Below are 72,089 nucleotides of genomic sequence, written 5' to 3'. Positions count from 1 at the left end.
CAAATTTGACAAGGTTACTTTCAATCCATTTTTACGAGGTGATACCGTTATTCAATCAAAATTTTGTTATTTTATGTTTGAAAGAACATTAAATAAGCTACATCATACTGAAATCTGGGTGAAAATTGACAAAGGACTAGTGAGATACGCTCAAATGAACTTGAAATTTGATGACGTCATTTTGAAAATTTACTTTTTTTACTTTATTAAGAAATTTGCTATCTTTTAATCATTTTGTCAGCATTGCCACCCCATGAAATGACATGTACAACTCATCAGGTTTTAAAATATGTAAAGAAAATGGGGGGTCACCGTCCATCCTGACGAGTAAAATCGAATTTAAAATTAGCAGTTTTTTGGCATAGTTGCACTGTATATCGCCATTGACGCGCGCGCAGAATTTCAACTTTGACGGGCCCGTATGACGTCATATTGGGTCGCATTGATTTGAAACTTGGTATAAATATTCCTTAACATTTCAGACATCCGATCAAAGTGAAAAAACTGGAAATTTCAATTGCACATGAGCTGTGCGTGCGTATATGCGCGCGCGCGTACGCGTCCGTCCGATTTTTTCAATTTTTTAAAAAATGCTCTAAATGGTCTGAAACGTGTGCAAAAAAATTTTGAGCTCGATTGGAGCATACAAATATTTCAACGCGCGCGTACGCGCACGTTTTAATAGAAAATATGAATTTTGAGAACATGAGTAGAATGCGCATAATTTGAAATATATGTGACGTAAATTTCATTGAAAAATTTCATTCCATTAATGAGATATGATTGAGAATGTGTTTTCATATAATGACGTCATAGTGACGTCACGGTCGACTGATCACAATGATACATTAGATTTTTCGTCTTTGGGACATGATGCATACATGGTATAATTTTGAAATTGATAGGCAGCGGACTTTCTGAGCTAACCTCTGCACAACTTTTGCGGAGAAATAAAGAAACAAAGAAGAAGAAAGAATCCGTACAGATACAGAAGGTGATCCGAAGGATACTCGGATCACCTAACTAGAGATTGTAATTTGTCATCACTGACAAATTAAGGTGATCCGATTTTTTTTAATCAATGATTCGATTCCTGATCGCAATAGGCATGACCATACAAGTTTCATCTGTGTTTAGAGACATTGGCCGTGTGATGTTTGGATTCTCATTTACAAAAGGGAGTCATATCTGCCATCTTTGGTACCAAATTCTGTATACACTGAATAACGAAGATACAGCAACAAATACATATGACCTTTGACCCACCTTTACACTCCCAAGATGGCATCTGAGGAAAAAGTGGTTATTTTGTGAAATGATTGTTCCGATATCGTCTACAAGTGTGCAAAATATGGGAAAGATAGGACAGGTATTCACCAAGCTACAGGATGCAACATTTATGACCTTTAACCCTAATTTACATACCCAAGATGGTGTCCGATCAAGTAGTTGTTATTTTATGAAATAATGTACGTGACATGAACCAAAAGATGTGCAAAATATGGGGGTAATAGGGGCTGTTTTTCTTGAGTTATTGCAAAGAAAGTTGCAGAAAGAAAGAAATATCTCAATACATCGAAGATAAGCTTAAATTTCAACCAAGTTTTTTGACGTGATCCCGACACCATATGAAAAAAACGAAGGGCTTTAAAGCGATAGCGCAAAGTCTAAGCTACAACATATTAAAATCTGGGCGAAATTCACCGAAGGGTAAGTGAGCTAGTGCTCGATGAAGACAATCATGTCAATTTTCACATTTAAAAAAATTCCCTCCCATAGAGATAACACGTCATAACGAAGATACAGAAAGAAGTACATATGATCTTTGACCCCAATTTGCACAGACAAGATGGCATCTGAGCAAAAAGTGATTATTTTGTGAAATGATGCATGTAAGATGGTTTTTGCGTGTGAAAAATATGGAAAAGATAGGACATGTATTCACAAAGATACAGGATGAAACATTTATGACCTTTGACCCTAATTTACATACCCAAGATGGTGTCAGATCAAGTAGTTGTTATTTTATGAAATAATGTACATGACATGAACTAAACATGTGCAAAATATGGGGGTGATAGGGGCTGTTTTTCTTGAGTTATTGCAAAGAAAGTTGCAGAAAGAAAGAAATATCTCAATACATCGAAGATAAGCTTTAATTTCAACCAAGTTTTTCGACGTGATTCCGACATCGTATGAAGAAATGAAGGGCACATTCACGATAGCAAAAAGTCTCAGCTACAACATACTTAAATCTGGGAGAAATTCACCGAAGCATAAGTGAGCTAGTGCTCGATAAAGATAGTCATGTCAATTTTCATTTCCAGAAAAACTGCACTCCCATAGAGATAACACGTAAACTGGTCAAATTTGACAAGATTACATTTAATCCCTTTTTACGAGGTGAAACCGTCATCCAATCAAAATTGTGTTAAATATTTCTGAAAAAGCGTTAAATAAGCTACAAAATACTGAAATCTGGGTGAAAATTGGCAAAGGATTAGTGAGATGCGCTCGAATGAACTTGAAATTTGATGACGTCATTTTGAAAATTTACATTTTTTATTTTATTAAGAAATTTGATATCTTTTAATCATTTTGCCAGCATCGCCAACCCATGAAACGACATGTACAACTCATCAGCTTTCAAAATATGTAAAGAAAATGGGGGGTCACCGTCCATCCTGACGAGTAAAATCGGATTTGAAATTAGCGTTTTTTTGGTATAGTTGCACTGTATATCGCCATTGACGCGCGCGCGGAATTTCAACTTTGACGGGCCCGTATGACGTCATATTGAGTCGGATTGACTTGAAACTTGGTAGAAATATTCCTTGACATTTTAGACATCCGATCCGTGTAAAAAAACGGGATATTTTCATCGCATATGAGCTTTGCGTGCGTATATGCGCGCGCGCGTACGCGTCCGTCGATTTTTTCTGAAATACTCCAAATGACCTGAAACGTGTGCAAAACAATTTTGAGCTCGATTGGAGCATATTAAAATTTCAACGCGGGCGTACGCGCTCGTTTACCAGGGTCGCGATGAAATTTTATTAAATATATCGATAGAACTTGACTTGAACTATATAATATGTAAATTTCATTGAGAAATTCCATTTCATTAATGAGATACGAATGTGAACGTGATTTCAGATAATGACGTCATAGTGACGTCATGGTTGACTGATCACAATGATACATTAGATCTGTCGTTCTTATGACGTGATACATATATGGTATAAGTTTAAAAGTCATAGGTGAATGACTTTTTGAGTTAATCGCTGCACAACATTTGAGGAGAAAGAAATAAAGAAGAAAGATTCAGTACAGATACAATAGGTGATCCGAGAGGATACTCGGATCACCTAACTAGAGATTGTAATTTGTCATCACTGACAAATTAAGGTGATCCGATTTTTTTTAATCAATGATTCGAGTCCTGATTGCAATAGGCATGACCATACAAGTTCCATCTGTGTTTATAGACATTGGCCGTGTGATATTTGCATTCTCATTTAGCAAAGGGAGTCATATCTGCCATGTTTGGTACCAAATTCTGCATACACTATAACAAAGAAACAGCAACAAGTACATATGACTTTTGACCCACCTTTGCACTCCCAAGATTGCATCTGATGAAATAGTGGTTATTTTGTGAAATGATTCTCGCGACATCGTCTATACGTGTGAAAAATATGGGAAAGATATAAGGACAGGTATTCACCAAGATACAAGATGAAACATTTATGACCTTTGACCCTAATTTTACATATCCAAGATGTCCGATCTAGTAGTTGTTATCTCATTAAATAATGTACGTGACATGAACTAAACATGTGGGGTGATAGGGCGTGTTTTTCTTGAGTTATTGCAAAGGAAGTTGCAGAAAGAAAGAAATATCTCAATACATAGAAGATAAGCTTTAATTTCGACCAAGTTTTTTTATCGTGATGCCGACAACGTATGAAAAAACGAAGGGCACAGTTTTGGTAGCGTAAAGTCTCAGCTACAACATATTAAAATCTGGGAGAAATTCACCGAAGGGTAAGTGAGCTAGTGCTCGATAAAGACAATCATGTCAATTTTCACATTTAAAAAAATTCCCTCCCATAGAGATAACACGTCATAACGAAGATACAAAAAGAAGTACATATGACCTTTGACCTCAATTTGCACAGACAAGATGGCATCTGAGTAAAAAGTTGTTATTTTGTGAAATGATTCTTGTAACATGGTCTTTGCGTGTGCAAAATATGGGAAATATAGGACCGGTATTCACCAAGATACAGGATGAAACATTTATGACCTTTGACCCTAATTTACATACCCAAGATGGCGTCTGATCAAGTAGTTGTTATTTTATGAAATAACGTACGTGACATGAACTAAGCATGTGCAAAATATGGTGTTGATAGAGTATGCTTTTCTTGAGTTATTGCAAAGAAAGTTGCAGAAAGAAAGAGATATTTCAATACATCGAAGATAAGCTTTAATTTCAACCAAGTTTATTGACGTGATCCCGACATGGTATGAAAAAACAAACGGCACACTTATGATAGCCCAAAGTCTCAGCTACAACATATTGAAATCTGGGAGAAATTCACCGAAGCATAAGTCAGCTAGTGCTCGATAGAAATAGTCATGTCAATTTTCATTTCCAGAAAAACTGCACTCCCATAGAGATAACACGTAAACTGGTCAAATTTGACAAGGTTACTTTCAATCCATTTTTATGAGGTCATGCTGTCATTTAATCAAAATTGTTTTATTACGTAACTGATAGAGCATTTAATAAACTACAGCATACTGAAATCTGGGTGAAAATTGGCCAAGGATAAGTGAGATACGCTCGAGTAAACTTGAAATTTGATGACGTCATTTTGAAAATTTACTTTTTTTACTTTATTAAGAAATTTGACATCTGTTAATCATTTTGCCAGCATAGCCATCCCATGAAATGACATGTACAACTCATCAGCTTTCAAAATTAGTAAAGTAAATGGGGGGTCATCGTCCATCCTGACGAGTAAAATCGGATTTAAAATTGGTGGTTTTTTGGCATAGTTGCACTGTATATCGCCATTGACGCGCGCGCGGAATTTCAACTTTGACGGGCCCGTATGACGTCATATTGAGTCGGATTGACTTGAAACTTGGTAGAAATATTCCTTGACATTTCATACATTGGATCCGCGTAAAAAAACGGGAAATTTTCATTGTATATGAGCTGTGCGTGCGTATATGTGCGCGCACGTGCGCGTCCGTCAATTTTTTTTTGAAATACTTTAAATGACCTGAAACGTGTGCAAAACAATTTTGAGGTTGATTGGAGCATGTTAAAATTTCAACGCGCGCGTACGCGCTCGTTTAATATGAACGTGAGTACATTTTATGAAATATATCAATAGAACTTGACTTGAACTATATGATATATAAATTTCATTGACAAATTCCATTCCGTTAATGAGATATATATGTAAACGTGATTTTAGATAATGACGTCATAATGACGTCACGGTTGACTGATCACAATGATGCATTAGATCTGTCGTCCTTATGACATGATACATACATGGTATGAGTTTGAATGTGATAGGCGAAGGACTTTTTGAGTTAACCTCTGCACAACATTTGAGGAGATATAAAGAAAGAATCAGTACAGATACATAAGGTGATCCGAGAGGATACTCGGATCACCTAATGAAGCTAAGCTTTGATTATTTTAGCCGAGTTTTTCGACGTGTTTTTGACGTCGTATGAAAAAACAGAGGAGCCATTACGATAGCGCAAAGTCTCAGCTACAACATATTAAAATCTGGGAGAAATTCACCAAAGGGTGGGTGAGCTAGTGCTCGATAAAGACAATCATGTCAATTTTCACATCTAGCAAAATTTCCTCCCGTAGAGATAACACGTCATAATGAAGATAAAGAAGGAAGTACATATGACCTTTGATTCAACTTTACACAGACAAGATGGCATCTGAGCAAAAAGTGGTTATTTTGTGAAATGATCCTTGTAACATGGTCTTTACGTGTTCAAAATATGGGAAAGATAGGACCGGTATTCACCAAGATACAGGATGAAACATTTATGACCTTTGACCCTAATTTACATACCCAAGATGGCGTCTGATCAAGTAGTTGTTATTTTATGAAATAACGTACGTGACATGAACTAAGCATGTGCAAAATATGGTGTTGATAGAGTATGCTTTTCTTGAGTTATTGCAAAGAAAGTTGCAGAAAGAAAGAGATATTTCAATACATCGAAGATAAGCTTTAATTTCAACCAAGTTTATTGACGTGATCCCGACATGGTATGAAAAAACAAACGGCACACTTATGATAGCCCAAAGTCTCAGCTACAACATATTGAAATCTGGGAGAAATTCACCGAAGCATAAGTCAGCTAGTGCTCGATAGAAATAGTCATGTCAATTTTCATTTCCAGAAAAACTGCACTCCCATAGAGATAACACGTAAACTGGTCAAATTTGACAAGGTTACTTTCAATCCATTTTTATGAGGTCATGCTGTCATTTAATCAAAATTGTTTTATTACGTAACTGATAGAGCATTTAATAAACTACAGCATACTGAAATCTGGGTGAAAATTGGCCAAGGATAAGTGAGATACGCTCGAGTAAACTTGAAATTTGATGACGTCATTTTGAAAATTTACTTTTTTTACTTTATTAAGAAATTTGACATCTGTTAATCATTTTGCCAGCATAGCCATCCCATGAAATGACATGTACAACTCATCAGCTTTCAAAATTAGTAAAGTAAATGGGAGGTCATCGTCCATCCTGACGAGTAAAATCGGATTTAAAATTGGTGGTTTTTTGGCATAGTTGCACTGTATATCGCCATTGACGCGCGCGCGGAATTTCAACTTTGACGGGCCCGTATGACGTCATATTGAGTCGGATTGACTTGAAACTTGGTAGAAATATTCCTTGACATTTCATACATTGGATCCGCGTAAAAAAACGGGAAATTTTCATTGTATATGAGCTGTGCGTGCGTATATGTGCGCGCACGTGCGCGTCCGTCAATTTTTTTTTGAAATACTTTAAATGACCTGAAACGTGTGCAAAACAATTTTGAGGTTGATTGGAGCATGTTAAAATTTCAACGCGCGCGTACGCGCTCGTAAATATGAACGTGAGTACATTTTATGAAATATATCAATAGAACTTGACTTGAACTATATGATATATAAATTTCATTGACAAATTCCATTCCGTTAATGAGATATATATGTAAACGTGATTTTAGATAATGACGTCATAATGACGTCACGATTGACTGATCACAATGATGCATTAGATCTGTCGTCCTTATGACATGATACATACATGGTATGAGTTTGAATGTGATAGGCGAAGGACTTTTTGAGTTAACCTCTGCACAACATTTGAGGAGATATAAAGAAAGAATCAGTACAGATACATAAGGTGATCCGAGAGGATACTCGGATCACCTAACTAGAGATTGTAATTTGTCATCACTGACAAATTAAGGTGATCCGATTTTTTTTTAATCAATGATTCGAGTCCTGATCGTAATAGGCATGACAATACAAGTTTCATCTGTGTTTAGAGACATTGGCCGTGTGAGGTTTGGATTCTCATTTAGAAAAGGGAGTCACATCTGCCATCTTTGGTACCAATTCTGTATACACTGAATAACGAAGATACAGCAACGAATACATATGACCTTTGACCCACCTTTACACTCCCAAGATGGCATCTGAGGAAAAAGTGGTTATTTTGTGAAATGATTCTTGCGACATCGTCTATATTCGTGTGCAAAATATGGCAAAGATAGGACAGGTATTCACCAAGATGCAAAATGCAAAGTCTTAGGTACAACATAAAATCTGGGAGAAATTCACCGAAGGGTAAGTGAGAGCTAGTGCTCGATAAAGAAAAGCATGTCGATTTTCACATTAAAAAAAAATCCCTCCCATAGAGATAACACGTCATAACGAAAATACAGAAAGAAGTACATATGACCTTTGACCTCACTTTGCACACCCAAGATGGCGTCTGAGCAAAAAGTGGTTATTTTGTGAAATGATCCTTGTTACATGGTCTTTGTGTGTGCAAAATATGGGAAAGATAGGACATGTATTCACCAAGATACAGGATGAAACATTTATGACCTTTGACCCTAATTTACATACCCAAGATGGTGTCTGATCAAGTAGTTGTTATTTTATGAAATAATGTACGTGACATGAACTAAACATGTGCAAAATATGGGATTGATAGCCATTGTTGTTGTTCATCTATTGCACAGAAAGTAGTAGAAAGAAAGAAAAATAAAGAAAAAAATATGTTATTTTATAGAAATTTGAAGGAGAAGCATAAAAAAATCAGAAAAAGATAAAGTTAGGAAGGGAGATTAAGACGAACTAAAGAAAAAGAAGGAAAAAAGTGTTTAAAAAAATGAAAAAAAAAATATTGGCAGGGGTGAGCCTCGAACCAGGGACCTTAGGATTACGAGTCGGATGCGCTATGCAATGACCTATTTCATGCTCCATAGGCCCTGTGTATTAAGCAAAATGACGCTGCATAGAAGCCACGTGCCATTTTCAACCAAGTTTTTCGACGTGATGCCGACGTCGTATGAAAAAATGAAGGGCACACTTACGATAGCCCAAAGTCTCAGCTACAACATACCAAAATCTGGGAAAAATTCACCGAAGCAAAAGTGAGCTAGTGCTCGAAAAAGAGAGTCATGTCAATTTTCACTGCCAGAAAAACTGCTCTCCCATAGAGATAACACGTAAACTGGTCAAATTCTACAAGGATACATTCAATCCATTTTTACGAGGCGATGACGTCATCCAATCAAAATGTTGTTTTTACATTAATGAAAGAACATTTCATAAGCTACAACATACTGAAATATGGGAGAAAATTGGCAGAGGATAAGTGAGATACGCTCGAGTAAACTTGTAATTTGATGACGTCATTTTGAAAATTTACTTTTTTTACTTTATTAAGAAATTTGATATCTTTTAATCATTTTGTCAGCATTGCCTACCCATGAAATGACATGTACAACTCATCAGCTTTCAATATATGTAAAGAAAATGGGGGGTCACCGTCCATCCTGACGAGTTAAATCGGATTTAAAATTGGCAGTTTTTTGGCATAGTTGCACTGTATATCGCCATTGACGCGCGCGCGGAATTTCAACTTTGACGGCCCCGTATGACGTCATATTGAGTCGGATTGACTTGAAACGTTTTATAAATATTCCTTGACATTTCAGACATGCGATCAAAGTGAAAAAACTGGAAATTTCAATTGCATATGAGCTGTGCGTGCGTATATGCGCGCGCGCGTACGCGTCCGTCCGATTTTTTCAATTTTTCAAAAAATGCTCCAAATGGTCTGAAACGTGTGCAAAAAAATTTTGAGCTCGATTGGAGCATACAAATATTTCAACGCGCGCGTACGCGCACGTTTTAAGAGAAAATATGAATTTTGAGAACATGAGTAGAATGCGCATAACTTTAAATATATGTGACGTAAATTTCATTGAAAAATTCTATTTCATTAATGAGATATGATTGAGAATGTGTTTTCATATAATGACGTCATAGTGACGTCACGGTCGACTGATCACAATGATACATTAGATTTGCCGTCTTTGGGACATGATGCATACATGATATAATTTTGAAATTGACAGGCAGCGGACTTTCTGAGCTAACCTCTGCACAACTTTTGAGGAGAAATAAAGAAGAAGAAGAAGAAGAAGAAGAACTAGAGATTGTAATTTGTCATCACTGACAAATTAAGGTGATCCGATTTTTTTTTATCAATGATTCGAGTCCTGATCGCAATAGGCATGACCATACAAGTTTCATCTGTGTTTAGAGACATTGGCCGTGTGATGTTTGCATTCTCATTTAGAAAAGGGAGTCATATCTGCCATCTTTGGTACCAAATTCTGTATACACTGAATAACGAAGATACAGCAATGAATACATATGACCTTTGACCCACCTTTGCACTCCCAAGATTACATCTGATGAAATAGTGGTTATTTTGTGAAATGATTCTCGCGACATCGTCTATACGTGTGAAAAATATGGGAAAGATAGGACAGGTATTCACTAAGATACAAGATGAAACATTTATGACCTTTGACCCTAATTTACATACCCAAGATGTTGTCCGATCTAGTAGTTGTTATTTTATGAAATAATGTACGAGACATGAACTAAACATGTGCAAAATATGGGGGTGATAGGGCGTGTTTTTCTTGAGTTATTGCAAAGAAAGTTGCAGAAAGAAAGAAATATCTCAATACATAGAAGATAAGCTTTAATTTCAACCAATTTTTTATCGTCATTCCGACATCGTATGAAAAAACGAATTAAATAAAACGATAGCGCAAAGTCTCAGCTACAATATATTAAAATCTGGGAGAAATTCACCGAAGGGTAAGTGAGCTAGTGCTCGATAGAGACAATCATGTCAATTTTCACATTAAAGAAAATTCCCTCCCATAGAGATAACACGTCATAACGAAGATACAGAAAGAAGTACATATGACCTTTGACCTCAATTTGCACAGACAAGATGGCATCTGAGTAAATAGTGATTATTTTGTGAAATGATCCTTGTAACATGGTCTTTGCGTGTGCAAAATATGGGAAAGATAAGACATGTATTCACTAAGATACAGGGTGAAACACCTATGACCTTTGACCCTAATTTACATACCCAAGATGGTGTCCGATCAAGTAGCTGTTATTTTATGAAATAATTCACGTGACATGAACTAAACATGAGCAAAATATAGAAGTGATAGAGGCCGTTTTTCTTGAGTTATTGCAAAGAAAGTTGCAGAAAGAAAGAAATATCTCAATACATCGAAGATAAGCCTGAATTTCAACCCAATTTTTTGACGTGATTTTGACATCGTATGAAAAAACAAAGGGCACACTTACGGTAGCGTAAAGTCTCAGCTACAACATATTAAAATCTGGGAGAAATTTACCGAAGCTTAAGTGAGCTAGTGCTCGATAAAGATAGTCATGTCAATTTTCATTTCCAGAAAAACTGCACTCCCATAGAGATAACACGTAAACTGGTCAAATTTGACAAGATTACTTTTAATCCATTTTTACGAGGTGATACTGTTATCCAATCAGAACACTGTAATTTTATGTTTGAAAGAACATTAAATAAGCTACATCATACTGAAATCTGGGTGAAAATTGACAAAGGACTAGTGAGATACGCTCGAATGAACTTGAAATTTGATGACGTCATTTTGAAAATTTACTTTTTTTACTTTATTAAGAAATTTGATATCTTTTAATCATTTTGTCAGCGTTGCCAACCCATGAAATGACATGTACAACTCATCAGTTTTCAAAATATGTATAGAAAATGGGGGGTCACCGTCCATCCTAACGAGTAAAATCGGATTCAAAATTGGCAGTTTTTTGGCATAGTTGTACTGTATATCGCCATTGACGCGCGCGCGGAATTTCAACTTTGACGGGCCCGTATGACGTCATATTGAGTCGGATTGACTTGAAACTTGGTAGAAATATTCCTTGACATTTCAGGCAGCCGATACGTGTGAAAAAACGGGAAATTTCTATTGCATATAAGCTGTGCGTGCGTATATGCGCGCGCGCGTACGCGTCCGTCCGATTTTTTCAATTTTTCAAAAAATGCTCCAAATGGTCTGAAACGTGTGCAAAAAAAATTTGAGCTCGATTTGAGCATACAAATATTTCAACGCGCGCGTACGCGCACGTACTAAGAGAAAATGTAAATTTTGAGAATATGAGTAGAATGTGCATAACTTGAAATATATGTGACGTGAATTTCATTGAAAAACTTCATTCCATTAATGAGATATGACTGAAAATGTGTTTTCATATAATGACGTCATAGTGACGTCACGGTCGACTGATCACTTTGATTTTAGTTCGATTGCCGTCTTTGGGACACGATACATACATGGTATAAGTTTGAAATTGATAGGCAGAGTACTTTCTGAGCTAACCTCTGCACAACTTTTGGGGAGAAATAAAGAAAGAAAGAAGAAGAAAGAATCCGTACAGATACAATAGGTGATCCGAGAGGATACTCGGATCACCTAACTAGAGATTGTAATTTGTCATTACTGACAAATTAAGGTGATCCGATTTTTTTTTCATCAATGATTCGAGTCCTGATCGCAATAGGCATGACCATACAGGTTTCGTCTGTTGTTAAAAACGTTGGCCGTGTGATGTTTGAATTCTCGTTTAGAAAAGGGAGTCATATCTGCCATCTTTGGTACCAAATTCCGTATACACTAGATAACGAAGATACAACAACAAATACATACGACCTTTGACCCACCTTTACACTCCCAAGATGGCATCTGAGGAAAAAGTGGTTATTTTGTGAAATGATTCTTGCGACATCGTCTATACGTGTGCAAAATATGGGAAAGATAGGACAGGTATTCGCCAAGATACAAGATGAAACATTTATGACCTTTGACCCTAATTTACATATCCAAGATGTTGTCCGATCAAGTAGTTGTTATTTTATGAAATAATGTACGTGACATGAACTAAACATGTGCAGAATATGGGGGTGATAGGGTGTGTTTTTCTTGAGTTATTGCAAAGAAAGTTGCAGAAAGAAAGAAATATCTCAATACATAGAAGATAAGCTTTAATTTCAACCAAGTTTTTTATCGTGATCCCGACATCGTATGAAATAACAAAACGAAATTTAACGATAGCGCAAAGTCTCAGCTACAACATATTAAAATCTGGGAGAAATTCACCGAAGGGTATGTGAGCTAGTGCTCGATAAAGACAATCATGTCAATTTTCACATTAAAAAAAATTCCCTCCCATAGAGATAACACGTCATAACGAAGAAACAAAAAGAAGTACATATGACCTTTGACCTCAATTTGCACAGACAAGATGGCATCTGAGTAAAAAGTGGTTATTTTGTGAAATGATCCTTGTAACATGGTCTTTGCGTTTGCAAAATATGGGAAAGATAAGACATGTATTCACTAAGATACAGGATGAAACACTTATGACCTTTGACCCTAATTTACATACCCAAGATGGTGTCCGATCAAGTAGTTGTTATCTTATGAAATAATGTACGTGACATGAACTAAACATGTGCAAAATATAGAAGTGATAGGGCGTGTTTTTCTTGAGTTATTGCAAAGAAAGTTGCAGAAAGAAAGAAATATCTCAATACATCGAAGATAAGCCTGAATTTCAACCAAAATTTTTGACGTGATCCCGACATCGTATGAAAAAACGAAGGGCACACTTACGGTAGCGTAAAGTCTCAGCTACAACATATCAAAATCTGGGAGAAATTTACCGAAGGGTAAGTGAGCTAGTGCTCGATAAAGATAGTCATGTCAATTTTCATTTCCAGAAAAACTGCACTCCCATAGAGATAACACGTAAACTGGTCAAATTTGACAAGGTTACTTTCAATCCATTTTTAAGAGGTGATACCGTTATTCAATCAAAATTTTGTAATTTTATGTTTGAAAGAACATTAAATAAGCTACAACATACTGAAATTTGGGTGAAAATTGACAAAGGACTAGTGAGATACGCTCAAATGAACTTGAAATTTGATGACGTCATTTTGAAAATTTACTTTTTTTACTTTATTAAGAAATTTGCTATCTTTTAATCATTTTGTCAGCATTGCCACCCCATGAAATGACATGTACAACTCATCAGGTTTTAAAATATGTAAAGAAAATGGGGGGTCACCGTCCATCCTGACGAGTAAAATCGAATTTAAAATTAGCAGTTTTTTGGCATAGTTGCACTGTATATCGCCATTGACGCGCGCGCAGAATTTCAACTTTGACGGGCCCGTATGACGTCATATTGGGTCGCATTGATTTCAAACTTGGTATAAATATTCCTTAACATTTCAGACATCCGATCAAAGTGAAAAAACTGGAAATTTCAATTGCACATGAGCTGTGCGTGCGTATATGCGCGCGCGCGTACGCGTCCGTCCGATTTTTTCAATTTTTCAAAAAATGCTCTAAATGGTCTGAAACGTGTGCAAAAAAAATTTGAGCTCGATTGGAGCATACAAATATTTCAACGCGCGCGTACGCGCACGTAACAAGAGAAAATATGAATTTTGAGAACATGAGTAGAATGCGCATAATTTGAAATATATGTGACGTAAATTTCATTGAAAAATTTCATTCCATTAATGAGATATGATTGAGAATGTGTTTTCATATAATGACGTCATAGTGACGTCACGGTCGACTGATCACAATGATACATTAGATTTTTCGTCTTTGGGACATGATGCATACATGGTATGATTTTGAAATTGATAGGCAGCGGACTTTCTGAGCTAACCTCTGCACAACTTTTGCGGAGAAATAAAGAAACAAAGAAGAAGAAAGAATCCGTACAGATACAGAAGGTGATCCGAAGGATACTCGGATCACCTAACTAGAGATTGTAATTTGTCATCACTGACAAATTAAGGTGATCCGATTTTTTTTTTATCAATGATTCGAGTCCTGATCGCAATAGGCATGACCATACAAGTTTCATCTGTGTTTAGAGACATTGGCCGTGTGATGTTTGCATTCTCATTTAGCAAAGGGAGTCATATCTGCCATGTTAGGTACCAAATTCTGTATACACTATAACGAAGAAACAGCAACAAGTACATATGACCGTTGACCCACCTTTGCACTCCTAAGATTGCATCTGATGAAATAGTGGTTATTTTGTGAAATGATTCTCGCGACATCGTCTATACGTGTGAAAAATATGGGAAAGATAGGACAGGTATTCACTAAGATACAAGATGAAACATTTATGACCTTTGACCCTAATTTACATACCCAAGATGTTGTCCGATCTAGTAGTTGTTATTTTACGAAATAATGTACGAGCCATGAACTAAACATGTGCAAAATATGGGGGTGATAGGGCGTGTTTTTCTTGAGTTATTGCAAAGAAAGTTGCAGAAAGAAAGAAATATCTCAATACATAGAAGATAAGCTTTAATTTCAACCAAGGTTTTTTATCGTAATTCCGACATCGTATGAAAAAAACGAATGGCACATAACGATAGCGCAAAGTCTCAGCTACAACATATTAAAATCTGGGAGAACTTCACCGAAGGGTAAGTGAGCTAGTGCTCGATAAAGACAATCATGTCAATTTTCACATTTAAAAAAATTCCCTCCCATAGAGATAACACGTCATAACGAAGATACAAAAAGAAGTACATATGACCTTTGACCTCAATTTGCACAGACAAGATGGCATCTGAGTAAAAAGTGATTATTTTGTGTAATGATCCTTGTAACATGGTCTTTGCGTGTGCAAAATATGGGAAAGATAGGACGTGTATTCACTAAGATACAGGGTGAAACACTTATGACCTTTGACCCTAATTTACATACCCAAGATGGTGTCCGATCAAGTAGTTGTTATTTCATGAAATAATTCACGTGACATGAACTAAACATGTGCAAAATATGGAAGTGATAGAGGCCGTTTTTCTTGAGTTATTGCAAAGAAAGTTGCAGAAAGAAAGAAATATCTCAATACATCGAAGATAAGCCTGAATTTCAACCCAATTTTTTGACGTGATTCTGACATCGTATGAAAAAACAAAGGACACACTTACGGTAGCGTAAAGTCTCAGCTACAACATGTTAAAATCTGGGAGAAATTTACCGAAGCTTAAGTGAGCTAATGCTCGATAAAGATAGTAATGTCAATTTTCATTTCCAGAAAAACTGCACTCCCATAGAGATAACACGTAAACTGGTCAAATTTGACAAGATTACTTTCAATCCATTTTTACGAGGTGATACCGTTATCCAATCAAAATTTTGTTATTTTATGTTTGAAAGAACATTAAATAAGCTACATCATACTGAAATCTGGGTGAAAATTGACAAAGGACTAGTGAGATACGCTCGAATGAACTTGAAATTTGATGACGTCATTTTGAAAATTTACTTTTTTTACTTTATTAAGAAATTTAATATCTTTTAATCATTTTGTCAGCATTGCCACCCCATGAAATGACATGTACAACTCATCAGCTTTCAAAATATGTACAGAAAATGGGGGGTCACCGTCCATCCTGACGAGTAAAATCGGATTTAAAATTGGCGGTTTTTTGGCATAGTTGCACTGTATATCGCCATTGACGCGCGCGCGGAATTTCAACTTTGACGGGCCCGTATGACGTCATATTGAGTCGGATTGACTTGAAACTTGGTAGAAATATTCCCTGACATTTCAGACAGCCGATAAGTGTGAAAAAACGGGAAATTTCTATTGCATATGAGCTGTGCGTGCGTATATGTGCGCGCGCGTACGCGTCCGTCCAATTTTTTCAATTTTTCAAAAAATGCTCCAAACGACCTGAAACGTGTGCAAAAAAAATTTGAGCTCGATTGGAGCATGTCAACATTTTAACGCGCGCGTACGCGCACGGTTTGAGTGTAAACTGAAATGTGAGAAAATGTGTAGAATACGCTTGATTTGAACTATATGTGACGTAAATTTCATGGAAAAATTCCTTTCCATTAATGAGATATTAATGAAAATGTGTTTTCATATAATGACGTCATAGTGACGTCACGGTCCATTGATCACAATGATTTTACAAAATCTGTCGTCTTTGTGACATGATACATATATGGTATAATTTTGAAATTGATAGGCAGAGGACTTTCTGAGTTAATCTCTGCACAACTTTTGTCCAGAAATAAAGAATCAGTACAGATACAATAGGTGATCCGAAGGATACTCGGATCACCTAACTAGAGATTGTAATTTGTCATTACTGACAAATTAAGGTGATCCGATTTTTTTTCAATGATTCGAGGCCTGATCGCAATAGGCATGACCATACAGGTTTCGTCTGTTGTTAAAAACGTTGGCTGTGTGATGTTTGAATTCTCGTTTAGAAAAGGGAGTCATATCTGCCATCTTTGGTACCAAATTCCGTATACACTAGATAACGAAGATACAACAACAAATACATATGACCTTTGACCCACCTTTACACTCCCAAGATGGCATCTGAGGAAAAAGTGGTTATTTTGTGAAATGATTTTTGCGACATCGTCTATACGTGTGCAAAATATGGGAAAGATAGGACAGGTATTCGCCAAGATACAAGATAAAACATTTATGACCTTTGACCCTAATTTACATACCCAAGATGTTGTCCGATCAAGAAGTTGTTATTTTATGAAATAAATGTACGTGACATGAACTAAACATGTGCAGAATATGGGGGTGATAGGGCGTGTTTTTCTTGATATTGCAAAGAAAGTTGCAGAAAGAAAGAAATATCTCAATACATAGAAGATAAGCTTTAATTTCAACCAAGTTTTTTATCGTGATCCCGACATCGTATGAAAAAACGAAATCAAATTAACGATAGCGCAAAGTCTCAGCTACAACATATTAAAATCTGGGAGAAATTCACCGAAGGGTAAGTGAGCTAGTGCTCGATAAAGACAATCATGTCAATTTTCACATTAAAAAAAATTCCCTCCCATAGAGATAACACGTCATAACGAAGATACAAAAAGAAGTACATATGACCTTTGACCTCAATTTGCACAGACAAGATGGCATCTGAGTAAAAAGTGGTTATTTTGTGAAATGATCCTTGTAACATGGTCTTTGCGTTTGCAAAATTTGGGAAAGATAGAACATGTATTCACTAAGACACAGGATGAAACACTTATGACCTTTGACCCTAATTTACATACCCAAGATGGTGTCCGATCAAGTAGTTGTTATTTTATGAAATAATGTACGTGACATGAACTAAACATGTGCAAAATATAGAAGTGATAGGGCGTGTTTTTCTTGAGTTATTGCAAAGAAAGTTGCAGAAAGAAAGAAATATCTCAATACATCGAAGATAAGCCTGAATTTCAACCAAAATTTTTGACGTGAACCCGACATCGTATGAAAAAACAAAGGGCACACTTACGGTAGTGTAAAGTCTCAGCTACAACATATCAAAATCTGGGAGAAATTTATCGAAGGGTAAGTGAGCTAGTGCTCGATAAAGATAGTCATGTCAATTTTCATTTCCAGAAAAACTGCTCTCCCATAGAGATAACACGTAAACTTGTCAAATTTGACAAGGTTACTTTCAATCCATTTTTACGAGGTGATACCGTTATGCGATCAAAATTTTGTAATCTTATGTTTGAAAGAACATTAGATAAGCTACAACATAATGAAATCTGGGTGAAAATTGACAAAGGACTAGTGAGATACGCTCGAATGAACTTGAAATTTGATGACGTCATTTTGAAAATTTACTTTTTTTACTTTATTAAGAAATTTGCTATCTTTTAATCATTTTGTCAGCATTGCCACCCCATGAAATGACATGTACAACTCATCAGGTTTTAAAATATGTAAAGAAAATGGGGGGTCACCGTCCATCCTGACGAGTGAAATCGAATTTAAAATTAGCAGTTTTTTGGCATAGTTGCACTGTATATCGCCATTGACGCGCGCGCGGAATTTCAACTTTGACGGGCCCGTATGACGTCATATTGAGTCGCATTGATTTGAAACTTGGTATAAATATTCCTTAACATTTCAGACATCCGATCAAAGTGAAAAAACTGGAAATTTCAATTGCACATGAGCTGTGCGTGCGTATATGCGCGCGCGCGTACGTGTCCGTCCGATTTTTTCAATTTTTCAAAAAATGCTCCAAATGGTCTGAAACGTGTGCAAAAAAAATTTAAGCTCGATTTGAGCATACAAATATTTCAACGCGAGCGTACGCGCACGTTTTAAGAGAAAATATGAATTTTGAGAACATGAGTAGAATGCGCATAATATGAAATATGTGTGACGTAAATTTCATTGGAAAGTTTCATTCCATTAATGAGATATTATTGAGAATGTGTTTTCATATAATGACGTCATAGTGACGTCACGGTCGACTGATCACAATGATACATTAGATTTGTCGTCTTTGGGACATGATGCATACATGGTATAATTTTGAAATTGATAGGCAGCGGACTTTCTGAGCTAACCTCTGCACAACTTTTGCGGAGAAATAAAGAAACAAAGAAGAAGAAAGAATCCGTACAGATACAGAAGGTGATCCGAAGGATACTCGGATCACCTAACTAGAGATTGTAATTTGTCATCACTGACAAATGAAGGTGATCCGATCTTTTTTTTAATCAATGATTCGAGTCCTGATACTGCAAAGTCTCAGCTACAACATATTAAAATCTGAGAGAAATTCACCGAAGCATAAGTAAGATAGTGCTCGATAAAGAGAGTCATGTCAATTTTCACATCTAAAAAATTCCCTCCCATAGAGATAACGCGTCATAGCAAAGATAGAAAAAGAAGTACATATGACCTTTGACCCCACTTTGCACAGACAAGATGGCATCTGAGCAAAAAGTGGTTATTTTATGAAATGATCCCTGTAACATGGTCTTTACGTGTGCAAAATATGGGAAAGATAGGACATGTATTCACCAAGATACAGGATGAAACATCTATGACCTTTGACCCTAATTTACATACCCAAGATGGCGTCTGATCAAGTAGTTGTAATTTTATGAAATAATTTTCGTGACATGAACTAAACATGTGCAAAATATGAAGGTGATAGGGGCTGTTTTTCTTGAGTTATTGCAAAGAAAGTTGCAAAAAGAAAGAAATATTTCAATACATCGAAGATAAATTTTAATTTCAACCAAGTTTTTTCACGTGATCCCGACAACGTATGAAAAAACGAAGGGCACACTTACGATAGCCCTACATCTCAGCTACAACATATTAAAATCTTAGAGAAATTCACCGAAGCATAAGTGAGCTAGTGCTCGATAAAGATAGTCATGTCAATTTTCATTTCCATAAAAATTGCACTCCCATAGAGATTACACGTAAACTGGTCAAATTTGACAAGGTTACCTTCAATCCATTTTTTCGAGGTGATGTCGTCATCAAATCAAAATTGTTTAATTACATTTATGAAAGAACATTTCATAAGCTACAACATATTGAAATTTGGGTGAAAATTGGCAAAGGATTAGTGAGATACGCTCGAGTAAACTTGAAATTTGATGACGTCATTTTGAAAATCTACTTTTTTTACTTTATTAAGAAATTTGATATCTTTTAATCATTTTATCAGCATAGCCAGCCCATGAAATGACATGTACAACTCATCACCTTTCAGAATATGTAAAGAAAATGGGGGGTCACCGTCCATCCTGACGAGTAAAATCCGATTTAAAATTGGCGGTTTTTTGGCATAGTTGCACTGTGTATCCCCATTGACGCACGCGCGGAATTTTGAATTTGACGGGCCCGTATGACGTCATATTGAATCGGATCGACTTGAAACTTGGTAGAAATATTCCTTGAAATTTCGGACATCCGATCCGTGTGAAAAAATTGAAAATTTCTATTTCATATTAGCTGTGCGTGCGTATATGTGCGCGCGCGTACGCGTCCGTCCAATTTTTTCAATTTTTCAAAAAATGCTCCAAATGGTCTGAAACGTGTGCAAAAAAAATTTGAGCTGGATTTGAGCATACAAATATTTCAACGCGCGCGTACGCGCGCGTTTTGAAATAAAAATTAATTTTGAGAATATGAGTAGAATGCGCTTGACTTGAAATATATGTGATGTAAATTTCATTGAAATATTCTATTCCATTAATGAGATATGCATGAAAATGTGTTTTCATATAATGACGTCATAGTGACGTCACGGTCGACTGATCACTATGATTTTACTTGCGCTGTCGTCTTTGCGACATGATACATATATGGTATAAGTCTGACATTGAGAGGCAATGCACTTTCTGAGCTAACCTCTGCACAACTTTTGAGGAGATAGAAATAAAGAAAGAATCCGTACAGAAACAATAGGTGATCCGAGAGGATACTCGGATCACCTAACTAGAGATTGTAATTTGTCATCACTGACAAATTAAGGTGATCCGATTTTTTTTATCAATGATTCGAGTCCTGATCGCAATAGGCATGACCATACAAATTTCATCTCTGTTTAGAGACATTGTCCGTGTGATGTTTGCATTCTCATTTAGAAAAGGGAGTCATATCTGCCATCTTTGGTACCAAATTCTGTATACACTGAATAACGAAGATACAGCAATGAATACATATGACCTTTGACCCACCTTTGCACTCCCAAGATTGCATCTGATGAAATAGTGGTTATTTTGTGAAATGATTCTCGCGACATCGTCTATACGTGTGAAACATATGGGAAAGATAGGACAGGTATTCACTAAGATACAAGATGAAACATTTATGACCTTTGACCCTAATTTACATACCCAAGATGTTGTCCGATCTAGTAGTTGTTATTTTATGAAATAATGTACGAGACATGAACTAAACATGTGCAAAATATGGGGGTGATAGGGCGTGTTTTTCTTGAGTTATTGCAAAGAAAGTTGCAGAAAGAAAGAAATATCTCAATACATAGAAGATAAGCTTTAATTTCAACCAATTTTTTATCGTCATCCCGACATCGTATGAAAAAACAAAGGAAATAAAACGATAGCGCAAAGTCTCAGCTACAACATATTAAAATCTGGGAGAAATTCACCGAAGGGTAAGTGAGCTAGTGCTCGATAAAGACAATCATGTCAATTTTCACATTAAAGAAAATTCCCTCCCATAGAGATAACACGTCATAACGAAGATACAAAAAGAAGTACATATGACCTTTGACCTCAATTTGTACAGACAAGATGGCATCTGAGTAAAAAGTGGTTATTTTGTGAAATGATCCTTGTAACATGGTCTTTGTGTTTGCAAAATATGGGAAAGATAGGACATGTATTCACTAAGATACAGGGTGAAACACTTATGACCTTTGACCCTAATTTACATACCCAAGATGGTGTCTGATCAAGTAGTTGTTATTTTATGAAATAATTCACGTGACATGAACTAAACATGTGCAAAATATAGAAGTGATAGAGGCCGTTTTTCTTGAGTTATTGCAAAGAAAGTTGCAGAAAGAAAGAAATATCTCAATACATCGAAGATAAGCCTGAATTTCAACCCAATTTTTTGACGTGATTCTGACATCGTATGAAAAAACAAAGGGCACACTTACGGTAGCGTAAAGTCTCAGCTACAACATATTAAAATCTGGGAGAAATTTACCGAAGCTTAAGTGAGCTAGTGCTCGATAAAGATAGTCATGTCAATTTTCATTTCCAGAAAAACTGCACTTCCATAGAGATAACACGTAAACTGGTCAAATTTGACAAGATTACTTTTAATCCATTTTTACGAGGTGATACCGTTATCCAATCAAAATATTGTAATTTTATGTTTGAAAGAACATTAAATAAGCTACATCATACTGAAATCTGGGTGAAAATTGACTAAGGACTAGTGAGATATGCTCGAATGAACTTGAAATTTGATGACGTCATTTTGAAAATTTACTTTTTTTACTTTATTAAGAAATTTGATATCTTTTAATCATTTTGTAAGCATTGCCACCCCATGAAATGACATGTACAACTCATCAGCTTTCAAAATATGTACAGAAAATGGGGGGTCACCGTCCATCCTGACGAGTAAAATCGGATTTAAAATTGGCAGTTTTTTGGCATAGTTGCACTGTATATCGCCATTGACGCGCGCGCGGAATTTCAACTTTGACGGGCCCGTATGACGTCATATTGAGTCGGATTGATTTGAAACTTGGTACAAATATTCCTTAACATTTCAGACATCCGATCAAAGTGGAAAAACTGGAAATTTCAATTGCACATGAGCTGTGTGTGCGTATATGCGCGCGCGCGTACGCGTCCGTCCGATTTTTTCAATTTTTCAATAAATGTTCCAAATGGTCTGAAACGTGTGCAAAAAAATTTTGAGCTCGATTGGAGCATACAAATATTTCAACGCGCGCGTACGCGCACGTTTTAAGAGAAAATATGAATTTTGAGAACATGAGTAGAATGCGCATAATTTGAAATAGATGTGACGTAAATTTCATTGAAAAATTTCATTCCATTAATGAGATATGATTGAGAATGTGTTTTCATATAATGACGTCATAGTGACGTCACGGTCCACTGATCACAATGATACATTAGATTTGTCGTCTTTGGGACATGATGCATACATGGTATAATTTTGAAATTGATAGGCAGCGGACTTTCTGAGCTAACCTCTGCACAACTTTTGCGGAGAAATAAAGAAACAAAGAAGACTAGAGATTGTAATTTGTCATCACTGACAAATTAAGGTGATCCGATTTTTTTTATCAATGATTCGAGTCCTGATACTGCAAAGTCTCAGCTACAACATATCAAAATCTGAGAGAAATTCACCGAAGCATAAGTAAGATAGTGCTCGATAAAGAGAGTCATGTCAATTTTCACATCTAAAAAATTCCCTCCCATAGAGATAACACGTCATAGCGAACATAGAAAAAGAAGTACATATGACCTTTGACCCCACTTTGCACAGACAAGATGGCATCTGAGCAAAAAGTGGTTATTTTATGAAATGATCCCTGTAACATGGATTTTACGTGTGCAAAATATGGGAAAGATAGGTCATGTATTCACCAAGATACAGGATGAAACATTTATGACCTTTGACCCTAATTTACATACCCAAGATGGCGTCTGATCAAGTAGTTGTTATTTTATGAAATAATGTTCGTGACATGAACTAAACATGTGCAAAATATGGTGGTGATAGGGTATGTTTTTCTTGAGTTATTGCACATAAAGTTGCAAAAAGAAAGGAATATCTCAATACATCGAAGATAAACTTTAATTTCAACCAAGTTTTTTCACGTGATCCCGACAACGTATGAAAAAACAAAGGGCACACTTACGATAGCCCTACGTCTCAGCTACAACATATTAAAACCTTAGAGAAATTCACTAAAGCATAAGTGAGCTAGTGCTCGATAAAGATAGTCATGTCAATTTTCATTTCCATAAAAATTGCACTCCCATAGAGATTACACGTAAACTGGTCAAATTTGACAAGGTTACCTTCAATCCATTTTTTCGAGGTGATGTCGTCATCTAATGAAAATTGTGTATTTAATTTATGAAAGAGCATTTCATAAGCTACAACATATTGAAATTTGGGTGAAAATTGGCAAAGGATAAGTGAGATACGCTCGAGTAAACTTGAAATTTGATGACGTCATTTTGAAAATTTACTTTTTTTACTTTATTAAGAAATTTGATATCTTTTAATCATTTTTTCAGCATCGCCAACCCATGAAATGACATATACAACTCATCAGCTTTCAGAATATGTAAAGGAAATGGGGGGTCACCGTCCATCCTGACGAGTAAAATCGGATTTAAGATTTGCGGTTTTTTGGCATAGTTGCACTGTCTATCGCCATTGACGCGCGCGCGGAATTTCAACTTTGACGGGCCCGTATGACGTCATATTGAGTCGGATTGACTTGAAACTTGGTAGAAATATTCCTTCACATTTCAGACATCTGATCACAGTGAAAAAAATGGGAAATTTCGATTGCATATGAGCTGTGCGTGCGTATATGCGCGCGCGCGTACGCGTCCGTCCGATTTTTTCATTTTTTCAAAAAATGCTCTAAATGGTCTGAAACGTGTGCAAAAAAATTTTGGGCTTGATTGGAGCATACAAATATTTCAACGCGCGCGTACGCGCACGTTTTAAGAGAAAATATAAATTTTGACAATATGAATAGAATTCGCTTGACTTGAAATATATGTGACGTAAATTTCATTTAAAAATTCCATCCCATTAATGAGATATGATTGAGAATGTGTTTTCATATAATGACGTCATAGTGACGTCACGGTCAACTGATCACAATGATTTTACTTGATCTGTCGTCTTTGGGACACGATACATACATGGTATAAGTTTGAACTTGATAGGCATAGCACTTTCTGAGCTAACCTCTGCACAACTTTTGAGGAGAAATAAAGAAAGAAACAAAGAAAGAAGAATAAAGAATCAGTACAGATACAGAAGGTGATCCGAGAGGATACTCGGATCACCTAACTAGAGATTGTAATTTGTCATTACTGACAAATTAAGGTGATCCGATTTTTTTTTTCATCAATGATTCGAGTCCTGATCGCAATAGGCATGACCATACAGGTTTCGTCTGTTGCTAAAAACGTTGGCCGTGTGATGTTTGAATTCTCGTTTAGAAAAGGGAGTCATATCTGCCATCTTTGGTACCAAATTCCGTATACACTAGATAACGAAGATACAAAAACAACAAATACATATGACCTTTGACCCACCTTTACACTCCCAAGATGGCATCTGAGGAAAAAGTGGTTATTTTGTGAAATGATTCTTGCGACATCGTCTATACGTGTGCAAAATATGGGAAAGATAGGACAGGAATTCGCCAAGATACAAGATGAAACATTTATGACCTTTGACCCTAATTTACATACCCAAGATGTTGTCCGATCAAGTAGTTGTTATTTTATGAAATAATGTACGTGACATGTACTAGGCATGTACAAAATATGGGATTGATAGCCATTGTTGTTGTTCATCTATTGCACAGAAAGTAGTAGAAAGAAGAAAAATAAAGAAAAAATTATGTTATTTTATAGAAATTTGAAGGAGAAGCATAAAAAAATCAGAAAAAGATAAAGTAAGGAAAGGGAGATTAAGATTAACTAAAGAAAAAGAAGAAAAAAAGTGTTTAAAAAAATTAAAAAAAAATATTGGCATGAGTGAGCCTCGAACCAGGGACCTTAGGGTTACGAGTCGGATGCGCTACGCAATGACCTATTTCATTCTCCATAGGCCCTGTGTATTAAGCAAAATGACGCTGCATCGAAGCCTCGTGCCATTTTCAACCAAGTTTTTCGAATTGATGCCGACATCGTATGAAAAAATGGAGGGCACACTTACGATAGCACAAAGTCTCAGCTACAACATACTAAAATCTGGGAGAAATTTACCGAAGCATAAGTGAGCTAGTGCTCGAAAAAGAGAGTCATGTCAATTTTCACTGCCAGAAAAACTGCTCTCCCATAGAGATAACACGTAAACTGGTCAAATTTGACAATATTACTTTCAATCCATTTTTACGAGGTGATGCCGTCCTCCAATCAAAATGTTGTAATTATATTAATGAAAGATCATTTAATAAGCTACAACATACTGAAATCTGGGTGTAAATTGGCAAAGGATAAGTTAGATACGCTCGAGTGAACTTGAAATTTGATGACGTCATTTTGAAAATTTACTTTTTTTACTTTATTAAGAAATTTGATATCTTTTAATCATTTTTTCAGCATCGCCAACCCATGAAATAACATGTCCAATTCATCAGCTTTCAGAATATGTAAAGAAAATAGGGGGTTACCGTCCATCCTGACGAGTAAAATCGGATTTAAAATTGGCGTTTTTTTGGCATCGTTGCACTGTATATCGCCATTGACGCGCGCGCGGAATTTCAACTTTGACGGGCCCGTATGACGTCATTTAGAGTCGGATTGACTTGAAACTTGGTAGAAATATTCCTTGACATTTTAGGCATCCGATAAGTGTAAAAAACGGGATATTTCTATTCCATATGAGCTGTGTGTGCGAATATGTGCGCGCGCGTACGCGTCCGTCCAATTTTTTCAATTTTTCAAAAAATGCTCCAAATGGTCTGAAACGTGTGCAAAAAAAATTTGAGCTCGATTTGAGCATACAAATATTTCAACGCGCGCGTACGCGCACGTTTTAAGAGAAAATATGAATTTTGAGAATATGAGTAGAATGCGCATAATTTGAAATGTATGTGACGTAAAATTCATTGCAAAATTCTATTCCATTAATGAGATATGAATGAAAATGTGTTTTCATATAATGACGTCATAGTGACGTCACGATCGACCAATCACAATGATACAATAGATTTGTCGTCTTTGGGACATGATACATATATGGTATGAGTTTGAAGTTGATACTCTGGGTACTTTCTGAGTACGTAGATACACAACTTTTGTCCAGAAATAAAGAAAGAAGAAGAAGACTAGAGATTGTAATTTGTCATCACTGACAAATTAAGGTGATCCGATTTTTTTTATCAATGATTCGAGTCCTGATACTGCAAAGTCTCAGCTACAACATATCAAAATCTGAGAGAAATTCACCGAAGCATAAGTAAGATAGTGCTCGATAAAGAGAGTCATGTCAATTTTCACATCTAAAAAATTCCCTCCCATAGAGATAACACGTCATAGCGAACATAGAAAAAGAAGTACATATGACCTTTGACCCCACTTTGCACAGACAAGATGGCATCTGAGCAAAAAGTGGTTATTTTATGAAATGATCCCTGTAACATGGATTTTACGTGTGCAAAATATGGGAAAGATAGGTCATGTATTCACCAAGATACAGGATGAAACATTTATGACCTTTGACCCTAATTTACATACCCAAGATGGCGTCTGATCAAGTAGTTGTTATTTTATGAAATAATGTTCGTGACATGAACTAAACATGTGCAAAATATGGTGGTGATAGGGTATGTTTTTCTTGAGTTATTGCACATAAAGTTGCAAAAAGAAAGGAATATCTCAATACATCGAAGATAAACTTTAATTTCAACCAAGTTTTTTCACGTGATCCCGACAACGTATGAAAAAACAAAGGGCACACTTACGATAGCCCTACGTCTCAGCTACAACATATTAAAACCTTAGAGAAATTCACTAAAGCATAAGTGAGCTAGTGCTCGATAAAGATAGTCATGTCAATTTTCATTTCCATAAAAATTGCACTCCCATAGAGATTACACGTAAACTGGTCAAATTTGACAAGGTTACCTTCAATCCATTTTTTCGAGGTGATGTCGTCATCTAATGAAAATTGTGTATTTAATTTATGAAAGAACATTTCATAAGCTACAACATATTGAAATTTGGGTGAAAATTGGCAAAGGATAAGTGAGATACGCTCGAGTAAACTTGAAATTTGATGACGTCATTTTGAAAATTTACTTTTTTTACTTTATTAAGAAATTTGATATCTTTTAATCATTTTTTCAGCATCGCCAACCCATGAAATGACATATACAACTCATCAGCTTTCAGAATATGTAAAGGAAATGGGGGGTCACCGTCCATCCTGACGAGTAAAATCGGATTTAAGATTTGCGGTTTTTTGGCATAGTTGCACTGTCTATCGCCATTGACGCGCGCGCGGAATTTCAACTTTGACGGGCCCGTATGACGTCATATTGAGTCGGATTGACTTGAAACTTGGTAGAAATATTCCTTCACATTTCAGACATCTGATCACAGTGAAAAAAATGGGAAATTTCGATTGCATATGAGCTGTGCGTGCGTATATGCGCGCGCGCGTACGCGTCCGTCCGATTTTTTCATTTTTTCAAAAAATGCTCTAAATGGTCTGAAACGTGTGCAAAAAAATTTTGGGCTTGATTGGAGCATACAAATATTTCAACGCGCGCGTACGCGCACGTTTTAAGAGAAAATATAAATTTTGACAATATGAATAGAATTCGCTTGACTTGAAATATATGTGACGTAAATTTCATTTAAAAATTCCATCCCATTAATGAGATATGATTGAGAATGTGTTTTCATATAATGACGTCATAGTGACGTCACGGTCAACTGATCACAATGATTTTACTTGATCTGTCGTCTTTGGGACACGATACATACATGGTATAAGTTTGAACTTGATAGGCATAGCACTTTCTGAGCTAACCTCTGCACAACTTTTGAGGAGAAATAAAGAAAGAAACAAAGAAAGAAGAACTAGAGATTGTAATTTGTCATCACTGACAAATTAAGGTGATCCGATTTTTTTTAATCAATGATTCGAGTCCTGATTGCAATAGGCATGACCATACAAGTTCCATCTGTGTTTATAGACATTGGCCGTGTGATATTTGCATTCTCATTTAGCAAAGGGAGTCATATCTGCCATGTTTGGTACCAAATTCTGCATACACTATAACAAAGAAACAGCAACAAGTACATATGACTTTTGACCCACCTTTGCACTCCCAAGATTGCATCTGATGAAATAGTGGTTATTTTGTGAAATGATTCTCGCGACATCGTCTATACGTGTGAAAAATATGGGAAAGATATAAGGACAGGTATTCACCAAGATACAAGATGAAACATTTATGACCTTTGACCCTAATTTTACATATCCAAGATGTCCGATCTAGTAGTTGTTATCTCATTAAATAATGTACGTGACATGAACTAAACATGTGGGGTGATAGGGCGTGTTTTTCTTGAGTTATTGCAAAGGAAGTTGCAGAAAGAAAGAAATATCTCAATACATAGAAGATAAGCTTTAATTTCGACCAAGTTTTTTTATCGTGATGCCGACAACGTATGAAAAAACGAAGGGCACAGTTTTGGTAGCGTAAAGTCTCAGCTACAACATATTAAAATCTGGGAGAAATTCACCGAAGGGTAAGTGAGCTAGTGCTCGATAAAGACAATCATGTCAATTTTCACATTTAAAAAAATTCCCTCCCATAGAGATAACACGTCATAACGAAGATACAAAAAGAAGTACATATGACCTTTGACCTCAATTTGCACAGACAAGATGGCATCTGAGTAAAAAGTTGTTATTTTGTGAAATGATTCTTGTAACATGGTCTTTGCGTGTGCAAAATATGGGAAATATAGGACCGGTATTCACCAAGATACAGGATGAAACATTTATGACCTTTGACCCTAATTTACATACCCAAGATGGCGTCTGATCAAGTAGTTGTTATTTTATGAAATAACGTACGTGACATGAACTAAGCATGTGCAAAATATGGTGTTGATAGAGTATGCTTTTCTTGAGTTATTGCAAAGAAAGTTGCAGAAAGAAAGAGATATTTCAATACATCGAAGATAAGCTTTAATTTCAACCAAGTTTATTGACGTGATCCCGACATGGTATGAAAAAACAAACGGCACACTTATGATAGCCCAAAGTCTCAGCTACAACATATTGAAATCTGGGAGAAATTCACCGAAGCATAAGTCAGCTAGTGCTCGATAGAAATAGTCATGTCAATTTTCATTTCCAGAAAAACTGCACTCCCATAGAGATAACACGTAAACTGGTCAAATTTGACAAGGTTACTTTCAATCCATTTTTATGAGGTCATGCTGTCATTTAATCAAAATTGTTTTATTACGTAACTGATAGAGCATTTAATAAACTACAGCATACTGAAATCTGGGTGAAAATTGGCCAAGGATAAGTGAGATACGCTCGAGTAAACTTGAAATTTGATGACGTCATTTTGAAAATTTACTTTTTTTACTTTATTAAGAAATTTGACATCTGTTAATCATTTTGCCAGCATAGCCATCCCATGAAATGACATGTACAACTCATCAGCTTTCAAAATTAGTAAAGTAAATGGGGGGTCATCGTCCATCCTGACGAGTAAAATCGGATTTAAAATTGGTGGTTTTTTGGCATAGTTGCACTGTATATCGCCATTGACGCGCGCGCGGAATTTCAACTTTGACGGGCCCGTATGACGTCATATTGAGTCGGATTGACTTGAAACTTGGTAGAAATATTCCTTGACATTTCATACATTGGATCCGCGTAAAAAAACGGGAAATTTTCATTGTATATGAGCTGTGCGTGCGTATATGTGCGCGCACGTGCGCGTCCGTCAATTTTTTTTTGAAATACTTTAAATGACCTGAAACGTGTGCAAAACAATTTTGAGGTTGATTGGAGCATGTTAAAATTTCAACGCGCGCGTACGCGCTCGTTTAATATGAACGTGAGTACATTTTATGAAATATATCAATAGAACTTGACTTGAACTATATGATATATAAATTTCATTGACAAATTCCATTCCGTTAATGAGATATATATGTAAACGTGATTTTAGATAATGACGTCATAATGACGTCACGGTTGACTGATCACAATGATGCATTAGATCTGTCGTCCTTATGACATGATACATACATGGTATGAGTTTGAATGTGATAGGCGAAGGACTTTTTGAGTTAACCTCTGCACAACATTTGAGGAGATATAAAGAAAGAATCAGTACAGATACATAAGGTGATCCGAGAGGATACTCGGATCACCTAATGAAGCTAAGCTTTGATTATTTTAGCCGAGTTTTTCGACGTGTTTTTGACGTCGTATGAAAAAACAGAGGAGCCATTACGATAGCGCAAAGTCTCAGCTACAACATATTAAAATCTGGGAGAAATTCACCAAAGGGTGGGTGAGCTAGTGCTCGATAAAGACAATCATGTCAATTTTCACATCTAGCAAAATTTCCTCCCGTAGAGATAACACGTCATAATGAAGATAAAGAAGGAAGTACATATGACCTTTGATTCAACTTTACACAGACAAGATGGCATCTGAGCAAAAAGTGGTTATTTTGTGAAATGATCCTTGTAACATGGTCTTTACGTGTTCAAAATATGGGAAAGATAGGACCGGTATTCACCAAGATACAGGATGAAACATTTATGACCTTTGACCCTAATTTACATACCCAAGATGGCGTCTGATCAAGTAGTTGTTATTTTATGAAATAACGTACGTGACATGAACTAAGCATGTGCAAAATATGGTGTTGATAGAGTATGCTTTTCTTGAGTTATTGCAAAGAAAGTTGCAGAAAGAAAGAGATATTTCAATACATCGAAGATAAGCTTTAATTTCAACCAAGTTTATTGACGTGATCCCGACATGGTATGAAAAAACAAACGGCACACTTATGATAGCCCAAAGTCTCAGCTACAACATATTGAAATCTGGGAGAAATTCACCGAAGCATAAGTCAGCTAGTGCTCGATAGAAATAGTCATGTCAATTTTCATTTCCAGAAAAACTGCACTCCCATAGAGATAACACGTAAACTGGTCAAATTTGACAAGGTTACTTTCAATCCATTTTTATGAGGTCATGCTGTCATTTAATCAAAATTGTTTTATTACGTAACTGATAGAGCATTTAATAAACTACAGCATACTGAAATCTGGGTGAAAATTGGCCAAGGATAAGTGAGATACGCTCGAGTAAACTTGAAATTTGATGACGTCATTTTGAAAATTTACTTTTTTTACTTTATTAAGAAATTTGACATCTGTTAATCATTTTGCCAGCATAGCCATCCCATGAAATGACATGTACAACTCATCAGCTTTCAAAATTAGTAAAGTAAATGGGAGGTCATCGTCCATCCTGACGAGTAAAATCGGATTTAAAATTGGTGGTTTTTTGGCATAGTTGCACTGTATATCGCCATTGACGCGCGCGCGGAATTTCAACTTTGACGGGCCCGTATGACGTCATATTGAGTCGGATTGACTTGAAACTTGGTAGAAATATTCCTTGACATTTCATACATTGGATCCGCGTAAAAAAACGGGAAATTTTCATTGTATATGAGCTGTGCGTGCGTATATGTGCGCGCACGTGCGCGTCCGTCAATTTTTTTTTGAAATACTTTAAATGACCTGAAACGTGTGCAAAACAATTTTGAGGTTGATTGGAGCATGTTAAAATTTCAACGCGCGCGTACGCGCTCGTAAATATGAACGTGAGTACATTTTATGAAATATATCAATAGAACTTGACTTGAACTATATGATATATAAATTTCATTGACAAATTCCATTCCGTTAATGAGATATATATGTAAACGTGATTTTAGATAATGACGTCATAATGACGTCACGATTGACTGATCACAATGATGCATTAGATCTGTCGTCCTTATGACATGATACATACATGGTATGAGTTTGAATGTGATAGGCGAAGGACTTTTTGAGTTAACCTCTGCACAACATTTGAGGAGATATAAAGAAAGAATCAGTACAGATACATAAGGTGATCCGAGAGGATACTCGGATCACCTAACTAGAGATTGTAATTTGTCATCACTGACAAATTAAGGTGATCCGATTTTTTTTTAATCAATGATTCGAGTCCTGATCGTAATAGGCATGACAATACAAGTTTCATCTGTGTTTAGAGACATTGGCCGTGTGAGGTTTGGATTCTCATTTAGAAAAGGGAGTCACATCTGCCATCTTTGGTACCAATTCTGTATACACTGAATAACGAAGATACAGCAACGAATACATATGACCTTTGACCCACCTTTACACTCCCAAGATGGCATCTGAGGAAAAAGTGGTTATTTTGTGAAATGATTCTTGCGACATCGTCTATATTCGTGTGCAAAATATGGCAAAGATAGGACAGGTATTCACCAAGATGCAAAATGCAAAGTCTTAGGTACAACATAAAATCTGGGAGAAATTCACCGAAGGGTAAGTGAGAGCTAGTGCTCGATAAAGAAAAGCATGTCGATTTTCACATTAAAAAAAAATCCCTCCCATAGAGATAACACGTCATAACGAAAATACAGAAAGAAGTACATATGACCTTTGACCTCACTTTGCACACCCAAGATGGCGTCTGAGCAAAAAGTGGTTATTTTGTGAAATGATCCTTGTTACATGGTCTTTGTGTGTGCAAAATATGGGAAAGATAGGACATGTATTCACCAAGATACAGGATGAAACATTTATGACCTTTGACCCTAATTTACATACCCAAGATGGTGTCTGATCAAGTAGTTGTTATTTTATGAAATAATGTACGTGACATGAACTAAACATGTGCAAAATATGGGATTGATAGCCATTGTTGTTGTTCATCTATTGCACAGAAAGTAGTAGAAAGAAAGAAAAATAAAGAAAAAAATATGTTATTTTATAGAAATTTGAAGGAGAAGCATAAAAAAATCAGAAAAAGATAAAGTTAGGAAGGGAGATTAAGACGAACTAAAGAAAAAGAAGGAAAAAAGTGTTTAAAAAAATGAAAAAAAAAATATTGGCAGGGGTGAGCCTCGAACCAGGGACCTTAGGATTACGAGTCGGATGCGCTATGCAATGACCTATTTCATGCTCCATAGGCCCTGTGTATTAAGCAAAATGACGCTGCATAGAAGCCACGTGCCATTTTCAACCAAGTTTTTCGACGTGATGCCGACGTCGTATGAAAAAATGAAGGGCACACTTACGATAGCCCAAAGTCTCAGCTACAACATACCAAAATCTGGGAAAAATTCACCGAAGCAAAAGTGAGCTAGTGCTCGAAAAAGAGAGTCATGTCAATTTTCACTGCCAGAAAAACTGCTCTCCCATAGAGATAACACGTAAACTGGTCAAATTCTACAAGGATACATTCAATCCATTTTTACGAGGCGATGACGTCATCCAATCAAAATGTTGTTTTTACATTAATGAAAGAACATTTCATAAGCTACAACATACTGAAATATGGGAGAAAATTGGCAGAGGATAAGTGAGATACGCTCGAGTAAACTTGTAATTTGATGACGTCATTTTGAAAATTTACTTTTTTTACTTTATTAAGAAATTTGATATCTTTTAATCATTTTGTCAGCATTGCCTACCCATGAAATGACATGTACAACTCATCAGCTTTCAATATATGTAAAGAAAATGGGGGGTCACCGTCCATCCTGACGAGTTAAATCGGATTTAAAATTGGCAGTTTTTTGGCATAGTTGCACTGTATATCGCCATTGACGCGCGCGCGGAATTTCAACTTTGACGGCCCCGTATGACGTCATATTGAGTCGGATTGACTTGAAACGTTTTATAAATATTCCTTGACATTTCAGACATGCGATCAAAGTGAAAAAACTGGAAATTTCAATTGCATATGAGCTGTGCGTGCGTATATGCGCGCGCGCGTACGCGTCCGTCCGATTTTTTCAATTTTTCAAAAAATGCTCCAAATGGTCTGAAACGTGTGCAAAAAAATTTTGAGCTCGATTGGAGCATACAAATATTTCAACGCGCGCGTACGCGCACGTTTTAAGAGAAAATATGAATTTTGAGAACATGAGTAGAATGCGCATAACTTTAAATATATGTGACGTAAATTTCATTGAAAAATTCTATTTCATTAATGAGATATGATTGAGAATGTGTTTTCATATAATGACGTCATAGTGACGTCACGGTCGACTGATCACAATGATACATTAGATTTGCCGTCTTTGGGACATGATGCATACATGATATAATTTTGAAATTGACAGGCAGCGGACTTTCTGAGCTAACCTCTGCACAACTTTTGAGGAGAAATAAAGAAGAAGAAGAAGAAGAAGAAGAACTAGAGATTGTAATTTGTCATCACTGACAAATTAAGGTGATCCGATTTTTTTTTATCAATGATTCGAGTCCTGATCGCAATAGGCATGACCATACAAGTTTCATCTGTGTTTAGAGACATTGGCCGTGTGATGTTTGCATTCTCATTTAGAAAAGGGAGTCATATCTGCCATCTTTGGTACCAAATTCTGTATACACTGAATAACGAAGATACAGCAATGAATACATATGACCTTTGACCCACCTTTGCACTCCCAAGATTACATCTGATGAAATAGTGGTTATTTTGTGAAATGATTCTCGCGACATCGTCTATACGTGTGAAAAATATGGGAAAGATAGGACAGGTATTCACTAAGATACAAGATGAAACATTTATGACCTTTGACCCTAATTTACATACCCAAGATGTTGTCCGATCTAGTAGTTGTTATTTTATGAAATAATGTACGAGACATGAACTAAACATGTGCAAAATATGGGGGTGATAGGGCGTGTTTTTCTTGAGTTATTGCAAAGAAAGTTGCAGAAAGAAAGAAATATCTCAATACATAGAAGATAAGCTTTAATTTCAACCAATTTTTTATCGTCATTCCGACATCGTATGAAAAAACGAATTAAATAAAACGATAGCGCAAAGTCTCAGCTACAATATATTAAAATCTGGGAGAAATTCACCGAAGGGTAAGTGAGCTAGTGCTCGATAGAGACAATCATGTCAATTTTCACATTAAAGAAAATTCCCTCCCATAGAGATAACACGTCATAACGAAGATACAGAAAGAAGTACATATGACCTTTGACCTCAATTTGCACAGACAAGATGGCATCTGAGTAAATAGTGATTATTTTGTGAAATGATCCTTGTAACATGGTCTTTGCGTGTGCAAAATATGGGAAAGATAAGACATGTATTCACTAAGATACAGGGTGAAACACCTATGACCTTTGACCCTAATTTACATACCCAAGATGGTGTCCGATCAAGTAGCTGTTATTTTATGAAATAATTCACGTGACATGAACTAAACATGAGCAAAATATAGAAGTGATAGAGGCCGTTTTTCTTGAGTTATTGCAAAGAAAGTTGCAGAAAGAAAGAAATATCTCAATACATCGAAGATAAGCCTGAATTTCAACCCAATTTTTTGACGTGATTTTGACATCGTATGAAAAAACAAAGGGCACACTTACGGTAGCGTAAAGTCTCAGCTACAACATATTAAAATCTGGGAGAAATTTACCGAAGCTTAAGTGAGCTAGTGCTCGATAAAGATAGTCATGTCAATTTTCATTTCCAGAAAAACTGCACTCCCATAGAGATAACACGTAAACTGGTCAAATTTGACAAGATTACTTTTAATCCATTTTTACGAGGTGATACTGTTATCCAATCAGAACACTGTAATTTTATGTTTGAAAGAACATTAAATAAGCTACATCATACTGAAATCTGGGTGAAAATTGACAAAGGACTAGTGAGATACGCTCGAATGAACTTGAAATTTGATGACGTCATTTTGAAAATTTACTTTTTTTACTTTATTAAGAAATTTGATATCTTTTAATCATTTTGTCAGCGTTGCCAACCCATGAAATGACATGTACAACTCATCAGTTTTCAAAATATGTATAGAAAATGGGGGGTCACCGTCCATCCTAACGAGTAAAATCGGATTCAAAATTGGCAGTTTTTTGGCATAGTTGTACTGTATATCGCCATTGACGCGCGCGCGGAATTTCAACTTTGACGGGCCCGTATGACGTCATATTGAGTCGGATTGACTTGAAACTTGGTAGAAATATTCCTTGACATTTCAGGCAGCCGATACGTGTGAAAAAACGGGAAATTTCTATTGCATATAAGCTGTGCGTGCGTATATGCGCGCGCGCGTACGCGTCCGTCCGATTTTTTCAATTTTTCAAAAAATGCTCCAAATGGTCTGAAACGTGTGCAAAAAAAATTTGAGCTCGATTTGAGCATACAAATATTTCAACGCGCGCGTACGCGCACGTACTAAGAGAAAATGTAAATTTTGAGAATATGAGTAGAATGTGCATAACTTGAAATATATGTGACGTGAATTTCATTGAAAAACTTCATTCCATTAATGAGATATGACTGAAAATGTGTTTTCATATAATGACGTCATAGTGACGTCACGGTCGACTGATCACTTTGATTTTAGTTCGATTGCCGTCTTTGGGACACGATACATACATGGTATAAGTTTGAAATTGATAGGCAGAGTACTTTCTGAGCTAACCTCTGCACAACTTTTGGGGAGAAATAAAGAAAGAAAGAAGAAGAAAGAATCCGTACAGATACAATAGGTGATCCGAGAGGATACTCGGATCACCTAATAAAGAATCAGTACAGATACAGAAGGTGATCCGAGAGGATACTCGGATCACCTAACAAAGAATCCGTACAGATACAGAAGGTGATCCGAGAGGATACTCGGATCACCTAACTAGAGATTGTAATTTGTCATTACTGACAAATTAAGGTGATCCGATTTTTTTTTATCAATGATTCGAGTCCTGATCGCAATACGCGTGACCATACAGGCTTCATATGTGTTTAGAGACATTGGCCGTGTGATGTTTGGGTTCTCATTTAGAAAAGCGAGTCACATCTGCCATCTTGGGTGCCAAATTCTGTATGCACTAGAAAACGAAGATACAGCAACAAACACATATGACCTTTGACTCAACTTTACACTCCCAAGGTGGCATCTGAGGAAGAAGTCGTTAGTTTGTGAAATGATTCTTCCGACATCGTCTATACGTGTGCAAAATATGGGGAAAATAGGACAGGTATTCACCAAAATACAAGATGAAACATTTGTGACTTTTGACCCTAGTTTACATACCCAAGATGGTGTCCGATCAAATAGTTGGTGTTTTAGAAAATAATGTACGTGACATGAACTAAACCTGTGCAAAATATGGGGGTGTTAAGGGCTGTTTTTCTTGAGTTACTGCAAAGAAAGTTGCAGAAAGAAAGATATATCTCAATACATCGAAGTTAAGCTTTCAGTTTAACCAAGTTTTTAACGTGATTCCGACATCGTGAGAAAAAACGAAGGAGACTCATACGATAGCGCAAAGCCTCAGCTATAACATATCAATATCTGAGAGAAATTCACCGAGGGTAAGTTAGCCAGTGCTCGATAAAGACAATCATGTCAATTTTCACATCCAGAAAAATTCCCTCTCGTTTACAAGTACGTCATAACGAAGATATACCTGTAGAAAGAAGAACACCACTTTTGAACCCACTTTGCACAGACAAGATGGCATCTGAGCAAAAAGTGGTTATTTTGTGAAATGATTTTCGGAACATGTCTTTGCGTGTGTGAAATATGAGAAAGGTAGGTCATTTATTCACCAAGATAGAGGATGAAACATCTATCACCTTTGACCCTAATTTAATCATACTGAAAAATGGCAGATATGACTCCTTTTTCTAAATGAGAATCCAAACATCACATGGCCAATGTCTCTAAACACATTTGAAACCTGTATGGTCATCCTATTGCGATCAGGAATCGAATCATTGGTTTTAAAAAAATTGGAACACCTTAATTTGTCGGTCATGACAAATTACAATCTCTATGGTTTTGTGAAACGATTCTTCCTGTAAGGGCATTGTCTATACGTGTGCAAAATATGTGAAAGATAGGACAGAAGGTTGTGTTCACCAAGATGCAGGATGAAACATTTATGACGTTTGTCTCGACTTTACATACCGGTACCCAAGATGTGTCCGATCAAGAAGTTGTTATGTTATAAAATAATGTATATGACACGAAGTAAACATGGCATGTTCAAAATATGGTTGTGATAGGGGCCGTTTTTTTTTTTTTTTTTTAGTTATTGCAAAGAAAGTTGCAGAAAGAAAGAAATATCTCAGTACATCGAAGATAAGCTTTAATTTCAACCAGGTTTTCTAACGTGATCACAACATTGCATGAAAAAAACGAAGGGCACACAATAGCGCAAAGTCTCAGCTACAACATATTAAAATCTGGGAGAAATTACTGAAGGGTGAGTGAGCAAGTGCTTGTAGGGGATCATGTGAATTTTCACTTCTAATCCCGACATCGTGTGAAAACACGAAGGACGCTCACACTACTGCTCAAAGTGTCAGCTACAACATATCAAAATGTGGGAGAAATTCACCTAAGGGTAAGTGAGCTAGTGCTCGATAAAGACAATCATGTCGATTTTCATATCTGGAAAAATTCCTTCCCATAGAGATAACAGGTACGTCATGAAGACACAGAAAGAAGTACCTGGTACGGCGTACGGCGTATGGCGTACGTTTGACTCCACTTTGCACAGGCTAGATGGCATCTGAGCAAAAAGCAGTTATTTTGTGTGATGATTCTCGTAAAATGGTTGTGTGTGCGAAATATGGGAGAGATAGGACATGTATTCACCAAGATACAGGATGAGAAAATTGTGACCTTTCTCCCTAATTTACATACCCAAGATGGTGTCCGATCAAGTAGTTGTTATTTTGTGAAATAATGTACGTGACATGAACTAAACATGTGCAAAATATTGGGGTGATGGGGCTGTTTTTCATGCGTTTCTGCAAAGAAATTTGCAGAAAGAAATAATTATGCAGACCGATTTTTCGGTCAACGGCTACCTTTGAAAGGGGGAAATGTACCATTCATCGCCGCAGCTTTGAGAATATTACTATGTAGTACTAGTATGTGAAGACAAAGGTGTGCGTAACTTGTTTCATAAAGCTGTTCGTATATATAGTTACGAAAAACTTACGAGCGACTGGTTGTCAGTTCTGGATTGCTATAGTTATCAGAATTTCAATAATTCAGCACAAGAACTGATCACCAGTCGGTCGAAAGTTGTTGGTGACTCTACGAACAGCTTGAAACACCCCCGAATTCTCGGGCGTGTGCTTCCATGGTACGCGTCTCGCGCACAGTAGTCTGGTTTCCAGACCCTTTGCCAACTGGACTCCGCGGCGACGAAGTCGCCGCCCCGCGACGAAGTCGCCGCCTTTGCCGAACGAGAAAATCAACTTAAACTATACTAGTTTTCGACGTTGAGGGCGTTAATATCATGGATAGCGAAATAGTGTGGGCAGAGGGTCTGGAAGCCAGACTACGCGCACAGAGTGGTCTCGCGGTGCTCCCTCCATGATCCACACAGTGCTTGCATGCGTGGAGTGTACGTACCAAAGAGTATAGAAGCGCATGCGTGCGCTACTATGCTCGTACGCTTATACGCGTACGTAGTATACTAGTACCTTACCCATGTCCGTCCACGCGTGTCTGTCAATCATTACGTGAGCTACTGCATTGGCGTGGCAGCGCAGCGACGGGCTCACAAATACGACTTCTGAAGACCTTTGCTTGAGACTGACGGTTTAAATAGTTTGGAGTTCGAGTACCAGGTGGGTATTAGTCTGTAAACGCAGGCGGCATGCCTAAACACAGATGTTTGGGTTTTTAGAACAAAATTTCATGTGTGTCGTCGTGGTGCTGTTAGTGTTAGTGGCTATAAACGTTAGAGTGTATCAGTACTATCACTCTTATGTGTTCAGTAGTGTCTGGGGACAAGCCCATCGTATCCACCACAGCTCAGGCCCTATACGTGTGCGAAGCTAACTGTTGTAGTGCGTACACCGTGCGTCAAATGTCAGAAGTATCAGGAAGGAATTTGCGAAGTTTTTAACGTTAGACAAGACCGCGTTTCCTGAATGGACAAGGTGTGAGCCATATCATGATTTGCTATGTAATTACTAGGAAGGCTAAGTTCCAAAGAACCTACAGTTGTACGTTAAGAGTTGACGTTGACTAAGGGGGCTTACGGATGGGGATTACTCCCGTGATTCGCTTCTGGGCGAGATGCGGACGCCATTATTTTAATGCGTAGCTAACACCACGCGACCAGTAGATCACAGAGGGCGTATTTTATATTGCAGATAGCGGTGGTTCCTGTCCCCCTTTCATTTCACCCTTTTTTTTTTAGGGGGCATGCAGGGGAAGAAATATAACGTTACTTAGCCTGGACCTTGTTTTGTCATACAGAAGTATCATTCCTGTTTAATCATGAAATGTAACTGAAGAAAAGTAATTTATTTTCCAATATGCAGTCCCACAATTACACATCACAAGCTTGACTTTGACCTAATTTCACTGAGTTTAAAATACTGACCGTGTTATAACAATAGGGTTTCCCTGTATATGTGTGCACAGTGAGAAATGTGTTTTTAAGCAAGATTTTAAGTTTAAAAGATGGTTTTCCTTTGTTAAAAGAATTGTTTAGATTGCAGGAACAGTAAAATAATTTTAGAAAGATTTGTATAAAAAATTTGGGTGTTGTGCCTCATATTCCTCTCAAGTATGTATTTTCAGAATGTGTGTACCTTACATTATTAGTGGTCTCTCCTTAACACAAGGTCCTCACAGGACCAGGAAAATGTGCTTGTTATAATGAAACCTTGTTGTATCAGGGTTACAAAAATAATGCAATACAAATTGAAATTACAATCTAGGACCACAAAAAAATTACCTTGTTAATATAATGAACTTCGTTACATCAGTGCTAATTTTAGAGAGTTCACTGTAGAGCCTATACAAGTATTGTTGTAATGTTTGTATTCTTCTTTTCTTATCTTTCTGCAGGTACTGGTTGCCTTGGAAAGAGATTTGTGTTGGTCTTGTTGAAAGTACGTTTGTGTTTGTGTTTGTTATTTGTTGAATCATCTTCATCCTACATTTCATCTCATACCATTTCACCTTCATCCTTGAATATTCACTGAATATTCACTGAGATTACATCTGGAAATTCATCCTGGATTTCACGAACTCATCCCTGAAATATCTGAAATATACCTGAAATACCTGAACTTTACCTGAAATACCTTAACTTGAACTTTACCTGAAATACCTTAACTTGAATTTGAAGAAAGCTGAGAACAGAAAACTTCTGAGTGCGTGAGAATAAGACAGTATCAGAAGGAGAGAAAGTTTCAGAATCAGAGGCAGAAAGAGTTAGAAAAAGTCAAAGAGAAAAAGAGTGAAATCAAAGAGAGGAAGAGTGAGAGTTGATGAAAAAAGTAAAAATTAAACAGAATAACAGTTTTAAGGAGTGTTTGAATGAAAGAGTGCATTCTTTAAAAGGATAGTTAAAAACTGTGGAAAGAGAATTGTAGAGAAGGCGAGAAGTTTGCTTAAAAATTGAGAATAGAAACAGTTAATTTCAGAAAAGGTGTTTAAAGTCCAGAATACACTGAAAGATTATTAAAGAGTGCTGTCTTAAGACAAAAGCATTATAGTGTCATAAACGTAATTAGTGTAGACAATATTTGCACCTTCAAGGTTTATTTGATATTTGATATATTCTGCATTGAAAGTTGCTGCAAATAATTTAACTGCAGTTGACAAGAGTTGATAGCTAGGAGTTAATATTTTGAAGGAATTGTTAAAAGTGTGAGAAACAATTTATGAGGTGAGGCGAGAAGTATACTAAAAATTTTATGTGAAAATATTTCTTGGTATTTTGAGTCTTGAATTTTCGTTAATTGTTAATACAATAAAAGAATAATTGAAGAGTGCCATCTTCAGATAAAAGCATTCTGGTCATAGTAAACAAAGGGAGAGACATTAATATTGCACCTTCAAGGGCTATTTATAATTATTGGGCTGTGAAAAGAAAAGCACAATTAGTAAAAGACATACCTTTATTGCAAAAGGAGTCATCTCAAAGCAGAAACATTACTGTTTCTGTAATTGTCAGTGAAAACAAAGAATAACTGGTGAAATTGAAATTTTTGTTGCAAAAAGCCCTACCCTAAGAGAAAAACATATAAGGGAGACTGATTATTGTGCAGTTAAGGCAAAAGCATAATTGGTAAAATTGAAACCTTTATTGCAAAGAACATAATCTTGAGATAAAGGCATCTTGAGATAAAGGCATCGGTCAAATTAAATGTTAGAGAATTGAAGCTGAAATTTCTGTTGGCAGATATCGTAAAAGGAAATTGGCATAGCTTTTCCATAAAGTAGGAATTGAAGCACGTAACAGACAAAGAGTGCCACCTGTTGCTGGAAAGAAGCAAACGTTGTACAAATATCCCCACCTGTTGGTAGAAACATTATATGGATCAGTGTCGCAGCTTACTGCTGGAATTTATATTGCAGTGAAATATAGTACGTGTACTGTACACTTGTATTAGTGCAACTTTCAAAGCTGTTCAATCCGACAATTCTGTTATCAATCGCAGTACTAGTGGAGTAGGTGTGATTCATAAAAGCATAGTGATTCAAGGAATATAACTGTGTTGATTGAACAGTTGATTGATATACATTTATTTAGTAATAGGTACCATATACTTTCAAAGATTCGAAAGCCCTGTAATTTGACAATGGAAGCAAGTGAATTCAAGATTGTTATTGGTGATATCCTAGATATCCTCCATAGTTTTGACTTGATGAGAAATGTAGAGGTCAGTGAATGTGATGCATGTTGCAATGTGATCAATGAAAATGAAAGCAGAGTACCATGTGAGGATTGTGGCAAGCAGTTTCATGTGATGTGTACAGGAACCAATTCTCATGAGGCTAGAATGTGTGATGCAAGGTTGATTTGGATATGTTCAGCATGTGGAAGCAATAATATTGCCCATCGCATCTTTGACAAAATTGGCATTCCCTGTCATTTCAATAGATACGAGCTTCTCGAAGACCTTGGTGATGAAGATTTTCATGTTGATGTTTCACTTTCATCATGCAAGAGCAACCAGAGAAAGAAACCGACGAAGAGGCTAAAAAAGAGGTATGTGAGAAGGAAGAACAAACGTGGTGTTCTAGAAATGACAAATGTGTGTGTGAGGGAAAGAGCAAATTGTGACAGAGATGAATCAGATCCGACATTCACTACAAATCTCACTAGGAGGCAATTTCAACCATTAGAAACTGCAGTTGATGATGGTTGGACAAGTGTGAAATCAAGGAAGACAAAAATGATTGAGAAGGCCAAACTGACAACATCCCAAACAATGACTGACAATCCTAAGACCAAGACCAGTAACAAGAGCTCGGTGAGATCAGTAAATGGTGTGATTCTCCAACCTGGTGTGACCTACATTGGCAAAGCAATGAAAGCCTACTATCTTGAAAAACAGAGAAGAGCCAAGACCAGCAAAGGCAAGAAATCAAAAGTAGAAACAAGGCAAGAAGAACATGGTGAACTCGTGAAGCGAAATATGAGTGCAAACTTGGACACAGGACGAAATGATAGTCTGCAGGTATATACTGAATCTGTATTGAATGTATATTCAAAGTGTGTTCAGTCACCTCATGTTATGGCAAAATACTCTGAGCAAATCTATGCAAAAACACAGAGAAGTTGGGCTGATGTGGCTAAAAGCACTCCGAATATGACTAATGAATGTTTCGTGCTGAATGGTGATCAGGCTACATGTGTCTCTGTCCTTTCCACAGACATTGAAAAAGAAGTTTGGAATGTAAACAGGCTCTATGGAGGTGGAAATGCACGGCAACCAAGAAAGAAAGGTCGTTTCACGAAGATCCGCAACAAACAAAGTGTGCCACCGGTGAAAAATGCTGACTCACAGGTGCGTAATAATGAAAAGGTGAAACATGACATTCCTGAAGGAGAACATGCAGCAAAGAATGAAAAGTTGTGTAAGAATGAAATATCTGACTATGAGGACAGTATTTCCACAAGTAGAGATAACACAGGCTCGAATGATATGTCCAAAGTGAAATGTGACAGAATCCACAATGTGCATGAACTAAACCCATGTTACAGTGAAACAAAAGGTGTTGAAGGTGACAGTCAAATATCAGTGAAAGAATTGTTCTCTATGAATTCTTTTACAAATGTAAATGTTCACTCTCCATGTCACAGACCTGTTTCAGGTACACAAAACATGTGTGTTCACGTTTGTGATGAATCAATATTCCTGCCTGATCGTGAAAAAATTACTAATCCATCTGATTGCATAGTAACGAATGATGATTCTGCAAAAAGTGTTGACCACTATTATTCATATGATGTTCAGGAATCGACAGTACTTATATTAGATGATGAACCAGCTGCAAATAATTTAGAGACTGAAGAACGTGTGTTTGAGCCTGTTTCTCTTTCAGATTCTGAATGTGGTGGAAGGCAATCATATTCTATGACCAAAACAATCGCACAAGGAAATTTTAATCAAGGTGATCAACGATTTGGTTATACTGCTGGCAAACAATGTGCATGTAATTCTCTTGTGGCAGTTCTCTACACTCAAACTAAAAATGGAATGGAAATGAGACCTTGTGATCTTGATCAGATTCTGACACTCGGGAATGAGTTGTATTATTACATAAAGAAGGATTCACCATTGAATGAAGAGCTTGTAATGATAGATGAATTACCCAAGGAACTTCATATTCTGGATGAAAACTTTCAAATAACCTATGCTGAATCAAAATATGGTGTGTTGGATGGAAATCAAAACAATTTGTCAAATTTTGGTGCTTTGTCGTTGAACCAAGCATTAGAACAAGAACTGTGCAGATATGATGCATGTCTTATGAATTTTGCTGAGAGTGCATTTGCAATCATTAGACATGACAAGGGTTATTATGTATTTGATTCTCATTCCAGAAGTCATGATGGATTCTTGGTGCAAGATGGATGCAGTGTATTGCTTAGCATTTCATCATGGCAAGGTGTACAGGTACACTGTTTGAATTTGGCAAAATCAATGGCATGTGATTTACGTACTACTCAGTTTGAACTAACTGGTCTGGCATTAGAATCGAATTCTAAGAAAACTGCATTGACAGCTAGTAGCTTCAAGAGATCAAACCCAGTGAATACTGCATGTGGGAATACAAATGATCAAAATAGCAACATTTCAAAACATTGTGATCACGTTAAAGGAATTAACAGTGATGGCTGTAAGACTCAAAATGAAGCAAAGAAAAACAGAGAATATGTAAACAGTGATGACTATGGAAATACGAATGAAGTTGAATTTGTTTCAGTTGAGAAGACAACAGAAAGAAGAGATCGAAATTTCAAATTTGTTCCAATTACATATGCAGACAAGCAGTGTTTGTGCAACAAATTGAATGTCAGTTACAGTGGTGCTGCCAGTGAATCAGTGCACGATAGAAATGAAAGTTTGTGTATGAGGAAACCTGTAAATATCAAGAGAGTTACAGGTGATGGCAACTGCTTTTACAGAAGTATTGCTCATGTCGTTACTGGCAGTGAAGGAAATCATTCCATGCTCAGGAAATCCAATGTGGCACATTTACTGGAAACAGGTGATTTATTTAAAAATGTGATAGACACAGTGAAATATGAGACTGTCAGGGACTTTGTTCTTCAAGAGAAATTGATGGATTTAGGAACATGGGCTGGTCACACTGATATTAGTTCAATGGCACATATGTTGGATTGTGATATATATGTGTATGATGATCGAACAAAAAATTGGCAAATACTGTCTGCAAGGAAACCTGGGTACTACAACAAAGTAACAACTGAGAGAGGCATATATATTCTGTTCACTGGGGGCAATCATTTTGACGCAGTGGAAAGTGTAACTACTGTTCAGTCTAGTACTTTGGATGAGGAATTACCTATTTTTCATGTGAATTCAGATACAAGCATAGAAAATAAGAAAGAAAGTCATGATGTTTTATCTGAAATTACTAAAAACGTGACATTAAAGAAATGCAGTGTTAGAGTGAGAAAAATGACATCAAAGCAAATAATGGTATCAAACCTGAAACAGACAAAAATTCCATTAGAAAACACCTGTGCACAGACAGAAAAAGCTGACATTGGTGTATCTGAGGTGAAACAAGTGGGAAGAATAAAAAATATTAATCTTAGGTACAGTCCTGTGAATAAATCTGATAAAGAGAGGTTTTGTTGCAAATTAGGTATGAAGGTTAATGACAAATGTAGCAGTAATGATATGCAAGAAGATGTGGTGGAAATCAGTGATATTACTATTCTGTCACAACCATTGGCTATCTACAGAATTACTGGTGATGGAAATTGCTTTTACAGAGCTATATCATATGTCATATGTGGCAAGGAAGATTCACACCGTGATGTTCGAAAAGCAATAGTTAAGCATATTTTACAAAACAAGGAAGATTATGTAAGCCTTTTAAGATCGGGATACACAGATATTGTAAAATACATTGCAAAGGAAAGAGTATTCAACAATGGCACATGGGCTACAGAATTGGAAATAATGGCCTTATCAAATTTATTAGATACTGATATTTATATATATGAAGAAAATGGTTCAAAATGGAAATTGTTTGGTGCGAGCAAACTTCAGTTTGGAATTGTTACATCACAAAGAGGTATTTACTTGCAACACACAAACGGCAATCACTACGATGTCATAGAATCTCTGTGTCCAAGGATCAAAAAATCAAGTTCATATCAAAAGGTGTCAAGATCACAAAATATTACTGATATGGAAGCACCTGTGACAAGAAAGAGAAGAATCACAAGAAAGAGGAAAGTTACAAAACAAGTTGATGATTGTCAAATCAATGTATTGAATGATGAAGTATTAGAGGATGACATGAAACCTGCAGTTAAAATGAGTAGGCACACTGAAGAATCTGAAGCAGTTAAAACTACAATGCCAAGTACAAAAAGGAAAAAGCAAAGAAAAAAAAGTAATGCTAATGTTACCAGACGAAGAAATAGAGGTCGTATGAGAGCACAGAGACAAAAGAAGAAAAATGAGCAAAGGCAGTTAGAAACAGAATTTTTATCAGATGATCAGCCTTATCTATCCCGCAAACTTAAAAAAGCAGCTGCAAAGAAAGTAAAATATCAAACAGATGTACGTTACAGGTTAGAAAAGATAAAAGAAATTAAGGAGAGACAAAGAGACAAGTATTTGTCGGATCCCACTTACAGAGAAAATGTCAAGAAAGCAATGAGCACAAAGATGAAAGCTTGGTATCGACGCAATGCTTTATTAAGAGAAAAAATCAAGAAAAGGATGAGGGCAAAGATGAAAGCCAAATATCAAAACAATGCTTCATTCAGAGAAAGGCTGAAGACAATGAGGAAAGTAAACTATGGATGCAATGTTCTACATAGAGAAAGGCTGAAGAAAATGAGGAAAGCTAGATATCAAAACAATGCTTTATTCAGAGAAAGGCTTAAGAAAATGAGGAAAGCTAGATATCAAAACAATGCTTTATTCAGAGAAAGGCTTAAGAAAATGAGGAAAGCTAGATATCAAAACAATGCTTTATTCAGAGAAAGGCTTAAGAAAATGAGGAAAGCTAGATATCAAAACAATGTTCTATTCAGAGAAAGGCTTAAGAAAATGAGGAAAGCCAGATATCAAAACGATGCTTTATTCAGGGAGAGGCTTAAGAAAATTATGAGAAAAGTTTCAAACATAAAGTACAAGACAAATTCTGTGTACAGACAGCAGCTTGCGATGAAAAACGTGAAACGAAAAAAGCAAGAAAAAATGAATATGAGAAATTGTGACCATGTTTTGAAAAAATTTAGGGAAATTGTTTCACATGGCCCTGAATATGTATGTTGCGCATGTTTGAAATTATTATTCAAAAATCAAGTGTTGAAGTGCACAAAAGCAAAATATAACGATTCGAAATGCTTAAAGGAGGAGTACTTACATATATGCAGTGATGACTGTGATATTGACTGTCAAATAGTAAAGTCACCAAGAAATTCTTTATGGATTTGTTACACTTGCCACAGGAAATTATTAGCTGGTAATATGCCTGCTGAAGCTAGTAGAAATAACTTAGAATTACATGCTATTCCTGCGGAACTTGGAAATCTGAATCAGTTGGAAACACATTTGATTGCACTAAACATTCCATTTATGAAAATTTTGAATTTGCCTAAAGGAGGACAATATGGAGTACATGGCCCAACAGTTTGTGTACCTTCACGCACAGATGAAACTGTAAAGATATTACCTCGACCAGAGACTGATGATCAATTAATTCGTGTAAAACTGAAGAGGAAACTGTCGTATAAAGGACATTATGAATATCAGTTTGTCAAGAAAAAGAATGTGCTAGCTGCATTGGAGTATTTGAAGAAAAATAATAAGTGGTATTCTGATATTGCTATAGATAATGAGTGGAGCTCAGACTTATCAGACGAAAATAGTCAGAGAGGTTATGTTGAACTAATTGATTCAAATGAAACTAGTGATGATGATGATATAGAGGATGATCAAGATGGGCGATTGCAAGGCATTCAGTTGGACACATGTTTGCAGAAGGTTGATATGAGGCAAGAAGTGCTTGATCATTTTTTTGATGATATTATATGCTGTGCACCTTGTGAAAAGAATAGTCCTGTATCACTGTTGATGGATGAGAGTAATGAGGCAAAATGTTTTCCTGCTCTGTTTCCAACAGGCCAGCCAACATTTCATGATACCAGGTACATTAAAGTAACACTTGGTCGTTATTTACATAATCGTCTGATGCATGTAGACAACAGATTTGCAAAAAATACAGACTATATCTTTTATGCTCAGTGTATTTATGAACTGCAACAAATACTTTCTAATGTTTCCATAGCTGTCAGAAAAAGCTCAGAGAAAATAGATGATTCCATATCGGTGCGATGTTCAGATCTAAAGGATGCAAGAAAACTTCATGAGATTCTGGATTCGAATAAAGGATATAAATTTCTGAAACAAATACGAGGAACACCTCCGTACTGGCAATCTACACAGAAAGATGTATTAGCAATGGTTAGACAACTTGGAAAGCCTACATGGTTTGCATCATTTTCATCAGCTGAAATGAGATGGCCTGAAGTTATTAACACATTGCTAAATCAACAAGGTGATAGAAGAAAAGCAAATGATCTGGATTGGACAGATAAGTGTAATTTATTAAAATCAAATCCAGTGACAGTAGCTCGTATGTTTGATAAACGCTTTCATGCATTTTTGAACAAAGTGATTCTTTCTGAGGCAGAACCTATTGGCAAGATAATTGACTACTTCTACAGGATTGAATTTCAACAGAGAGGATCTCCACATACACACTGTTTGTTCTGGGTTGAAAATGCACCTAACTTGGGTATTGACAAAGATGAAACTGTCATAGATTTTGTTGATAAGTACATTTCATGCAACATTCCATGTGAGGATGAAGATGAGGAACTATATGAAATAGTGAAGAACGTTCAGCTTCACTCAAAGAAACACTCAAAATCATGCAAGAAAAAGGGAACTACCTGTAGATTTAATTTTCCAAGACCACCTTCTGAGAAAACATTTGTTGTGAAGCCTGATGATAATCCAGAAGATACAGATGAAGCTCAAGATATTCTGTCTGCAGTAAAGAATTCAACATGTGTGGAAGGCAAATATGGTAATGCTAGACAGCTCTTTGAAGCTCTTGGGATGTCTCAAAAGGAATTTGAAGATGCCTATAATGCTGTAGCTACAAAAGAAAATATAGTCATGAAAAGAGATCCAAAAGATATGTGGGTGAACCAATATAATTCATTCTTACTCAGAGCTTGGAATGCCAATATGGATTTGCAGTATATAACAAATGAGTATGCCTGCATTGTTTATGTTGTGTCATACATGTCAAAAGCAGAAAGAGAGATGGGTTTGCTCTTGAAAAATGCAGAAAGTGAAATGAAAGAGGGCAATGAAGATGCTCGAAAAAGTATGAAAGAAATAGGACATGTGTATATGCAAAACCGTGAAGTTTCAGCACAAGAAAGTGTGTTTCGTGTTTGTAGCTTGAGATTGAAAGAATGCTCAAGAAAAGTAGAGTTTATACCTGTTGGACCAAACCCTGTGAGAATGAGTTTGCCATTGAGTGTTATTCAAAGCAGGCGAGACGATGATGATAGGAGTCCATGGATGCCAAACAGAATTGATAAATATAAAGCCCGACCTGATGGTTTTGAATTTGAAAATATGTGTTTAGCCACATTTTGTTCAAAGTATAGACTACTCAGTGAATCTGATATAAAGGGTAAGAAACAGAAACAGAATGTGTTTAAATTGAGAGATCAGCTGGGCTATGTACAAAAACGATCCAGAACCAATGATGCTGTAGTGAGATATCCTCGTTTTTCACCGACTGTAACCCCAGAAAGTATTATCAGAGTATACTGCAACTATATTTGCCATTTCGTACTGATAAACAGTTAAAACCTGACCAATTTTGACATATGAGGAATTTTATCAAAATGGATCTGTACGAATGTTTAATAAGCAACTGGAAAGTGTCAAAAGTATCGTCAATGAAAATCTCAGGCAGTATGAAAAAATGCTGATACAATTGATCAGGCACAAGAATATCTTGAGAAATTTGGTCCACAAGAAGATGCATGGGGATTACTCTGTCCAGAAACAGAAATTGAAAGACATGAAACAGCTAAAATCCATGTAGAAGTTGAAGATGCTGACTATGAATTTAGAATCCCAGATCTTGAGTCTAAATCTCAGGAAAAACAGTCATACGGCATAGAATTTCGATCATGTAGCATTTCGAGAGAAGACAGTAATGTCTTATTAAGAACATTAAACAGCAAGCAGCAAAAGGTGTTCTACAAAATACGACAATGGTGTCTTGACAGAGTTAATGGAAAAGAACCTACAACATTTCAGATATTTGTGACAGGTGGTGCTGGAACAGGAAAAAGTCATCTAGTGAAATGCATATGTAATGAAGGGACAAGAATTCTTAGCAGAATGATGCATAATCCGGATGATATTTCAATTATGAAAGTAGCTCCAACTGGAATTGCAGCCTACAATATTGATGGTAGTACTATTCATAATGCTCTGTCCATACCCATTTCTGCTTCACTACCTTATCAACCCCTTGGAGAAGAAAAGATAAGTCATTTACGTAATGAGCTGGGTCAATTACAGATACTAATAATTGATGAAATATCCATGGTTGATCAGAAGCTATTGTGGTATATACATGGACGTTTAAGGCAAATAAAGCAGACGCGTGATGATGCTCCATTTGGAAAGGTTTCAGTTATTGCAGTGGGAGATTTCTATCAGTTACCCCAGTAAAAGGTTCTCCTTTGTACAAAGATACACTGCAAAGTTCCTTATGGACAGACAACTTCTCTATAATTAACTTGGATGAAATAATGAGACAAAAGGATGATGCAGAGTTTGCTGTTCTTTTGAACAAATTAAGGGTAAAAGAAAAGAAAGATGAATTATCTAGTGATGATATAGCAGTTCTTCAATCATGCCAAACTGGAGAACAATGTGAGGATGCATTGCATATATATTCTTCAAACAAACAAGTAAATGACTGGAATAAAATAATGCTTCACAAGAAATGCACAAATATCATCTGTATCAATGCACAAGATTCTGAACTTGGTGATGAGGGTAAAAACAAAGCATGTGACAAGCCACGGAGATGTACTAAAGCTTCTTTGCCAGCATATCTTTGGATTGCTGAAAATTCTAGAGTGATGCTTATCAAAAATGTGAATGTGACTAAAGGTTTATCAAATGGCTGCATTGGCACTGTAACTGAGATAGTAAGAGTAAATGAAAATGCAAGACCTACAAGTGTGCTGGTAGAATTTGACAATGAAAAAGTAGGAATTCAGTCAATAGAAATGCAACAGGAATCAGTTGGGAAAAAATATACTAGGAAACATTTCCCTTGAAATTAGCATATGCATGCACAATACATAAAGTACAAGGCATGACAATGGAGAAAGCTGTTGTTTCTCTGAAAAATATATTTTGCCCGGACAAGCATATGTAGCTCTGAGCCGTGTTACATCATTACATGGACTAACTATCGAAGATTTTGATCCAAAAGTTATGTATTGCAATCCAACTGTTAAAGAAAGTTTAGAGAACATGCCAACGTTTATTGATGAAAAGAATATTGACACTGATGTCTCAATTGCGACTCTGAGTATAATGTTACATAACATTCAAGGTCTTAAAGCACATTTCAAAGATATCCAATCAAATTTCCTATTTAGAAATTCTGACATTATTTGTTTAACAGAAACCTGGATTAATGATGACATTTTTGATGTGAATTTAGATCAGTTTAAAATGTACAATCAGCCTCGGTCAAAATCTTATTCAGATGACAGTCCTTATTTTCTGCACTGAAAAATCAAGCACATGGTGGTGTTGCAGTGTACAGTAAAATCAGATCTATTAGTAGGCTGGATTTACATGTCAATAATTTAGAATATATAACATTTGCAGTAACTTGTCCTTCATTTCTCATTTCAGTGATGTATAGACCTCCTAGATATGACAAGAAACAATTTTGTGAGAAACTGAAGAGATTACTCATAGAATTGCAGCAAAGAAGTACGAAATGCATAGTTATTGGTGACTTCAATGAAAATCTCAGACAAGGTTCAAGTGATTCATGTGTGCATAAATTGATGTGTTCTTATGGATATCAACAACATGTACTTGATGCTACAACAGAAGGTGATACATTGATTGATCATGTATATAGCATAGGTATTGATGCACTTCACACTGAAGTTATTCCACTCTACTACAGTTATCATGAGGCTATTAGAATACAGTTTTGATGAGTGATGTCGTGAGTCTATGCAAAGTAATGTGTGTATACTCAAATCAATTAATACTCATTTTTATTTGTCGTCATATTTCCTGTTTGTAATACAGAATGAGGTAAACAGAAAGTGTGAATATGAGAGAGTGTACAACAATAAAAACAAAAACAATTTAGTAGAAGTGATACATTATCATGAATACTGAGGTGTTTGAAGTATAAAAAAAATGCAACGACTAAAATATGCAAAGCATGAAGGGATCTACTGAAAATATTATGCTTGTGAATATAAGCACAACTTCAACAAGAGTATGACTACAACAGAAAAAACCGACATTATGAGACAGAAAGTGACAATTCAGTGATATATAGTCTTCCTAAATATGACTAAAAAAAAAAAACAATTTTGTGAGAAATTAAGGAAATTAGTTATTGAATTGCACCAAATAAGTACTAAATGCATAGTTTTTAGTGATTTTAATGAATATCTCAGACGAGGTTCAAGTGATTCGCTTGGCATACATTGATGTGTTCTAATGGATATCAACAACATGTACTTGATTCTACAACAGAAGGTGACACATTGATTGATCATGTGTGTAGCATAGGTATTAATGAACTCACCATTAAAGTTATCCCCTTATGAAGCTATTTGAATATACTTTCAATGAACTTGTTTTTACGAGTAGCATTGGATGTTTATTCAAGGTTTTTTCATAATACTGAAATCAAATGAAATTTATTTTTATCTTTTATCATATACTGTATATTTCATGATGTTATAGAGAATAGAGTAAATATAGTAAAGTGAAATGAACAGAATGTATAACAATAGTGAAACCCTATGATAATAATAGATTGTAATGAATACTGAAGTGAAGAAAACAGTGTGCAATGAGCAAAATGTGCAAAGGGTGGAGAGACCCTCTGAAACTACCCTGATTGTGCACAGGAAACAAAACTTGAGCAACAATAAGACTACTACAAAAAACATTGAGATTATGAATTTAAGAAAAATAACTATGCAATGACAAGAACGTACAACAGAAACAATGATCTTTCATTGCTTGTTGAAAGAAATGTGGGCATGCATGTCAAGAGGAAGGAAAAACAGAGAAATTGTATAATTGCAAGAATGATTTAAAGGACTGCAATTATAATGTTACATGTGTGTCAGCAATGGTGATGATAATATGAAGTGGTAATGCAGATTCTAGGTGAGAATTATCATCCTTTTTACAAAGCAATAGCTGCTGGCAGTTGCTCTTCTTTAAATATCAGTGTTTGGAAATGAAACAAAAAAAAAAGATGCAAGTATAGTGTAGAACAGAAATAACACTAAAAACACAAAATATAATTGAAATAGAATTGACAAAGAATGAAAATAGCACAGGCACAACAGAAATAAATATAGCCCAGAAAATTACAGTGTGTAAAGGTAGATTTGGCAAAATAATCACTTTGAAAAATATTTTTACTCAGAGAATTAAACGCTGATAGTGATAAATTTGTTTTACTGTGTGATGAGTGTTTAGAGCAGAAGAAAATCAAATTGTTAATGGTGGTGAAAGTGCTTTAGAATAAATGGAAAAAGTAGGGGTTGCATCTATGTGTGCAAAACCTGATAGGCATGTGTTGTAATTGATAGAAATAGATATTTCACCAGGCAAAATGGAGTGAAATTTATGAGTGATCATGTATATGGTGCAGGAATTGCATTTATCATGTATACATTATGAGCTATATAGCACAAGTTTTGATTGATTTCATGCAAATTTATGAAAAATGTTTTAAGTTTTCAAACCCCTGTTTCTCAAACATTTGCTCTTATTGATTGCTATCATTTATTTGTCTTTGGCATCCATGGTAGTGAGAGTAAAGCACTGGCGAAAAAAAAGAAAAAAAAAGAAGCATCAACTTGGTGTATTGCATCTAAGTGTTTATGGCTAACATCTTTATATCTTTACATTTGCCTGGTGAATGATGGACTGGTCTGTGCTTGTGCCCCAAACATGTCCATCCTTGTATCCAAGTGTTTTCACTGGTAAGTTTTCCATTTTTTTCCTTTTTTTTTTCCCTACATTTTGTCAGGTTTAACTTTAACTTTTCACTCAACTTTTTGACAAAAGCAAGCTCAATCACACGCAGTGTTCAGATTAAATACTCCTAATAATCTCTCCAGGCTGTGTGTTTTTAAGCTGTACAAACATAACTTGTAGAATTATGTATGCACAGGTATTTCCTCAGAAATAATTTTTCGCCTGAAATGTTTGTAATCATGTTTTATCATCTAAAGTCTTTGATCTGAAACAGTTTGTTAATTCCATATTGCATTTATGAAATTTTATTTACATATTTCTTTATTCTTAAAAACGTGACTGTGCAAGTATAGTTTTTGTTCTGTCCAATTTACATTGTACCTGTACATAACATGATATACATCCAGAGAACTATAATCTATACACTCTACATCTCTAAGAGCTATAGGTGTATGTGTTCATGAAATGAAAGGTTAACATAAAAGGTGATGTGATGTTATGTGGAGTTGTGATGTTTCAGTACAGTTGTATTCGCAAGTTATGACTACAAGAAATAGGTTGTATTTGTCTAAAATATGTGAAACATTATGTAACTTTCTCTGTAACATTTGTGATACTAATATGTATGTTTTCTCATTTTAACAACACATATTTTAGTCCTTTGATTTTAGCGTTGTTAAAAGACACGCAGTGTCCTTCATTTGTAACAGTATGTTGTTTATGTCTTTTAAAGCCAGGTCTTGCCCAGCAGAGAGAACAAGCCAGCTTTGCTTTGCAGCGTTGGTGTAGCACAGGGTGTAGAAATCTACTGGTTAAAGGCTCAAAACCAGTCCATTGGACCAGGTGTGGATCTCATCTATTTCAACTGTGTGGACAGCTGTCAATCTTGGATCAAACTTGGTTGGCATGCAAGACACTTCATATCAGATGATAACAGCTGAGCAACTTCATAGTTTCTCAAGACTTCATAGTTTCTCAAGACTTCCACACCCTTCCATCTACAATAATTCTAAGCACAGTGAACAGTATGCAGGATAAATGCAAAAGCAAAAGGTGTAAATCTATTTGAAGTATTGTGGAATAATTTATGCAATATAAAATACCTGAATAATTATTCATTTCATGTTTATGTGGTAGTAAACAGATCATGTGTAGTACTGGAAGGTACAGTAGGTTTACCATAGTGGCACGTTAAGCCACCATCCCTGGAGACACTCAAGTGGTAACATGTTAATGACACATAGCATAACCATTATGGATCAAAGCTGTGACATAGTTGTTAGATGGTGATTGTGAGAAGCAGGTGTGGGTCTTTTTTCTGTTTTATCATTTGAATAATTGCAAAGATGCAAAGTTGAGAAAAAAAATTTAACTGCAAGATTTTGATGACTTGGCGTCTCGGCGCTCGCGCACATGCGCGCACAAACGAGAGGGGTATTCCCCCTTCCACAGTAGGGGGCTTTCTTTAATTTGTAGCTGTTAATGCAGGATCTGGTGCATAACTAAGTGACTATTTTTTACTAATTTGGCATGATAAAGGGAAACATACTTTCAAGCGCCACCACCACTTCAATCCTTTAAGCTATACTCCTCATTTTTGGCTAAAGTCGCAATTTCATTTAATGTGTGAGAAAAACGGGTGCAATGTGTGAAATCGTACCCTAAACGTTTAAGTCTCACGCATAATGCATGAGACTTGGTTGGTCCGTAATTGATGCGTACATTTTCTTTATATACACATATGTAAACCTCCAGTAATGCTAGGTCTGGAGTTAGTTGAGCAAGACTCTATGTGGCAAATTGAGCCATGGCTCAACTTGCCCTAAAGACCTGCATTCATGACAGTGGTACAATTGAAAACATAGTTTGAACCATGGGCAATTTGTATGGAGTACTAGGTGTGGTGTGGCCTCTTTCGTTTGGAAATCAGTCATTTATGAACGTGATGACCATTTCTTCAAAAAATGTTCATTTCATTAAACATTTTTAAACATTACAAAATGACTGATTTTGTAACGAAATAGGCCATGCAACATTTAGCGCTCCATACAAATTGTCCATGATTTGAAATGTACCACCTTCGTGAATTTATGCCATAAAATCTAGCACACCTTACTAAAAACAATGTGTGTAATCACTTCATATCTTTAAATGTTTCTGAGATATGAAAATTAAAAAAAGAAGTCCATTAGATTTATGTTGGAAAGTGATTTTTAAAAAAATGTGTTCTTTAAAGAGGATTTCAAAAGTTACACTGCTTTTCTGTGTGGGAATAGTAAGTAAGCACTACCTACTTCAAAATTTATCAAAGGATTAAATGAAATGGCATGATTAGAATTTCTGCAAAACAAAAATTGACTCATTATACCTTACCTTCACCAACTGCAGATAAAGTAAAACTCAAACCATTTGAGAGTTTTCATGAAACAAGAATGGAATTTAGAAAGTAGAATATGTTTCAGTGGTTATTTGAGATGCTGGGTTGTCTCTGAAAAAAGAAGAAGATATTTTCAAAGAGGTTGCTTTGTTTTATTTAGAATTGTTGAACATTGTCATTTGAATTGAATCAAATGATGGAAATGTCGTTTGTGTTATAAATTGTGCATTAGTAAATTTAGTGTCCATATAACATATTGCAATGTGACTTGAAACAAAATGACGGCCATGTTGAAGGTAGCTCTCATCGCTTATTCGACATTTTGTTTCATTGTAAGTGTAATCAATTCCAGCAGTATTGATGTTTTATTTATATTTTGATAGGTATTTATTGTCCTCATATCAGATATGATCTGTGACAAAAGTGGTGCCATTTTTCTAACTGCTTGCTTTCTTCAAGAAAGCTGCCATTGCTAATTGATATTCTTTAATAGTGTATATAGAGGTTAAATCATGTTGAAGGGAAGAAAAGTTTCTCTTTTGTGTTATAAATCACCAATATATTCAGCTTATCATTGGTCTGTGACAAAAAAGGCTGCCATTGTTTTAAGTGATTGCCATTGTTTATTTGTTATTCTTTGACATTGCTAAATCAATTTAACGGTTGGGACTACTTCTCTGTGTGTGTGTGTGTGTGTGTGTGTGTGTATGTGTAAATCAGGAATTTCATTGTCCATGTTTTGGTTAAATGGCTAATAATTGAGTTAATATTGTGACAAGGCAATTTTTTAAAGCCATGATTCGCCATCTGATGGACATCAGGAAGACTGTAGTTGATGTCCTGAACCCTGGTCAGATTCCAGTCCTTACATGTGATCAAGCACTCTACACTCTGGCAAAGCAGATCCAATGGAGCAGCCGTACAAGTTATTCCAGGGATCATTTCATAGTGATTTTTGGTTGACTATGGATTGTGAGGATATTCTGACACACTACACATTGTGTCAGATCTGAACAGAGCAGATATTTTGCAGACAGATACTTGCAGCATAGGAGCAAACTGAACAGGAGGCAATTGCAGCTATCAACTGTGGTTACTAAAAAATGGCAAAATTTTTTGCATTATGTAATTAAAACCAGAGGACTCTGCTGTACTTCTTGATCTCTAACGAGAGAGACATTAACGCCAGCAAAGATCTCATCACTACACAAGGTAGTGGCATTCTTTGCTCCGATTGTCCAGACATGTCAGATGATACAGCACCATGCTCATATGGAGAGGCAGACACTGGTACATTGTATACTTGTTCACCTATAGTATGCCGTACAATAGCAGTTTAGCAAAGTGTCAATACACTCTGTTGATACAAGTATTGTACCCTTCAAGCTCATCATAGCATCAGCCATCACCAGAATATCTGTGAACAGTGGATTGCCGTTGGAGCTGCAAAGAGCTTCAGGTTCATTACTTCTCATGGGATCACCAAAGCTTTTGGACCTGGCTGATGTGTTGCCATGCTAATGTTTCATGTTTTAGCATCCTGTTTTTGTAACAAGGCAGAAAGATTGCATACAGGTACCTGGACTACCTATGAAGAAATCACAATCATATTCAGATCTCATCACCACACAAGGTAGTAGCATTCTTTGCTCTGATTGTCAGGACATGTCAGATGATATAGCGCGATGCACACGTGAGGTCGCAGACACTGGTACATTGTATTGTTCACCTATAGGATGCCGTACAATAGCAGTTTAGGAAAGTGTCAATACACAGTGTTGATACAATTATTGTACCCTTCAAGCTCGTCATAGCATCAGCCATCACCAGCATATCTGTGAACAGTGGATTGCCGTTGGAGCTGCGAAGAGCTTCATGGTTCATGACTTCTCATGAGATCACCAAGGCTTTTGAACCTGGCTGATGTGTTGCCATGCCAATGATTCATGTTTTTAGTGGCTGTGACCTAGCATCCTGTTTTTGTAACAAGGCAGAAAGATCGCATGGGTACCTGGACTACCCATGAAGAAATCACAATCGTATGTAGCACCTTCTATGCTAAGCAGAGTTACATACTATTGAGAAGTAGATGCAGCTAATGGAGCGATGTATGGTTTGTTGGAGTGTGGCTGAAAAAAAAAAGAATAGATGCAGTGGAAGATGACAATGCCAGAATGTGACTTTGCAGTGTACAGCTCCTTATTTTCTTTTGTTTTTTTGTTTGCTTCTTTGTTTGTTTGTTTTTTGTTTTTTGTTTTGTTGTTGTTGTTGTTGTTGTTGTTGTGTGTGTGTGTGTGTGTGTGTGTGTGTGTTTTAATGGTGAGGGAATTGGCCTAAGTTTCATACCCACCAAAAAGAGTGCTGGCAAGCATCTTTAAAAGTAGCTATTTTTGTCACAGTTCAAATCTGAGATGTTATGCACACAGTAAAATTACTGATGTCTGATTGAAAATACCACAGGAAAACATTCACACCAAGAATGTATTTAATCACTAATATCAAAAACTTGCTAATAAAGACATACAGCCATTTTCATAATGGTCACCATCTTTGTCAAAATCAAATTTGCCTAGCTCCATACTCAGTATCTATATTTAAACTAGTATTTTCATGTGCAGTTATTTTGCAAATGAGAAGATCACATGAAGTGTATTAAGAGGGTATTATACAGTGGAAATGAGTGTGTGATCAGCGAGTTGGCTGAGCAAAACTGGAAGGGTGTCATATTTTTCTTGTTACTATTTGCTGTATTTTTCACTTATTGAAAGATGCTATAGAGGTTAATATTAATTGTGCAAAAAATATGTGCCTCATTGGAAAATATCAATTGTGGCTCTCTGTGGGAAAGCTGATAGTTTTTTTTTCAGCCTTTTTGTATTGGAATCCACTTCATAAGATGGGTGTGTGTCAGTCCAGATGAAAAAGAAAGTTGGAAGTTCATGTCACAGAAGGAAATTCCCCAAAAATGTTAAAGGAAGTGATGAATTAAGGGTCTTTTGTTTAATATTGATATGTAAATGTAACGTAGAATTGCACAGACGCGAATTATGATGAGGTATGCAATGATGAAATGTGTGAGCAAAACATGCAATTCTAAAATTGTCTGTCAGTGAATGTGCTTAGACTGTAATTGTACAAGTATTATTATTGTTATTAGTACTATTTTTGTTATATTTATTTGTTTCATTTATTTACTTATTTATTTATTCATTTATTTATTTGGTCATACAATTGCGTTTTAAAGTACAATTTCATATAACATACATACAGGGTATAAAGACACATATATAAACCCATAATTGCTGGAATTTGTAGTAAGGTTAAGTTGCATACATGGTGTTCATGTAAATATAAATGTCAAAGTTGGGTTGATGCAAATTGACCAGGTTTGCAACTGCCATGAAAGAATGTCAAGCTACATGTCATGGCACAGAGATTACGCCATGAACATTGTATGTTTTGTAGACATGGAAAAGGAAAAAATGAGACTTCCTGTGATGCAGCCATTGATAATGATTCATTGATGAAAGTTGAGTACAACTGCAAAAATCAATTTAAAGCACTGTTGTAGCTGATACAGCTGTATTGTTGAGTTTTAGGCTAATTCATACAGTGGTGAAAATTATGGATGAATATTTCCCTTGAGCAAGGCTGAACGTGTTATGTCAACGGAACTGTAACACACAAACTATGAATCAGTTTGAAGCTGACATGCACTTCAGAATGTAAAATTATTAATACATGTCTGCAAAAGTTGCAGCTATTGTACAATGTAGTTATTGTATACTTGCAGTCTTATTTCAATAAAAATTGAAATAGTTTCATGATTTGAGGACAGAGACAGTGCATAAATTATGTGTTTAGTGTTGATATTTAAGTCTTGGATCAAATAGTTGATTAGTTCATTTTGTTCATTGCATGCAAGGCAGGCAGTGATGTAACAGCATGAGTAAAATAAACCTGTTCATATGCAAATTTGACGTAGAGATACAACAACAGCACACATACAAAAAAAAAAAAAAAATGCATTGGCTATTAATTCCCAACCATTGTATGTGACAGCATAAAGGGGTGGTGCAGTATTGGTGGAGACGATGATTGCGCTTTTAACTTTTTGTGAGATACCAAGTAACTCTTATGAAATAGCACATATAGCATAGCATTTTAAGAGGAATTCAAAGTTTAATTGAAGAAAATCAGGTTTGGAATGACTGAAACATCCTTCAATAAAGTAAAACAAAGTGATTGTAATAAAGTGTGAGTCTCACACTTAGTAGAATCGCCATTTTGGATATTTTAGTCATTTCAAAACCAATTTTCATCAAATTAACATTGAATTTCTTGTGGACTTGCATGTTCTTTCATTTTTCATAAGAGGTTTCTCATTATCTTACCAAAAAATGTTAGAAAACCTGAAATTAAGTCTCAAACAAAACTTTCACACTGTACAATCATTTTAATGAGTCAGTGCATGCATTCATTAAGTGTAGGAGCAAAAAAGCTTGCACGTGCACATAAGAGGTGGAATGTGTGGTTACAAAGTAAACTATGCCTTTTTTTATGTGACAACAAATATCTGGTGTATCAAATAGGAGTAGTAAGATAATTTTCAGATAAGAGTAGCCAGTTCAATATCATTCATAAGAGCATGCATTAAGCATACAATGGTGATTGTGCTAACTACAGTTATGTGGGTGGATAAAAAGGAATACATTGTATGTAGAAATAGCAAAGTAGTTGTATGAGCTATGTATTTTTATATAGGCAAGTGTTAAAAGAATACGCGCACAACAGAAACTGTGTAACACAGGAAGCAACATTTATTCATGGGATGTGTGTATTTTTGTTGTTCACCTACACAGATTAAATTAATTGTGACCATGACCATTAGAGTAACCAGAGTACTTGACCTTTGGTGAACCTTTTAAGAATACAATAAAGAAACATCACAACTATCATATTTTGACAAGAATCTACTTTCTTCTTGAGCCGTTCAGAGTCGTAGATGTGAAAGACATGTTGCTTTTGTGTTTTTTTTTGTGTGTGTTTGTGTGTTTATCACAAAAGATGTTGCTGTGGTAATCACAATTCTCCAAAAACCTTGTGGAGCAAAATTCTTCTACAGTATTAAAACATATTATTTCAAATTTGGTATAATTACTCACATCATAATGGATATATCATGTTTTGCGATGAAACTTTATATGTGTCAATATTCCAACACTCAGACGTAGAGCCTACACGGCACACACACACACACACACACACACACACACACACACACATTATCGTGTACATGATATGGTTGTTATATTGTCTAGCCTATGATACTGCTTGTATTTTGATGTATATGTATTTAATGTATTTAATGTATTTCTATTTTAAAGGAATGGTACAGTATTGGTGGGGATGAGAATTGGGCTTTTAACTTTTCACAAGAAACTAAGAAAACACTTATGATATAGTACAGAGCATACCATTTTAAGAGGAATTCAAAGTTTATTTAATGAAAATAGGGTTTGGAATGACTGAAACATCCAAAAACAAAGTAAAACAAAGCGATCGTAATAAAGTGTGGTCCCATAGTTTATTACAATCGCCATTTTTTGGATATCTCAGCCATTTCGAAACCAATTTTCATCAAATAAATGCTGAATTCCTCATAGAATTACATGCTCGTTCATATTTCATACAAGGTTTTTCATTATCACACACACACACACACACACACACACACACACACACACACATGTTACAAACCTGATATTAGGTCTCAACCAAAACTATATGATCCCTTTAATGTGCATTTTATTACTTACTACGATATCTCTTCTACTAGTAGCATAAGCGTAGTGAGAAAAGAAGAAAAAAATAACGAGCAAATTACAACAAACTCGAAAGTTACCAAAATGGATTATAAGCGCATCTTGGTTGAAACGTATTCGTATATAGCTATAATAACTATATACCAAATAAATTATACACACATTTCCATGTGTACATGAACACACACACACACACATACATTACCCACTTTACATAGACAAGATGGCATCTGAGCAAAAAGTTATTTTTGTGAAATGATTCTTGCAACATATTCCTCACGTGTGCGAAATGTGGAAAAGATAGGACGTTTGGATTCTCATTTAGAAAAGGGAGTCATATCTGCCATCTTTGGTACAAAATTCTGTATGCACTATAACGAAGATACAGCAACAAGTACATATGACCTTTGACCCTCCTTTACTCTCCCAAGATGACATCTGAGCAAAAAGTGGTTATTTGTGGAATGATTCTTGTAACATGGTCTTTGCGTGTGCAAAATGTGGGAAAGATAGGACATGTATTCACCAAGATACAGGATGAAACATTTATGACCTGTGACCCTAATTTACACACCCAAGATGGTGTCCGACCAAGTAGTTGTTATTTTATTAAATAATGTACGTGACATGAACTAAACATGTGCAAAATATGGGGGTGATAGGGGCTGTTTTTCTTGAGATATTGCAAAGAAAGTTGCAAAACGAAAGAAAATCTCAATACATCGAAGATAAGCTTTAATTTCAACCAAGTTTTTTAACGTGTTCCCGACATTGTATGAAACACAAAGGGCACAGTCTTGATAGTGCAAAGTCTCAGCTACAACATATTAAAATCTGGGAGAAATTCACCGAGGTATAAGTGAGCTAGTGCTCGAAAAAGATAAGTCATATCAATTTTCATTTGCAGAAAAACAGCACTTCCATAGAGAAAACACGTCATAACGAAGATACAGAAAGAAGCACATATGACCTTTGACCCCACTTTGCACAGACAAGATGGCAACTCAGTAAAAAGTGGTTATTTTGTGAAATGATTCTTGTAACATGGTCTTTGCGTGTGTAAAATATGGAAGAGATAGGACATGTATTCACTAACATACAGGATGAAACCTTTATGACATTTGACCCTAATTTACATACCCAAGATGGTGTCTGATCAAGAAGTCGTTTTTTCATGAAATAATGTACGTGACATGAACTAAACATGTGCAAAATATGGTAGTGATAGCAGCTGTTTTTCTTGAGTTATTGCAAAGAAAGTTGCAGAGAGAAAGAAATATCTCAATACATCAAAGATATGCTTTAATTTCAACCACGTTTTTGACGTGATCCCGACATCGTATGAAATATCGAAGGGCGCATTAACGATAGCCCAAAGTCTCAGCTACAACATATTAAAATCTGGGAGAAATTCACCGAAGCATAAGTGAGCTAGTGCTCGAAAAAGATAGTCATGGCAATTTTCATTTCCAGAAAAACAGCACTCCCATAGAGAAAACACGTCATAACGAAGATACAGAAAGAAGCACATATGACCTTTAACCCCACTTTGTATAGACAAGATGGCATCTGAGCAAAAAGTGATTATTTTGTGAAATGATCTTTGTAACATGGTCTTTGCATGTGCAAAATATGGGAAAGATAGGACATGTATTCACCAAGATACAGGATGAAACATTTTTGACCTTTGACCCTAATTTACATACCCAAGATGGTGTCCGATCAAGTAGTTGTTATTTTATGAAATGATGTACGTGACATGAACTAAACATGTGCAAAATATGGGGGTGATAGGGGCTCTTTTTCTTGAGTTATTGCAAAGAAAGTTGCAGAAAGAAAGAAATATCTCAATACATCGAAGATAAGCTTTAATTTCAACCATGTTTTTTGACGTGATGTTGACGTCGTATGAAAAAACGAAGGGAGCAATTACGATAGCACAAAGTCTCAGCTACAACATATTAAAATCTGGGAGAAATTCACCGAAGGGTAAGTGAGCTAGTGCTCGATAAAGACAATCATGTCAATTTTCACATCTAGAAAAATTCCCCCCATAGAGATAACACGTCATAACGAAGATACAGAAAGAAGTACATATGACCTTTGACCCCAATTTGCACAGACAAGATGGCATCTGAGCAAAAAGTGATTATTTTGTGAAATGATTTTTGTAACATGGTCTTTGCATGTGCAAAATATGGGAAAGATAGGACATGTATTCACCAAGATACAGGATGAAACATTTATGACCTTTGACCCTAATTTACATACCCAAGATGGTGTCCGATCAAGTAGTTGTTATTTTATGAAATGATGTACGTGACATGAACTAAACATGTGCAAAATATTGGGGTGATAGAGGCTGTCTTTCTTGAGATAGTGCAAAGAAAATTGCAGAAAGAAAGAAATATCTCAATACATCGAAGATAAGCTTTAATTTCAACCAAAACTTTTGACGTGATCCCGACATCGTATCAAAAAATGAAGGGCACACTTACGGTAGCGTAAAGTCTCAGCTACAACATATTAAAATCTGGGAGAAATTTACCGAAGGGTAAGTGAGCTAGTGCTCGAAAAAGATGGTCATGTCAATTCTCACTGCCACAAAAACTGCTCTCCCATAGAGATAACACGTAAACTGGTCAAATTTTACAAGGATACTTTCAATCCATTTTTACGAAGTGATGACGTTATCCAATCAAGATGTTGTTATTACACTAATGAAAGAATATTTCATAAGCTACAACATACCGAAATCTGGGTGAAAATTGGAGAAATTTAAGTGAGATACGCTCGAGTGAATTTGAAATTTGATGACGTCATTTTGAAAATTTACTTTTTTTACTTTATTAAGAAATTTGATATCTTTTAATCATTTTTTCAGTATCGCCAACCCATGAAATGACATGTACAACTCATCAACTTTTAGAATATGTCAAGAAAATGGGGGGTCACCGTCCATCCTGACGAGTAAAATCCGATTTAAAATTGGCGGTTTTTTGGCATAGTTGCACTGTGTATCCCCATTGACGCACGCGCGGAATTTTGAATTTGACGGGCCCGTATAACGTCATATTAAGTCGGATCGACTTGAAACTTGATAGAAATATTCCTTGACATTTCGGACATCCGATCCGTGTGAAAAAAATGAAAATTTCTATTGCATATGAGCTGTGCGTGCGTATATGCGCGCGCGCGTACGCGTCCGTCCGATTTTTTCAATTTTTAAAAAAATGCTCTAAATGGTCTGAAACGTGTGCAAAAAAAATTTGAGCTCGATTTGAGCATACAAATATTTCAACGCGCGCGTACGCGCACGTACCAAGAGAAAATGTGAATTTTGAGAATATGAGTAGAATGCGCATAACTTGAAATAAATGTGACGTGAATTTCATTGAAAAACTTCATTCCATTAATGAGATATGATTGAGAATGTGTTTTCATATAATGACGTCATAGTGACGTCACGGTCGACTGATCACTTTGATTTTAGTTCGATTGCCGTCTCTGGGACACGATACATACATGGTATAAGTTTGAACTTGATAGGCATAGTACTTTCTGAGCTAACCTCTGCACAACTTTTGGGGAGAAATAAAGAAAGAAGAAGAAGAAGAAACTAGAGATTGTAATTTGTCATCACTGACAAATTAAGGTGATCCGATTTTTTTTTTATCAATGATTCGAGTCCTGATCGCAATAGGCATGACATTACAAGTTTCATCTGTGTTTAGAGACATTGGCCGTGTGATGTTTGCATTCTCATTTAGAAAAGGGAGTCATATCTGCCATCTTTGGTACCAAATTCTGTATACACTGAATAACGAAGATACAGCAATGAATACATATGACCTTTGACCCACCTTTGCACTCCCAAGATTGCATCTGATGAAATAGTGGTTATTTTGTGAAATGATTCTCGCGACATCGTCTATACGTGTGGAAAATATGGGAAAGATAGGACAGGTATTCACTAAGATACAAGATGAAACATTTATGACCTTTGACCCTAATTTACATACCCAAGATGTTGTCTGATCTAATAGTTGTTATTTTATGAAATAATGTACGAGACATGAACTAAACATGTGCAAAATATGGGGGTGATAGGGCGTGTTTTTCTTGAGTTATTGCAAAGAGAGTTGCAGAAAGAAAGAAATATCTCAATACATAGAAGATAAGCTTTAATTTCAACCAATTTTTTATCGTAATCCCGACATCGTATGAAAAAACAAAGGAAATAAAACGATAGCGCAAAGTCTCAGCTACAACATATTAAAATCTGGGAGAAATTCACCGAAGGGTAAGTGAGCTAGTGCTCGATAAAGACAATCATGTCAATTTTCACATTAAAGAAAATTCCCTCCCATAGAGATAACACGTCATAACGAAGATACAAAAAGAAGTACATATGACCTTTGACCTCAATTTGCAACGACAAGATGGCATCTGAGTAAAAAGTGGTTATTTTGTGAAATGATCCTTGTAACATGGTCTTTGCGTGTGCAAAATATGGGAAAGATAGAACATGTATTCACTAAGATACAGGGTGAAACACTTATGACCTTTGACCCTACTTTACATACCCAAGATGGTGTCCGATCAAGTAGTTGTTATTTTATGAAATAATGTACGTGACATGAACTAAACATGTGCAAAATATAGAAGTGATAGAGGCCGTTTTTCTTGAGTTATTGCAAAGAAAGTTGCAGAAAGAAAGAAATATCTCAATACATCGAAGATAAGCCTGAATTTCAACCCAATTTTTTGACGTGATCCCGACATCGTATGAAAAAACAAAGGGCACACTCACGGTAGGGTAAAGTCTCAGCTACAACATATTAAAATCTGGGAGAAATTTACCGAAGGGTAAGTGAGCTAGTGCTCGATAAAGATAGTCATGTCAATTTTCATTTCCAGAAAAACTGCACTCCCATAGAGATAACACGTAAACTGGTCAAATTTGACAAGATTACTTTTAATCCATTTTTACGAGGTGATACCGTTATCCAATCAAAATATTGTAATTTTAGGTTTGAAAGAACATTAAATAAACTACGTCATACTGAAAACTGGGTGAAAATTGACAAAGGACTAGTGAGATACGCTCGAATGAACTTGAAATTTGATGGCGTCATTTTGAAAATTTACTTTTTTTACTTTATTAAGAAATTTGATATCTTTTAATCATTTTGTCAGCATTGCCACCCCATGAAATGACATGTACAACTCATCAGCTTTCAAAATATGTACAGAAAATGGAGGGTCACCGTCCATCCTGACGAGTAAAATCGGATTTAAAATTGACAGTTTTTTGGCATAGTTGTACTGTATATCGCCATTGACGCGCGCGCGGAATTTCAACTTTGACGGGCCCGTATGACCTCATATTGAGTCGGATTGACTTGAAACTTGGTAGAAATATTCCTTGACATTTCAGGCAGCCGATAAATGTGAAAAAACGGGAAATTTCTATTGCATATGAGCTGTGCGTGCGTATATGAGCGCGCGCGTACGCGTCCGTCCAATTTTTTCAATTTTTCAAAAAATGCTCCAAATGGTCTGAAACGTGTGCAAAAAAAATTTGAGCTCGATTTGAGCATACAAATATTTCAACGCGCGCGTACGCGCACGTTTTAAGATATAGAAGAATTTTGAGAATGTAAGTAGAATGAGCTTGACTTGAACTATATGTGACGTAAATTTGATTGAAAAATTCCATTCCATTAATGAGATATGAATGAAAATGTGTTTTCATATAATGACGTCATAGTGACGTCACGGTCGACTGATCACAATGATTTTACAAGATTTGTCGTCTTTGGGTCACCATATATATATGGTATAAGTTTGACATTGATAGGCAATGCACTTTCTGAGCTAACCTCTGCACAACTTTTGGGGAGAAATAAAGAAAAACAAAATTCCCTCCCATAGAGATAACACGTCATAACGAAGATACAAAAAGAAGTACATATGACCTTTGACCTCAATTTGTACAGACAAGATGGCATCTGAGTAAAAAGTGGTTATTTTGTGAAATGATTCTTGTAACATGGTCTTTGCGTATGCAAAATATGGGAAAGATAGGACATGTATTCACTAAGATACAGGGTGAAACACTTATGACCTTTGACCCTAATTTACATACCCAAGATGGTGTCCGATCAAGTAATTGTTTTTTTATGAAATAATTCACGTGACATGAACTAAACATGTGCAAAATATAGAAGTGATAGAGGCCGTTTTTCTTGAGTTATTGCAAAGAAAGTTGCAGAAAGAAAGAAATATCTCAATACATCGAAGATAAGCCTGAATTTCAACCCAATTTTTTGACGTGATTCTGACATCGTATGAAAAAACAAAGGGCACACTTACGGTAGCGTAAAGTCTCAGCTACAACATATTAAAATCTGGGAGAAATTTACCGAAGCTTAAGTGAGCTAGTGCTCGATAAAGATAGTCATGTCAATTTTCATTTCCAGAAAAACTGCACTCCCATAGAGATAACACGTAAACTGGTCAAATTTGACAAGATTACTTTCAATCCATTTTTACGAGGTGATACCGTTATCCAATCAAAATATTGTAATTTTATGTTTGAAAGAACATGAAATAAGCTACATCATACTGAAATCTGGGTGAAAATTGACAAAGGACTAGTGAGATACGCTCGAATGAACTTCAAATTTGATGACGTCATTTTGAAAATTTACTTTTTTTACTTTATTAAGAAATTTGATATCTTTTAATCATTTTGTCAGCATTGCCACCCCATGAAATGACATGTACAACTCATCAGCTTTCAAAATATGTACAGAAAATGGGGGGTCACCGTCCATCCTGACGAGTAAAATCGGATTTAAAATTGGCAGTTTTTTGGCATAGTTGCACTGTATATCGCCATTGACGCGCGCGCGGAATTTCAACTTTGACGGGCCCGTATGACGTCATATTGAGTCGGATTGACTTGAAACTTGGTATAAATATTCCTTAACATTTCAGACATCCGATCAAAGTGAAAAAACTGGAAATTTCAATTGCACATGAGCTGTGCGTGCGTATATGCGCGCGCGCGTACGCGTCCGTCCGATTTTTTCAATTTTTCAAAAAATGCTCCAAATGGTCTGAAACGTGTGCAAAAAAATTTTGAGCTCGATTGGAGCATACAAATATTTCAACGCGCGCGTACGCGCACGTTTTAAGAGAAAATATGAATTTTGAGAACATGAGTAGAATGCGCATAATTTGAAATATATGTGACGTAAATTTCATTGAAAAATTTCATTCCATTAATGAGATATGATTGAGAATGTGTTTTCATATAATGACGTCATAGTGACGTCACGGTCCACTGATCACAATGATACATTAGATTTGTCGTCTTTGGGACATGATGCATACATGGTATAATTTTGAAATTGATAGGCAGCGGACTTTCTGAGCTAACCTCTGCACAACTTTTGCGGAGAAATAAAGAAAGAAAGAAGAAGAAAGAATCCGTACAGATACAGAAGGTGATCCGAAGGATACTCGGATCACCTAATAACTAGAGATTGTAATTTGTCATCACTGACAAATTAAGGTGATCCGATTTTTTTTATCAATGATTCGAGTCCTGATCGCAATAGGCATGACCATACAAGTTTCATCTGTGTTTAGAAACATTGGCCGTGTGATGTTTGCATTCTCATTTAGCAAAGGGAGTCATATCTGCCATGTTAGGTACCAAATTCTGTATACACTATAACGAAGAAACAGCAACAAGTACATATGACCGTTGACCCACCTTTGCACTCCTAAGATTGCATCTGATGAAATAGTGGTTATTTTGTGAAATGATTCTCGCGACATCGTCTATACGTGTGAAAAATATGGGAAAGATAGGACAGGTATTCACTAAGATACAAGATGAAACATTTATGACCTTTGACCCT

General features: G+C 36.0%; 1 long non-coding RNA gene across 2 annotated transcripts; it reads left to right on the top strand.

Moving 5' to 3' along the window:
• Positions 1 to 40,637: 40,637 nt before the first annotated feature.
• On the top strand, positions 40,638 to 47,073 carry LOC139723611 (uncharacterized). Of its 2 annotated transcripts, XR_011710372.1 has the most exons (5): positions 40,646 to 40,737; positions 41,972 to 42,015; positions 44,016 to 44,123; positions 44,792 to 44,925; positions 45,966 to 47,073. It is a non-coding gene; the product is annotated as an uncharacterized lncRNA (long non-coding RNA). The 2 variants fall into 2 exon arrangements; XR_011710373.1 differs by lacking the exon at positions 41,972 to 42,015 and having other exon boundaries at positions 40,638 to 40,737.
• Positions 47,074 to 72,089: the final 25,016 nt, after the last annotated feature.

Source organism: Diadema antillarum, unplaced genomic scaffold (assembly GCF_040938485.1).
Source record: "Diadema antillarum isolate AM-2024a unplaced genomic scaffold, OU_Dant_1.0 scf00000196, whole genome shotgun sequence".
NCBI lineage: Eukaryota > Metazoa > Echinodermata > Echinoidea > Diadematoida > Diadematidae > Diadema > Diadema antillarum.
Note: the sequence above shows the minus strand (reverse complement) of the source record. Positions and strands in the feature narration are given on the sequence as shown.